The 65,960-nt window shown below is 35.2% G+C and overlaps 1 protein-coding gene across 1 annotated transcript; it reads right to left on the bottom strand.

The window, feature by feature from the left end:
* Positions 1 to 23,932: 23,932 nt before the first annotated feature.
* Positions 23,933 to 25,336, bottom strand: LOC145797515 (uncharacterized). The gene is made up of 3 exons (XM_082884781.1): positions 24,796 to 25,336; positions 24,611 to 24,709; positions 23,933 to 24,463 (listed from the first exon to the last, which is right to left on the bottom strand). Exons 2-3 carry the CDS (start codon positions 24,690 to 24,692, stop codon positions 24,090 to 24,092), a joined length of 456 nt encoding a protein of 151 aa, XP_082740907.1. The 5' UTR covers positions 24,693 to 24,709; positions 24,796 to 25,336; the 3' UTR covers positions 23,933 to 24,089.
* Between the last annotated feature and the right edge of the window lie 40,624 nt (positions 25,337 to 65,960).

Genomic DNA, 65,960 nt, shown 5'->3' with positions numbered 1-65,960 from the left:
CTCAAGGAGGATGAAATGAAGGTGCAAAAATGATCTCTGGGAGTTAAATTAGCCTTATATAGGCTTGATTAGGAAGTTTAAGCTTATTAATAATCAAATGGACAATATTTTATTCTAATTAATTCATTCCGAATTGAATTTCAATTAAGCCTACCATAAAATTCTAAAAATTTCAATTAACACAAAAACCAAGTCAATTTCATGATCGGATGCCGATAAGGCCTTCAATTAGAAACAGATATTCTTACGATAGATAGATAGAAACTCATACAGCTTATAACACATGCAATTAACTTAGGATTCATCTTAATTACTTATTAGGCATAATTAATCATGGTTAATTAGCTAATCATAGGTCGGGGTTGTTACACCAGTTAAACAATAAGATTGGTAAAAACGGTGAGGTTAAGAAACCTAAACTTGGGAAGGAGTTCATTCTGTTTGATTAAGGCCCCCTGGATCCAAGTTCGGGGTGTACCACACAACTTAGTGGCCACCTCATTGAAGTCACAAGTGAGGCAGACAAAGAAAGGGAAGCGAGCATTGAAAATCAGGCCAATGCCGATGAGAGAGCGAATGAGGTCCTGGTCAACAACAATTGCTTTTAATCGAACCCAAGTTTTAAAGGAAGGAGCGATATCATTGACTCTCTCAATATTATAGTAAAACTCACGGACCTAATCCAAATTTTGGCGCCCAGTGATGGAAAGGACTAGGTCACCTCCTAAGGGTTGAAACACAAGTCGAATAGGGATGGACTCAAAAGTATTTGGTTGTACATTTGGCTGCACATTACGTTCAAGATGGACTGTACAATAGATATAGGATTCGCGAAAATTTTTGGCTTCTTTTGCAAAGGGGAATCGATCAGGGTTATAATTAGGGCAGTTAACGGTTGACTTTCGACGTTTGGAGGTAGACATGGCTAAAACCAACGACAACCAAAACCAACAAGACAAAAAACACACCCCCAAAATACCAAACCGAAGACCCAAAACCGTAGGATCATACAAACCATTAGTAACAAATCCAATAAGAACATTAGTGACCAAAAACCCAATATAGTATAATCTAAAGGGAACAAAAAGCATTCATATAAAAAAAAAAAACAATACGAAGACAAAAATAGAGCCCAAAGCAGAAAAAACATCCAGTCAAACAAGTGCAAAATGAAACTCAAATGCAACACTCAACAAGTTCAAACCCTCTGTGAAAGTGTGTGAACAAGTGAAGATCCAACACAAAAACAGAGACCAAACCCCCACAACCAAACCCCAAATCAAACTGTGAGAGACAGAACACGAAAAGGTAAAAAACAATGGAGAGAAAGACTTACCAAGGATGAAGATGGAAGAAAAGAACACCGAAGCACAAGCCAAGTAAAACGCAAGAGGGACCGAAAAAGTCGCAGTGGAAGCCCTAGGAGAGAGGAGAAGTAATTTGGGAAAAAATAAGACTGAAAGGATGGGGTGAAGCTTTTATACTAGGGCTTACCGCTCGAGCGGGATACACAACGCTCGAGCGGACTCACTTATGGTCGTGGCACTGCTGGAGCCAAGAATGTGCCACTTGAGCACAAAAAACCTGCTCTTAGAATCTCGCGCACTCTGTAACACAACTAGATGAGTGAAATCTACACTCGAGCACAATAGTGAATGCTTGAGTGGGGTAAAAAAATAGCAGGATCAAAAAAACGCCCTTCTGAGCAGTTAATAACACCTCACACTGTCAAGTGAGACCTGAAACAAAAGGGGATTAGCACAATATAGCAGGAATGTGACGCTAAGATGAAATAATCCACATACCATAAAACCCGCAATCACGTATGTTGGACAATATGAAGCACAATATCATGAGCAGAATAGGGAAACAAAGATCAATGATCATAAACAACATATGAATGCACAACTCAAAGACAAACATGAGAGTTCACTTAATGAAAGTGTGTGTGTGTACAATCCTTGAGAGGCCACAGTACTCGAGTTAATCCTAGTAGTAATCGGATGGCTGGACTGCTGGCAAGAGCATCTAAACTTTACTAAGAAAAGTCAAACTATTAGAAATCAAGGGGTATTTGTTGAGTAAAAGCGGAGACTCCCCCTTAATCAATGAGTTCCATTTTTTTTTTCTTTATTTAATTTTTGACTTTTCTTGCTTGTGGGCACTCATTAGTGGCATGCATGCTTAAGAGTATGGAGACCAAACCATAGAAGCATGAAAACAATAAGGATGGCCTGGTTGATGCCTCTAAAGTAGCCTTTTCCTAATGCCCAGACTACAAAGAAGTGAGGGAGAAACCGTGGAAGTGAAACTAGATGGTGGATGGTTAGGAGATTCAATATCACCTATGATATGCCAATATAGGTTAATTCCTCTAGTATTGGATAAGAGACAATGTGAGAAGTCCATAGAGAGAATTGATCACTTATGCGGAAACCCCTACAACAATTTATCTCAAGAATGTGTACAGAATGAGATCATGAAGTCAATGAGCATGAGTATTCAAAATGAGCTATGAACAAAGATAAATGAAATCTTGCAAGCAGCATGAGAAGTGTTCATTAAGTCTAAGTGCAAAAATGACAAGAATCAATGGTAATGAGATTAGAACATCCAAGTACACAAACTGCCATTCAGTAGCACCCATTCATGCAGCAGGACACACTCTAGTTATTGAGCACTACACCCAAGGTCTTTCTAAGGAACTCAAACCTAAAAAGAACAAAGGGTTTTGTAATAATATCAATTTTTTGATGCTCAATAGGTACATGTTCAAGAACTACAAGGCCCTCTGCAACTAACTCTCGAATGAAATGATCACAAATGTCAATATGTTTGGTGCGAGAGTGTTGGACATGATTTTTAGAGATGTTAATGGCACTTGTATTATCACAGAATAGGGTAAGAGTGTCCTGGTCAATACCATAATCATGAAGCATTTGCTTCATCCAGAACATTTGTGCAGAACAACTCCCTGCAACAATGTACTCAGCCTCAGCGGTCGAAAGAGAAATCACATTTTGCTTTTGTTATGCCAGGCAACCAAATTATTCCCAAGGTAAAAACACCCTTCAGATGTGCTATTACAATCATCAGCACACCTACCTAGTCTGCATAAAAAAAAAAATCCAGTAATTTCAACTGTATTGTCAGTCAAGAACCAAATCCCATACCCCAATGTCCCATTAACATACTTAATGATGCGTTTGACAACAAGAAGATGAGACTCTTTAGGACAGGCTTGGTAATGGACACAAACACCTACACTAAATGTAATGTCAGGTTAATTGGTTGTAAAGTACAGAAGACTTCCTATCATACTCCTATAAAGGGTAAGATCAACATCAGTACCAGAGGAATCTTTGGAAAGGTGAAGACTAGTGCTCATGGGAGTGTGAGCATGTTTGGCTGACTCTAGACCGAACTTAGATACAAGGTTTACTTGATTTGAGCGACAAACATATCAGAAGGTAACTATTTAATTTGAAGACCTAAGAAATAAAACAACTCTCCCATCATGCTCATCTCAAACTCATGTGTCATGCATCCGACAAATATTTTACTAGAGAATCAGAAGTGGATCCAAACACAATGTCATCAACATAAATCTGAGCAACAAGTACATGAGACTTAATATGTTTCACAAATAAGGTCTTGTCCACACTACTCCATTGAAAATCATTAGCAAGAAGAAAGGTAGTAAGTCTATCATACCAAGTTCGAGGGACTTATTTCAACCCGTATAACGCCTTGTCTAACTTGTAGACATGGTGTGGACATTTTGGGTCCTCAAACCCTTTTAGTTACTCAACATAAGCCTCCTCTTTCAAGTACCCATTCAGAAAGGCACTTCTCACATCTTTAAGCATGTTATTTTCTAAATTCCTTTTAATTCAGAAAATAACATGCTTAATTCAGAAAACTACCCAGTCTCTTACTAGTGCTAGTGGTAACTCTATACATATCAAGTATAAAATACCTGAAGCTCTTATCTGTAATCAGGGCATTTGTTTATCTACATCTTTTGTCCTTATCAGAAACATGTCTCCAACTATTATTTTGGGCACACCATTTTTATGTCTCTTAATGCCTATCACCAAGGTTGATCCTAAAGGCATTCATACGACTATTAGTAATCAACCACTTATCTTTGAATTTATAACCGAACCATATACAAAAGAGCTAGATCAAATTCGTGATTTAGTCACTTTAAAAGAAAAACAAATTAATTTTCTTCAAACATAAATTCATTTTCTCATAACTGACCAACGGTTACAACAACCCTCATTACAAAATAAAATCAAGCTTATTGAAAAAGAATTTCAAACAGAAATTTGTAATGATCTTCTAAATGCTTTTTCGGAAAGGAAAAGACACATTGTTTCTCTTCCTTATGAACTCGATTTTGATGAAAAATTCATCCCAACCAAAGCTTGCCCTAGTCAAATGAAAAAAGACTACCTTGAACTTTGCAAAACAGAAATTAATTCTCTCATTCAGAAAAAATTAATCAGAATTAGCCACTCACCTTGGAGTTATACAGCATTTTATGTAAATAAACATGCAGAAATAGAAAGACGTGTGCCAAAATTAGTAATCAATTATAAACCTCTTAATAACGCCTCGAAATGGATAAGATATCCAATTTTGAATAAAAAAGATCTTTTAGATCGTTTACAGGATGCTGTAATTTTTTCTAAATTTGATCTTAAATTAGGGTGTTGGCAAGTACAAATTGCAAACCAAGACCGTTATAAAACCACTTTTACAGTACCTTTTGGGCATTTTGAATAGAATGTTATGCCTTTTGATTTGAAAACTGCTCCTTCAAAATTCCAGTATATCATGAATGACATATTTACTCCTTATAAAGAATTTGATATGTGTTATATAGATGATGTTCTTAGTTTCTTATCTTTTATTGATAGCATATTAAACATCTTAATATCTTTAAGCATGTTATTATCAGAAATTGTTTAGTTATTTCTGCACCAAAAATGAAACTTTTTCAGACAACAGTTAGATTTTTGGGTAATAATATTCATAATGGCAGTATTATACCCATCAACCGTAGTATAGAGTTTGCATCTAAATTTCCTGATGAGATCAAAGATAAAACTCAATTACAGCGATTTCTTGGTAGTTTAAATTACATTTGAAACTACTATCATCAATTATCCCAGGATGCATCCATTCTTTATACCAGATTGTAGAAAAATCCTCCTCCTTGGTCTGTGAAACATACCCAAGCAGTACAGAAAATTAAAGCTAAAGTTAAGAAACTTCCTTGCCTTCATCTTCCTAATCTAGTGTGGCAGAAGATTGTCGAAACTGATGCCTCCAGTCAGGGCTATGGTGGGATTTTAAAACTATTTAATCCTACTACCTTAACAGAAGAATTTTTACGTTTTACATCTGGTAGTTAGAAAGGACCTGCCATAAATTATCCAACTATTAAACAGGAATGTCTAGCCATTGTTAAATGTGTGCTAAAATTCCAGGATGATTTTCTTAATCAACTTTCCGTATTCGAGTTGATTGTTCTACAACTAAATAGATTTTAAAAAAAAATGTTTTAAATTTAGCGTCTAGACAGATATTTGCTACTTGGAAAAGTATTTTATCAGCATTTGACGTTGATATTGAATATATTAAAGGTGAACAGAATTCATTACCAGATTTTCTCACCCATGAATGCTTACAGGGTCTAGCAAACTCATGACCATCGGAGACCGGGGACGTCGAGGCCGTGGCAAAGGCCCTAACCCATATCAAACAGAATTCCCAAGGCTGCAAGCCTTTATCAGTAAAGATGAATCTAGTCAAACAGTTAAGGATATTCTCCTTAAGCCTGAAGAACATTATACCGCTAACAGTATTACTGAGGAAACAATCCTCTATATTGAACCAGCTGATGAACAATGGATATCCGATCCATGGGAATTAAGCATAGGTATCTTACCACGCAACAATTTCCTCCTCATTTTGACCAGTATCGTTATGTCTATGAACAAATACTTATTGAAACTGCTGCTACTGAGATCAAAAGCACTTTGCATGATCATTCCAAAACAACTAGCCCTATCCAGTATAGTAAAATAACTATCAGAAACATTATGCCCAATTTTATAAATAGCTTTTGGTTTCACTTTTGGGATTGTCCATTTATCAAGGGCTTCCCGAACGTCCTGGTAGGCAACTAGTTCTGCTGCTTCTGACGTAGAAGCTACTGTATTGGCTACTATTGTAATGGTTGAGTCTTCTGCCATTGAATGTTTGTGACCATATATATGTATAATTTAATTTATATATATATATATATATATGTATTATGTTTATCTATAAACATGGCTCTGATACCAACTAAGTGCTCGAAAGGGGGCTAGGCTAAGCACGTCTGTCAACGATTTATAAGGTGCAAATGTCTTATAAGCAATCCCTGCTAGTGGACTAACCTATACACGACTTGGGTGACTTCCCACTTCTCCTAACTCCAATCTACCCTTATGTGGCACAAATCCAGAAATATAAATACACATAATACAAGTATATAATAAACAAATTATGACATATATGGTCTCATGTCTTACTGTTGGGGTGGAGGCCCAACGGTGGCCGCCCATACACAAATATGCTCCTGTATTTGCTGTTTTACTCTAGTTATTTGTTGCTCATAAAATTCTATTTGTTGTGTAGCCCACGGCTAAAGATACTAATCTTGAAAAACTGTTAGATAATTATTACAACTTATATTATAAAATTCTAAAACATTTAATAAATCAACAAGTAAATCTACAGAGGGCATGCATTAAAGAAAGAAATACTTGCAATTACACTCTTCAAAGCAGCTTAATTCTTCAATACTAAATGTATTTATTGGAGAAATGTTTACAAGATGAGAGAAGGAGAGCTTACACCAATAAAACTTAAAATTTGAAAAACTTATTCTTAAAAAAAACACACTCTACCTCAATAAGGGTGAGGTCCTTCCCCTTTATAGACATAAAAATGGAAAATATAAGATACAAAAAGGACATGTGGCATGTCCTAGTGGAGTAGAGTCGATCGTCCTTATCATCAATAAGTCAGCATCTTATCCTCTTTGTCTGGTTTTAGATAGATGACAGACAGGGCATCTACTTTTGCTGAAAGTGGTTGTACTGGTTTTTGTGACACCAGCCACCACTGATGGCCGGCCAGCCACCACTGATGGCCGGCCAGCCACCAATTTCTTTTACAGATATTTTGTGACAACTGTGCCGGCTGTTTGCATAGATGCATGCATCTTCACCCACGTGTAAGGCTGGATATCCTTGTAGAGAATTCATGTTTTCTGTGTATAGGAGACCTCCCTCTTTTGTTTTAAGGTTAGAAAATTTTGAGATCAAAATTTTTTCTCTTTCTCTAACAAATCTCTACACTTTTGCTACAAATCCTTAACATTTGCCTATACACCCTTAACCAAATCTTCTCATCTTTGAGCGGAGGCACTTTTGAGCTTAGTTTGAGCTCTTGAAGGGTGCGCTATCTTGCTTTTGTTGCTTGAATTACTTCTTCTCTTCAAGAGGTATAAGGCTTTACCTATTTGCTTGTTTTTTCTACTCTTATTCTTACTGTTTTCCAACTAATTTTGGGCTGTAAAACTTCTGTATTTTTGGGCTGAAACTTGAGATTTAAGGCCATTAAAGGTTAAAGTGTTGATAGCCCTTCTTTGTACCTTGTTTTGGAGGCCTTTACCCTTGTGTTTTCCACCCATTTACTATCTTTTTCTGAGCCTTTAAACATTGATTTTCAGAGATTTTTCAGTGGCCAAAATTATGTTTTGAAGTCCAAATTTGGAGGGGTTAGCCTTCCCTTCTTGTGTCTTGCTTACTAGCCTAGTTTGTGCCATGTTTTAGCATATTAATCTAGCTATTTTTAACTTAATTTCAAAATGTTGTAGGACTTGTTTCAGATTGTTTTAGCACTGTTTTGGGCTGTTAGTTGCATTTGAGCTTTGTTTTGCATGCTTGTAGTGTAATTATCCTCACGAGTTTGGTGTTCTAGGCTTTAAACACCATCTTATTAGAGTTGATAGCATTTATTTATGCTTTTCTCACTCATTTTCACCACTAATAATCTCTGTAACCTCCCTACTTTTTTAGCTTTTGTTTTGCTTTGAAAGTGGTTCAAACAACTTGTTTATTTAAAACATGAGATTGAGATGCCATGCTTAATGGTTTAATCCCTTAGGGGGTTCATTACCAACGGTCTGATTTTTCTTTCATGCCCAAGACAACACTTGGTTTGAGCCTTCTTTCCATTAGAGGACTTAAACTCACCATTGGACTTAATTAATTACAGAATGGTTGGTAATTAAAATGGTGTAATTAAAATTGAGGCTAAAAATTGTGAAAGATAATAATTTGGTTGTGTTCAATCGGACGTTAATTGAACACGTGGAAACTTGAGCCATTTCATAACTGCTAGTGATGAAATGATTCAAATCTCTAAGGTCATCACTTCCCTTGATCGTCCATCAAAGGGAGGTGGTATAAGTCTTGTTTCATTGCATTTATTGAGCTTGCACACTTGGTTTCATAAGCCATCATGCAATGAAATTGCGTCCATTAATGGTTTGTGAACCAAACTTGCTACTTCTTTGATTTGTTTATGAAAATGAGGGGTGAGTTGTGCAAAAAAAACCCTTGAAATACCATGTATATGCTCTGTTTGTCCTCTATTGCAGCAAAGAGAATTGGGCAGTAGTGGCTGGCAGGCCACTTTCCATGGCCGGCAGGTGGCCGGCAGACCACCTTTGATGGCCGGCCAGCCATCACTGGTGGTCGACAACTCTCATCATTGGCCGACCGGCCACTAATGCAAATTCCTCTAGCATGTTTGTAAGGCAGAGAAGTGTTATTCTGGAAGTGAGCAACAGTGTATGAGTTCTATCATGCAACAGAGGCTCTCTAGAAACAAAGCGGTGGTCTTTTCGGATGGAAACCCAGCATGCGCATGAACATCCCGCGCATCGCGAGGCAGAGTAGTTAGCTTCATATTTAGATTGTTTAGCTTACTGTATTCTTTTAATTTCACTTGTGTCGTAATTATTTAATTAGTTAGTTAACTAGTTATTCAATTTCGTTTTGTAATTAGTTAGTTAACTAGACTAGTTAGTTGATTTATTTGTTGTAATAATTAGTTAAGTAGTTAGCTAATTTGTTCGTTTGTTTTGTAATAATTAGCTTAGCTTTGGTTAGTTAATTAGCTAGTTAGTTTATTTGGACTCTCCTTCATGAAAGCACAATATAATAATGTGTATGTCTTCTAACCCGACGTCTTTCTCCCTTTTATTTACTAGCTTATGATGGTTAGTTTAGGGACATCACGTTTTGTTTAGCATACTCCATGTTTGCATCCATTTGTATTACATGCACCGGGGTTCGGTTCATCATTCTAACTGCATTGTTAGTTTAAATACTTTTTTGAATATGTGCTTAGACCTCATGTTATTTCATTGATTCATATGTCATATTAGTAGCCGAACCTAGTAATTACATATCGCATGTGCCACATTAGTCATATTGCAAAAATTAGAATCATGCATTTTTCTAACTCTTTTGTTTATTTTGGCTTGGAGTACTAGGTGAGCCTTTACTCGCTTTAGCATATCGCATGTGTCGCATTAGTCATATCATGATTAGTAAAGACCGATCTTTGATCAGGCAAGCGAGGGGGCTCAAATGCATTCATGACCTTCCCTTCTCGTGCCCAAGTTCCTGAGCCGAGACAATCTTGGTGATGACGGACACGTGGCCTTTGACACGAGTCATGGGTTTCCTAAATTTCCCCAAAAAAAAATATTTAGGTGGCGACTCTGTATCTGGCAATGCAATCCATTTTTGACAATTTGATTCAAAATCGATTTTCTAAAAGATTTGTCAGATTTGAACTCTTTAGTGTTAATCAATTTCACATTGCACTTGTAAGATTAGATTCATAACTGCGGGAGTCCGAACTGTAGGGCTTATATTTCAAATTTTTGAAAGGAGGGCACGAAAAAGTCGAGCTACAGTTTCTGTCGACTCTACTAGGGAATTTAGAGAACTTGACTTGAAATTCATGATATGAAATTTTATCTACATATAATATGTTCTTTGCATTTGCATTTGCATTTGCATTAATGCGCCTAAGTCACTGTGTTTGGCATCTGCTATTCCTGGACGATTTGCCGGAGGCTTGCCTAAAAGCTTTGCCAAAAGGCTGACCAGTCGCGGGCTCTGCCATGATGAGAACACAACCCTTGGATCTGGACTGCCGCTGTACCATTTGATCCTCCTTTCACTTCTCGGTGTTAGGTGTAATAGGTATATTAGGTAGTCTTGCTAAGGTACCCTTTTGACCATTTGGCCTAATTGCATATCGAAAGCCATAGAGACTGATCCAAACTAGGACAGGATGCTTACCTTAAAAGCAGGATTACATGAAACCGCTTTGTTTGAATAGTGAACCCTAGTTCCTGACGAAACTAGGACATGGTAACCCTAGTAACAACCCGATCCCTGATTAACGTTAATCTATGATTAATTATGCCTAATCAGTAATTAAAGTGAAATTTTGAATTAAATTGCATGTGCATTGCATTATCTTGTGTTTATATCTATTTAATGTAGAAAGATTTGTTCATGTTTTTATTCCGGTCTACGAATTGGAGGCCTCATCAGTATCCGAATCAGAAATTGACTTGATTTATGGGTTAAATAGAATTTTTAAAATTTTATGATAGGTTTAATTGAAGTTCGATTCGGAACGAATAAATTGGATTGATTTAATAACCCATTTGATTAGTTTTAATGAACCAACATTAAAGAAGCCTATATAAGGCTCCATATAAGCCCCGCTCAACTCTTTTTCCTGATTGTAAAACATATTTGAGCTATCACACACACACACAAACGTGGGAGATAGGAAGGGACCAAGAAAAGAGTTGAATTCAAGAAGATTTTGGCTTGGAAACTTAAGGAATTGGTTGTTGTTGAACAAGACTTCTTAGGAATCAAAAGAATTAAGGATTCTAGGTAAGAGTTCAAAATTGAACTATTTAGTATAAGAAACCAAAGAATTAAGCTATATGATGCAAGAATTGAGTTAGAACTTCGGAATTGTAAGTCATTCCATGCATGCATGTCGATATCATGAAGTTTTGAAGTTGTTTTCATGTGAAATCACACATGCACGTTTATATTTTGGTTGTAATCTAAGAATTCACTATGTTTTTGAGTTCAATATTTCATTGGGTCATGTTTTGGGAAGCTATAAACTCAAATTGTGCATGTATGTCTTATTCATGGATCATACATAAATCTTGATTTGAATTTTTGCACAATTAGAAAGCTATTGGGCCATGATTTCTTGAAATAATCTTTAATTCATGTTGTTTTAAAAGTTTTCATGTATTTCCTCAAGTTTAGGCGCAGAAAAATCAAGTTTGAAGGCTTTAAGGTTGAGTTTGAATTTGAAGATCAAATCTGAAAATTCCAGAAATTGCACCTACGCTCAAGTGTAGAAGTTCACTGTCACAACCCAAACCCGCCCCTATGGGTTTAGCATCGTAACCGGCCAGTAATCCTAGGATTACCGAAGGCCTCTGAACAGATTAACATAATTAAGGGGCTAACGGAAGCAAATACATATAATATAATTGTCCAATGAGCCATACTGACTTATATGAAACAGAAAACATAAAAGTTTATATGAGTATCCAAAAGTCAGTCTTGCATTATACCCACACACATAATAGCATCTTAAGTACAGCCAACAAAAGCAAAGTCTGATATACATAAGCAACTAGAACTCATAACATGTGACACTTCCGGAACCTCCACGTGAGGCACAAAGGTTGGCTGACAACAGAACACAGATCCAGACAAAAGTCTTCAGGCCTGATCTCCAGAACGCTCACCTATACATATATATATATACACACAGTGAGCTATAGCCCAGTGAATAACATTAAGGTAAAGGGGTTAGTGAATGAAATCTGAATATTTTCCAATCATAAAACAGATCGTAACATAATCATTCTCATATCTGAACATAATAATGATACATCCCATAGAACACATCACATATCGTCTTCCGACTAGAGTAATCGGTTCCGGATACCAATTAAACATATATCACCACAATGAAGTGGCTAACGAGATCTCATAATCACATATATGTCATGGACCCGCATTAACATGCCGTCCTTTATGACTTGGGACTATCTATGGGTGTCATAATAGATTTCAAACATAGGATATTCATTCACGTAAACGATATCATTTCAGAAAACATAACTTATCATATCTCATTTGGAACATAATTCATACGAATATATCTTTACAATAACGTTACTCACAGGGGTTCTCGTAAACAGTCAATTAATCTTCGAGTCTTGACCTACAACCACAAAGTACATAACACAAACATATCGTATCATTACATATGTACTTGGCCATCACAGCTTAGTTCTCATTACATAGGTTTCTTGCTTAACGCATTGTTCAAAACACACTCTTATAATCTCTTAACTTAGTACATTCCTTTCTTAGTGTGTTTCTATTCCATAAATTCATTACTATGGCTTAATTAAGGCTATGGCTTAATTAAGGGGTAGGAATGCCTAAGATGCAATGAGGATGCCAAATATGAGGTGAAACACTTGGTAAAATTTCTAAAAACAAGGTCCCCGCTCGAGCGTAGCTTTCCTCGCTCGAGTGGACATGCAAACATGTGAGGGGTTGCTCGAGCATGACTTCCTTTGCTCGGGTGGCCTGCAAACTTGAAAAAAGTACTGGTTGGTCTCAATCTACGCTTGAGCCACAACTCTCACGCTCAAGCGATTCAACAAAATACAAAGGGTTCGCTCAAGCATGACCTTGGTCGCTCGAGTAGAACGCTTATGTCTGCAAAAATGCTGAGAGCTCACATTCTCCGCTCAAGCGCAGGTTTCCTCGCTCGAGCGGACTGCGAAATTTTAGGTTTTCAAAAACAGAGTTTTGAGCTTCCAAATGCAAATTTAAAGGAAAACTCGTGCATGGCTTCTTCAAAACACTTGGAAAACTTTTCTAAAACATAAATATATGATCATGTACAAACCCTTAGCTCAAAACTCATGAATTTAGCTAAAATTGAGTTCAAACTTCCATGTATATAAGGTTTATAAACTCTTTTTCTCCGACACCATGGTTTTAACAAAATTGAGCTCAAAGGCTCCATACATGAGGGAAATCCTTTTCAAAACATGAATTTAAACTTTAAAACATGATGAATTATACATACATGTGCCAAATAACTTATGATAACAACTTAGATGCTCAAAATCAAACTCAATATGACAAAACTCTATATATATATGCATGCATGTAAAATTATAATTAAATTCTCCATCTTCTTGACAAACTTATGTAAAATACATGTAAATGATCATAATAACTCCATGAATTCATCACTACAATACATAATCTCCATGAATTATTAGTCAAAGGCTTACCTAGAGTCTTGAATAAGCCAAATTCTTGCAAATCTTAGAGCTTCTCTTCTTAATCTTCAAGAATCAAACTTTAATCTATCAAGTTCTTTAGCTTTCTCTCACTAAAGTGAACTCACTCTCTCTCTAAAAGGTCTCACCAGATTTTTCTACTCAAAGAATGAAGGGTCTTGAGCTCAAAATGAGCTTATAACTCACATATATATAGTTGTGATAATATGATACATTAATGAGAACATTAGGTTAGCCAAACATAACTTAATTTACCAAACTGAATCCATTTTTAATAAAAATTGCCATATCATTCTAAAAATTCCGAATAACATATTAGTGTAACCAATTTCAGTTTCGGATATCGATAAGGCTTCCAATCCTCATATCAAAGCAGATTTCACAACAGATATTACTACGAATAACAGATAGAAAGCCCAATAACATATAAAATACATGATAAACACATAATTTATTTTAATCCCCTCATTAGCATCGATTAGTAGCTAATTGCGGATCAGGGTTGTTACAGTCTCCCCAACTTAAGAAGTTTAGTCCTCCAAACTTGAGTTACCATGTATAACAGATCAGACGTCTTAGACTCACATTGGTTTCCATGTTCATAAGTGGTTTCCTCCCCATTCAACTTGTTATAGAGACTTGATTCATTTCCGAGCCATTCAACAATTCATTGTTCGATTCGGTACTCAATTCAGTAATCAATCATAGTTATTCCAAGTCGTTTAGAAGTTGTCCAGTGTACCAGGCAAATCCATATATCAATCCCATAGTGGTAAACGAAATTTTGAGGTAATCATTCACGTACTGTTCATCAACCTCGGTTTTCACAGATTCGATTGTATCACATGCTAATACGGAAGTAGTCAATCATAGAACATACTGATTTCATGTATTTCCAAATAGTCAGGGTCTACAGTCAAACTGGTCTGCTGTCAACAAGTCTCATAGCATCAAATTCCAATCATAGCATCAAATTCCAAATATAGTAATACAAAAGCAACCATTCTTTTATTCAAACAAGTTCATGGTAGGAACGGTACACTGAAGCTATTAGTCATGTGTCTTACATACAGATATTCTTATATTCCCAGAGCATAAATTATAAAACCCTATAATCCCATTCGTATGTGTTCCCAATCAATTATAGGCATATGGTTAAAAGCTGTTTATATTCATATAGTCTGCTATTGACAGTTCACATTCTTCATAAGTGTTCAAAATTGATTCAAGTTCTTAGTCGATTAGTTCCCGTAGCAACACAATCCAGTCATTCGGTCATAAGCAATTCCTAAGCCCCCATAACGTAATCAAATCAGATAATAGTTCTCAATTTAGGTAAAGGTCTCCTCAGATCAAATCAAATAAAAGTTCTATCAGGTCACATCAGATGGAATGTTCTATTCGGTCAAATCAAACAAAAGTTCAGAGCGTATGTCATTAAACACAAGTTCTATCAGATCGGATCAGATAAAAGTTCTATACCCCATTCGCTTAGGTACATAGTCAATAGTTCCATAATTGTTCTAAGTTCATCAGTTCTCAAAATCACATCAGGGCCATGTATCATAATAGTTCATATCGAGGTGTTTCAGGTCATATACAATGTGGCATTCTCCAAATAAGTTTACATGTAGGTACACAGGTATGTAATTGTTCATATCAAGAGGTAAGCATCATGGTCAATATAGCAGTTTCCCAAATAAGCCTATCATGTAGTCATACGGTGCACAGTAATGTATTACATAAGGTTCCTTGGTGACACAGAATAGTGAGTTGTTATGCAAAAGTTCCAAATCTGTCATGCAGTCATTAAAGCATAGGTTTACTATCTAGGGTATTCACATAAGGTACACAATCACAGAGTCATAGTCTCAATGGTCTAGTTAATAAGCCAAATAACATAACAAATCATTTGTTCGCGAATAATCTGTAATTCCACGTAAACAGATTCAAATCAACTACAAGTTTTCCAGTTTCCCAAATCAGATACACGTTAATCATTCATCAAATCCAGCATAGATCCATTAGTTTGCACAGTGATTCTGAAATCATAGCATGACGGTTCATATCGTTTTGATCGTGGTAGTTCAAAAGTCAAAGTTCAAATGTATATACACAATAGTTCCATATCATAATCAGGCACAATACGCCCCCGTTTTCTATTGCCCTGGCATAGTTCAAGAGGTCATACACAACGGTTCATAGTAAATTATCCCAAATTCAGTATAAAGGATTTACCTAGCAAACCCCCAAAGTTTCGTAAGTTCAACATTTTTCCATAGCATAGGTAATTGTTAAACATAAAGGTTCAAAGTATCACACATATAGTTCACATCATGCAGTAGGCCTCAAAGTGTTCATTAACCACAGTTCAACCCCATCAATTCTAATAGAATTACAAGCGAGGACATATATATACAGGTACGAGTCTAGAATCAATTATCATTTAGGCATTCGTTCGTAAACCCATAAGTAAAGGTTCATTCTTCCAAAACTGACATAGGTTCTCAATTTCAGAAGTTCCACACACGAATGATTCACGTACACAGTTCGAGTTCATGGGTCTAATCATTCAATGATTTCAGTCAATATATAACAATTCAGTTCAGGTCATGGTCATACGGATTCCCAAATCAATTTTCATACATACATTTTACACGTAATTAAGGTAATACCTGCGGCAGTTGTTTCAGTATTCCGAGCATCTCCTGAAACTAGGGTGTAAACCCTTCCTTGCCTCTAGGTACAGGAACAGAATCAGTCATACTAGCATTAGGCCTATTGTTGTTCGGTTGAGCTCGTGAGCAAGATTTAGCCAAGTGTCCTTTCTGTCCACATCTAAAACAAGCTCCTGACAGGCGGCGACAAATGCCCCAATGTTGTTTCCCACATTCTTTACAAATAGGTATATCATTGTTCACATTGCTTCCCCGACTTACATTGTCAAAAGTTATTGCCTTAGATTTTTCATTCACAGAGGTCATCGAGTTACTGGTCATTTCAACTTTCTGTTTCTTTTGTTTCTTTCACTCTAATTCAGTTGATGATATTGATTTTGATATTTTCAACGCTGTTATGTTTGCCTCGGACATTAAGACCCTGTCAAGAATGTCCACATACTTTGACAACTTTGAAATGCCCACTTCGTCATACACATCTAGGTCAAGCCCGCCTTCAAATTTTCTAGCCTTTTTGTAGTCTATATCTATCATGTGGGGTGCATATTGAGCTAGTTCAATAAATTTTGCCTCGTATTCAGCCACTATCATGTCGCATTGTTTTAGTTATACAAATTCAGATACTTTCCTATCTCGGATACATTGGGGAAAATATTTTTCAAAGAAAATTTCTTCAAATCTATCCCATGTTATACCTTCATTATCATTATGTACTAACATCCACCATCTCCTAGCTTCTTCTTTGAGTGTGAATGTTGCTAACAAAACTTTCTGTGCCTCAGTACACGGAAATACTTCAAATATGTTCTCAGTTTCTAAAACCCAAGCCTCAACTTTTAACGGTTCAATACCCTCCATAAATTCTAGAGGCTTCATTTTATTGTATTTCTGTGTCAGTGTTATCATATCAGAATTATTTAGTTCAGGTACGTGTATTTGCCTTTGTTGTTGTTGTCTCAAAGATTCGGTTAAGGCTTCGACCATTCTTTCTAATCGGCTAATTCTAGCATCAGAAGATTCAGATTCGTCTACATTTCTCATTTCTTCCATATATACATAACCAGGGTGATTATCAATATAGGAAAAGTTCTCACTGATTTCATGTTTCATTTCGTATCAAACATGTTCGTTATTTTACCTCAATTCAAATATATTCACATAAGTTACGTAGTCTTTCACGTTCATATGGTCATGTTCACAAGAATTACACATTCAATATTGAAATCGACATTACATGTTATTCCACATAACTTCTTTGTTCATGCTTGAAGTTTTCATTCTCTTATCAAACATTTACAGAAAATTTACACATACTCTTACACGATAATACAATGTCCTAATTTCTTTTCTAGGACATCCTATAGCTCATATGGACACGTGTGCACGGTATAACTCGTGCTCTTATACCACTCTGTCACGACCCAAACCCGCCCCTATGGGTTTAGCATCATAACCGGCCAGTAATCCTTGGATTACCGAAGGCCTTTGAATAGATTAACAAAATTAAGGGACTAGCGGAAGCAAATACATATAATATAATTGTTCAATGAGCCGTGCTGACTTATATGAAACAGAAAACATAAAAGTTTATATAAGTATCCAAAAGTCAGTCTTGCATATACCCACACACATAATAGCATCTTAAGTACAGCCAACAAAAACAAAGTCTGATATACATAAGCAACTAGAACTCATAACATGTGACACTTCCGGAACCTCCACGTGAGGTACAAAGGTTGGCTGACAACAGAACACAGATCCAAACAAAAGTCTTCAGGCCTGATCTCCAGAACGCTTACCTATACATATATATACACATAGTGAGCTATAGCCCAGTGAATAACATTAAGGTAAAGGGGTTAGTGAACGAAATCTGAATATTTCGTAATCATAAAACAGATCGTAACATAATCATTCACATATCTGAACATAATAATGATACATCCTATAGAACACATCACATATTGTCTTCCGACTAGAGTAATCGGTTCCGGATACCGATTAAATATATATCACCACAATGAAGTGGCTAACGAGATCTCGTAACCACATATATGTCATGGACCCGCATTAACATGTCGTCCCCCATGACTTAGGACTATCTATGGGTGTCATAATAGATTTCAAACATAGGACATTCGTTTACGTAAACGATATCATTTCAGAAATCATAATTTATCATATCTCATTTGGAACATAATTCATACGAATATATCTTTACAATAACGTTACTCACAGGGGTTCTCGTAAACGGTCAATCAATCTTCGAGTCTTGACCTACAACCACAAAGTACATAACACAAACATATCGTATCATTACACATGTACTTGGCCATCACGGCTTAGTTCTCATTACATAGGTTTCTTGCTTAACGCATTGTTCAAAACACACTCTTGTAATCTCTTAACTTAGTACATTCCTTTCTTAGTGTGTTTCTATTCCATAACTTCGTTACTATGGCTTAATTAAGACTTAGGAATGCGTAAGATGCAATGAGGATACCAGAATATGAGGTGAAACACTTGGTAAAATTTCTAAAAACAAGGTCCTCACTCGAGCATAGCTTTCCTCGCTCGAATGGATATGCAAACATGTGAGGGGTTGCTCGAGTGTGACTTCCTTCGCTCGAGCGGTCTGCAAACTTGGAAAAAGTACTGGTTGGTCTCAATCTACGCTCGAGCCACAACTTCCACGCTCGTGCGGTTCGAACAAAATACAAACGGTTCGCTCGAGCGTGACCTTGGTCGCTCGAGAGGAGTGCTCATGTCTGCAAAAATGCTAAGAGCTCACATTCTTCGATCGAGCGCAGGTTTCCTTGCTCGAGCGGACTATGAAATTCTGGGTTTTCAAAAGTAGAGTTTTGAGCTTCCAAATGCAAATTTAAAGGCAAACTCGTGCATGGCTTGTTCAAAACACTTGGAAAACTTTTCTAAAACACAAATATATGATCATTTACAAACCCTTAGCTCAAAACTCATGGATTTAGCTAAAATTGAGTTCAAACTTCCATGTATATAAGATTTATAAACTCTTTTTCTCCAACACCATGGTTTTAACAAAATTGAGCTCAAAGGCTCCATACATGAGGGAAATCATTTTCAAAACATGAATTTAAACTTTAAAACATGATGAATTATACATGCATGTGCCAAATAACTTATGATAACAACTTAGATGCTCAAAATCAAACTCAATATGACAAAACTCTCTATATATATATATATATATGCATGCATGCGAAATTATAATCAAATTCTCCATCTTCTTAACAAATTTATGTAAAATACATGCAAATGATCATAATAACTCCATGAATTCATCACTACAATACATAATCTCCATGAATTATTAGTCAAAGGCTTACCTAGAGTCTTGAATAAGCCAAATTCTTGTAAATCTTAGAGCTTCTCTTCTTAATCTTCAAGAATCAAACTTTAATCTATCAAGTTCTTTAGCTTTCTCTCACTAAAGTGAACTCACTCTCTCTCTAAAAAGTCTCACCAGATTTTTCCACTCAAAGAATGAAGGGTCTTGAGCTCAAAATGAGCTTATAACTCACATATATATAGTTGTGATGATATGATACATTAATGAGAACATTAGGTTAGCCAAGCATAACTTAATTTACCAAATTGAATCCATTTTTAATAAAATTTGTCATATCATTCTAAAAATTTCGAATAACATATTAGTGTAACCAATTTCAGTTTCGGATATCGATAAGGCTTCCAATCCTCATATCAAAGCAGATTTCACAACAGATATTACTACGAGTAACAGATAAAAAGCCAAATAACATATAAAATACATGATAAACACATAATTTATTTTAATCCCCTCATTAGCATCGATTAGTAGCTAATTGCGGATCGGGGTTGTTACATTCACGCTCGAGCGACCACTCTGAGTGGGTACACTTTCACTCGAGCGACTTGAATCATGCTCGAGCGTGAAATGCAAGCCCTTAGAAGTTCTTATGTTTTGCAACAAACTCGAGCGACAAAAGTCACACTCGAACGAGGGTCTGAGTCTCACGCTCGAGCGTGGGTCGAGCGTCCGTCGAGCGTGAAAAGCAAGCAACTAATACTTTTGTCAAAGTTTATAGTCCGCTCAAGCGAAGGAAGTCACACTCGAGCGAACCTTCACATTTTGCATGTCCGCTCGACCGAGGAAAGCCACGTTCGAGTGTGGACCCTGTTTTCAGCAAGTTTTTGAAAAATATTTTCAAGTGTATTTTTGCATCCTCATTTCATACTAGGCATTCCTAGGCCTTAATTAAGACACTATGATGAGGATAAAGGTTAGAAACACACTTAGGACAAGAAAATGTGTTATGTGCAATTCGAGCGTGTGTTTCAATGAATATCTCTGTCATGTTATGTAAGTCACGCGCCACGAGTTAAGTGAATTACCTACTCTACTCGTTTATTTGGAACCATCTATCAACAGTGGGTAATAACTCTGTAAAGCTATATTTAATTACAAGCATTTTCTGACTGATATGATACGATCTGTTATTTGAAATGCTATTTTATGAATTATGAATGAATGTCCATTTTTCTGAAATGTAATTGTGGCACCCTTAGTTCACGTGGCCCTTGCCCGGGGGTAACAATACCAAGGCCAATATGCACGTGGCCCTTGCCCAGGGATAACAATACTGTGGCTTATATGCACGTGGCCCTTGCCCGGGGCTAACAATACCGAGACTTATATTCACGTGGCCCTCACCTAGGGGTAACAATACCATGGCTATTTGCGCGCAAGATATGGACCTTTATGGTCGACGGTACCAACTATATATGTGGGTCTCAGGACCAAGTTGATATGATAGCTAATGGGTGTACCACATATGATCTTATGCAAAATCTGAATATGAATATGAATATGAATATGAACATGTATCTGAACCTATTTCTGATTTGGAATCTGAATACGCATAAGACTTGTTTTCCGATAAGAATATGTTTTGTTATAAACTCTAATTTCTAACTCTGTGATGGTCTTTATTCACTAAAACCCTTTACCTTGTTATTATTCACTGGACTTCCGCTCACTATTTATTTGTATGTTTGTAGGTGAGCAGGCAGGTGACCAGGCCTAAGTTGATGCCTGGCAAGTTTTGGTGTCAGCCAGCCATCATGCCTCCCGTGAAGGTTCTCTTTTTGAAATCTGCTCAAGTTTTTTTGTGTCCTTGAGACTTTTTGTACCTTGTAATTGATTATGTCTAGTCTGAACACATTTTTAAAAGTTTTGTATAAGTGGCTTGGATGACGTAAGACTAATGTATTTTTTTTATGCCACATCTATATATATATATATATATACATGTATAAGTTTGTTTTCGAAAATTTTCTGTCCCATGTATGTCTACATAGCTCTATGGACTATGTATGTTTAGTATATTTGCTTCCGCAGCCCTTGTTTGTATATTATTATGTTCAGAGGCCTTTGGTAATCATAGGATTACTGGCCGGTTACGATACTAAATCTATAGGGGCAGGTTTGGGTCGTGACACCCTATCCCCTCATAGGGGTGTTTTGGTTCTCATTTAACTAGTATGTGCTTTACAGTGAAACTGTACAGGAACGTGCGTATCAGTTGTAAGTTGGGTATCAGTTTTGGGGATAGAATTCAGCGTTGAGTGCAGTCCTACAACTTTGATTACATCTGTGTGTTGTTAACATTTGGGCTGAGGTGCTGCACGGTTTCTGATTACTGCTTTCTTTTTGCTTTATTTCTTTTTGCTAGGTAGTATAATACCATAGCTTCGGACAGTTCAGATGTCCCCCAAGCGCTCTGGACCCGTGTTAGGAGGCTTTACAGAGCCGGAGATCTTGTTAGGGGACAGCCCGTGTTTACTTCGCTCCCTCCGGTTACTAGACGGAGGAGGGTAAGGTAGAGTTCATTGGTTTGATTTCTACAGTAGTCACCCTTCACTTCACTTGCATCTAGTCAGGCATAATCTTCTACATCTAGTTCAGTACGAGATCATTCACCCATTCTAATGGCACAATATCCCCCTGTCAGTATGGAGGACTTGATTCACCACCTTCAGCAAGCAGTTGAAACCATGCAGCAAGACGCTGCTTGTCAAGCCGAGGTTACAGCACGTCAGACTGAGGTAATAAACAGGCTGTAACAACAACAGTCACAGCCAACAGCAGCTTTTGTGTCTCATGCACCTCCTACGGGTATCCCAACACCTGGAGCCACCGCCCATGTTGAGAATTAGGGCAATCCGGCAAAGCCAATCCCACCACAAGCCTCCAAAGCACCTGTGTATCAAACCGAGACTCCATTTCAGTTTGAGGTTGACCCGACTGTGCTTAAGGTTAACAAGCTGGAGAAGCTCCTCAAAAAGGTGCAGAGTGTTAACTCTATCCCCGACATAGGAGACGGGTATACCGACTCTGCAGTGACATTGCTAGACCGATTCAAAATGCCACACATCGATCGGTTTGATGGTTTTGGAGACCCCATGGTTCATTTTCGGCTGTTTTCAAACATTCTGCGGCCGATGGGCCTGACCAGATTGTAGAAGCTCTCACTTTTTGGCTGGTCCATGTCAAGAATAGCGGTAATATGGTATGCCAAGCTAGAAGATTCTATGAAGCATAGTTGGGAGGAAATGGCTGAGGCCTTTGTTGCACAGTACTCGAAGAACATGCAAATCAAGGTCAACTCGTGATCTCGAGGCAACATGCCAAGAGCCAAAGGAGGGCTTTTCAGAATTCGTGACAAGGTGGAGGGCCAAGGCTTCAATGATGACCACACGACCTTCAGAGAAAGATTAGATAAGGATAATAGTCCGCAATCTGCATAGGAAGTTGTTGCAGAAAATGATCATCCTGCCTTTGTTCACATTCACTGAGCTCCACGAGATGGAGGTTCAGATTGAAGACGCTATGAAACAAGGGTTGATCACTGATGAAAAAGAGCAAGTCAAGAGGCCTTTTGTGCGCAGTTCCAATGCAACCACTAGTGGTAGCACAGCTGCGCGGCTGTCTGATGTAAGCATTGTCACCACCGCTACCAAGACCGCCAATCCTTTTGCCAATACAGCACCACAAACTTCAAATAACCCTACCCGATCCCAAAGGACCTTTACCTTACTTTACATGCCCTTATCTCAAGCCATGAAGGTATTGATCAAAAAAGGACATCTCATGCCATTAGAGCCACGCCCACTACCCGATACTCTCCCACCTAAACACAACCCAGCCAAGTACTGTGTTTTCTACCAGCAGCACATTCACGACACCGACCAATGCTTCAGGTTGCATAATGAGATTCAAGACCTCATTGACAATAAAGTGATTGCACCACCACAGAAACCGTGACCACAAACCCTCTCCCGACCCACAATCAAGTTCCCCCGCCTCAAAACCTAAACCTAATCCATACATTGGCCACCCCCTACGACCCCAGCGTATATATTACCCTTTTCCATCTACCTAGACCTGTGGTTTTCATTCATGAAAGTACAGATTTGTGCATGATGGACACGTCCACACTACAACCTAAACCTGTGGTGGTGACAATTGGCGTAGAAGGGAAGCTGGCCTTAGATCGAGTTGTGTTTTGCCTTTTGTATTTTGTTTGTTTGTCGGTTCATTACCCAATTAAGAACATTGTTTCAATCAAGCGCTCTTGGCCAATTCGATTCCATGTCCATTTTCATGCAAATGTGGTGCTTATGATGCAAAAAAATAACAACACTCTTTTTATAAAAACTGCGAGGTTTTATTCCAATCGCGATTTTTACAAAAAATGAGTACAAGTTTTAAAGCAACTAAAACCTATCCGAAGCTATACATCTACTAACGCTACCAAACAAAAAGAAACTAAGCAAAAAATCAAATATTAGCGCCAGTCGTCTCATGCTCGAGAGGCCCTCTTTGTCCTCTTCCTCGAAGGAGAGGACTCTGGGGCACTTTCTCCGTCGACTCCGCTGTCTGCATATGTCTCTAAACCCGAGCCGGCATCGTCTCCGCTCTTTGTCCCAGGACTCGCCTCGGCATTGTCATCTCCGTTCTCAGAACCCGAGCCAACATCATCATCTCCACTCTCGGGCAACTTAGAATGCCAACTCGCCGCCTCCTTAGAGTCATTGGTCTCAGCATCGTCATCGCTTAAGATGGGCTTTGGAGGACTGCTCCGGCCTCGGGTGCCTCTACCCCCTCTCTCTTTCCTGCTGTTGGAGAAGGTACTACTGGTGCTGCCGCTGCCGGAGCCCTCGGTATAACTAGGATCTAAAAGACAGTTGGAAACATATCAGTTATAGTCTGTATATCAAATACTATCAGATATAGTGTGTTAAATACAATTTGGAAAAGACTACAGTTGAAATGTCAGTGAATCAGTGGAAAGATGATAGCATGAAGCGCAAAGGAAATTACCGGTATGTCGTGGAGACCAAACAGCGTCTCCCTTCTCTATACCATGTCCATCAATGAGGCTATCAGCTCGAGAGTGCCCCATGTGTACTCTATCGATGCCTACAAATGTATTTGGTTGATTAGTGTCTGCAATAAACATATCTGAAATGAAATGCAGAATGTAAATAGTAAAGTGTAGTCCATACCTGGGATGGGCCTCGCATTCCAACAAGCTCGTGCCCAACCGTTACAGACTCAATCGGGATCTGCTAAGCCGCTCCAGTATGCTGCAAGCATGTAAGCGTGGTGGGAAGCTCTGGCCAACCAGTGCCCTGCCCTGTAGGGGGAGCCCCTCTAGCACCGGCCTTGGTCGCCCTGGTCGCCCTACGCACCTCTTTCACTGTAGGAGCCCTCGCCTCCACGAGCGCCTGTTAGAGGTGTCATGAGATGGGTCTAAATGAAGGTCACGTAGTCGCCCTCTGCCCTGAAGTAGTCAGCATCCAAGCCCGCCATAAACTGAGTGGCTGCATCAATGGATAGGCTGTCTGCTGATCTCATAGACTCCGACAGTGCCATCGGAATGATCAGGTCTGGTAAGCCCACGATCTGTCAGACGAACCACTCACTCAGAAGCCAGGCCCAGCAGACTGGGCCCTCAAGTAAAATGCAAAAATGAGAAGTGGCCCAAGCCCCGACATACTGGTCCCATATCCTAATCAGCATCGTGGCCCAAGGCTGCCATGTGATCTATAAATAGAGTGTACAGATTGTTAGTTGTTGACAATTGCTAAAATGTGAATCGTAACGGTTGTAAAGCAGAAGTGACTATGTTTTGGGTTACCTCATGAGCAGCTACTGTGTCGAAGTAGTGGCGAAAGAAGGTGAAGGTCTCGCGAGTACTGCGCTGGCACCTGTCATCATACTGCCTCTAGTAAGGGACTACCAATGGGAGCTCCTCCATGGGCTCTGGGGCGAGAGTTGGAAAATAAGAATACACCCATAACTGTAGAGAAAATGTAGCGATATGTGAGAACACAATGTATGAACAGATGCAAAAAGTACAAAACAGAAAGCATACAGTATGAACAGATGCAGAAAGTGCAAAGCAGAAAACACAAGTGCTGAACAGATATGAAGCGAAAAATGTAAAATACAAAGAGGGAACTGAAATGCATACCTCCCAGGCTCGCCAATAGCCTCCGATTAACTCTCCCCTCAGGGGGGAGGTAGAGCTCATGTAGCCATATAATGTGGCGAGGCCAGCTTCGCCCCAATCATAGAAGCGAACCCCGGGAAGAGTCACTAAGGCACTCAACAGATATAAACCCACGGTGTTCCACCTATTCGAAAACAAGGTGGTACTGGGGATGAACATCATAAAACCCCTGGTGTACTACTCTATCTCCTCTACTATCTCGGGCTCACTCCATCGAACGTGCTCAGCAAGCCAACTATATCTAACTATAGTTGTTCGGTATAAGGGTGGACGAGCTCCCAATAGCTCGATCCAGGCGGCCTCCCACTCTCCCGTGTCCGTGTCGAATGGGATCGGATCACCCTTTATGCCTAAGCTAGTGATCATGGCAAATTCGTTGGGAGTCATCGTCATCTCCACGATAGTGGAGAAGTGAAAGGAGTTGGTGGTGTCCCACCATCTCTCCACAAGTGCTCCCAGAAGAGGACGACTAAGGGTGACCCGCGTTAGGTCAGAGCAGAAGAGGTCGAAGCCAGTCTCGTCCACAATGTCGCGAACTCTAGCAGGAAGCTCGTCGTACCAATCTCGTGCAGTCGTGGCCCCGTACCCTCTGAAGGCACAATACTCGCCCTGTGGTAAAGAATTGATAAATCAGATAAGGCAGTGATGAAAGTACAGTCAGATGAAAGGCAGTGCAAGAAATGCAATGAAAGTACAGTTAAATGAAAGGAAGTGCAAGAAATGCAGTAAAAGGCAGGCAGGAATGTATGAAAATAGAGCTCATACCTCAACGGCAATGGATAAAAGGTGAGAAGCCGATTCCCTCAATAGGAGATCCTCTGGTACACCGAGAACAAAGTCGCTAAAGCGCCTAAAGCCATCGGCTGGCAAGATATGTGTCCGAGGATGGTACCTCGCTGGATCAAAAGGCCATACCCTCAGTGGTAACGGCTTTGGATCCACCTCAGACTCAAACTCCGCCTCGAGGTCAACCTCGATGCCCTGAGCTGCCTCGCTAGCCTCGGTAGTGACCGGCTCCTCTGTCTCGACAACAGGTGAAAATACAGGGGGAACCTCCCGAGGAGCCCCGTCATCTGGTGAATCATCTGTCATCTGGAAAATTGGTGAAAAGTAGGTAAAAAGTGAAGAAAAATGGAGAAAAGATAGTAACCTTGCAAAAAGTCAACCCTAGGAGAGAGAAAATGAAAGAAAAAGTCAAAGCCCAAAAAAGTTTGCGAAACCCAAGAGAAACTCAAAGGGAACAAGCCTAGAAGGGTGAAAATGAGAAAAAAAAAGTATCGAAACCAAAATCCAATCGATTCAAAGTGAAGAGAATCAAGAGGGTTTAACAAATAAAGTTTACGTGGGGCGTTAAAAAATGCGTAAAAAGCTCGGATCTAGAGACGGAAAGTGTCTAGAGTGAGAGAGAAGAGGTTTTCGGATATGTGGTGTGGAAATGAAGTCTAGATACCTATACTTAAAAACCCGTGCATGAAAAGTTATTTTTGTCCCGAACAACCATCGATGGCCGGCAGATGGCCGGTAAGGCTCATTGGTGGGCGACAAGGCCTTTCCATGGCTGACAAGTGGCCGGTGGCCTCCCTCTGAGTCCTGTTGCTATTTTGTGCCTTTATTTTCCAAGAAGTGCAAGGAAAGTTCACTGTTGGGTTCAGATTGTCTCTATGGAAGCTCAAAACTATATTTTCAGCGCGTGATGTTCATCACTTGTCAACATGAGCGAGGTGCATCCTTTTGAACATATTGTAATTCCTCCGAGAGGTAACTCGGAGGTGCCACCAAGTATTGCTTTATTCGATTTAAGTTTTGTTCTTTTTCGTTGCATAGAATATGCATTTCCTGTATATACAAGCTGCACATACGTCATACATCATTTATCATTTGTGCGTGGAACATGCTATCAATCATGCGCAGAATATGCTCTTATTTCATACATAGAATATGCTTTTTATTCTTGCATAGAACATGCTTTCAATACATCAGTTATCCATCTTGCATAGAATATGCTTTGTGCATCTATCACACTTGTTTACTTTGTACATCTATCGCACACGTTCACTTTGTGCATCTATCGCACACGTTCACTTTGTGGATCTATCGCACACCTCTCTATTGTTCCTAAGGACACGCGAAGCGCGGCCCTGGGCAGGTTTCATCTAGGGACATGCGAAGCACGAGCACAAGCCCGAGCCCGAGCGGTTTTATCTTAGGACGCGTGAAGCGCGGCCCTGGGCAGGTTTCATCTTGGGACGTGTGAAGCACAAGCCCGAGTGGTCTTTCTGTTTCTCAAGTAGGGTAAAACACAACCCCGAGCGATTTTATCAATTTCTCAAGATGCAAGAAACGCAACCCTGAGCTGTGTTTTCTTTCCCTGTCTCTTGTTTCAGCAAGGTTAGAATGTGATTTTATCTTTTTGCATGGAACCTGTGTTGGTTAGCTTGAATTTGCTCATTCATATGTTGTCATCTTGTTTTTTTGCTTATTGTCTTGTTATTGATTGTTGTATCATCTCGCATAATGATGAGTTTTCAAAACAGCTGGCTTCGTGTAGCGTGTGAGTTCAGCTTTCAAAGTTACAATGTGAATATCATTTGCATTTTACCCCAGAACTACAATGGTTTGATTCTTTGCAAAAGGATGCGTAGGCAGCCTGCAGGCTCAACCATTTATTTATGTCTTGATTGTTTGTCCAAGTCTTACGGCCTTGTCAAAATGGGTCGTCTTCGGGCTTTGACATTCACTCACGTCATTTCATGACTCCGAGTTCTGTCAAAGAGGGGCAACAGTAGACACCCCATTTTTGACGGCCCCTACGACTTGGACACCGTTGCATGTACACCCGATGATGAGTTTATATGCTTGCCAAGTCCTCGAAGTCCTCAAAGTCCTCAGCGGAATGCCATAACTTTGAGCCTTTCAAACCTTACACTCTTGTTGCTTCATTCTTGGACCAAGCCTTGGTCCTTCAAGCCTGCAACCCTTGGTGGCCTACTGGTCACCTTTTTGGGCTGCCAGCCATCACTTTTGGGCAGCTGGCCACTGATGTGGCTTGCCGGCCACCACTAGTGCCCAGACGGCCACTAGTTTCTTTTGCAGATATTTTGTGATAGTTGTGCTAGCTGTTTGCACAGATGCATACATCTTCACTCACGTGTAGGGCTGGATATCCTTGTAGGGAATTCATGTTTTCTATATATAGGAGACCTCCCTCTCTTGTTTTAAGGTCAAAAAATTTTGAGATCAAAATTTTTCCTCTCTCTTTAGCAAATCTCTACACTTTCGCCTACAAATCCTTAACCTTTGCCTATACACCCTTAACCAAATCTTTTCATCTTTGAGCTGAGGCACTTTTGAACTTAGTTTGAGCTCTTGAAGGGTGTGTCATCTTGGTTTTGTTGCTTGAATTGCTTCTTCCCTTCAAGAGGTATAAGGCTTTACCTATTTGCTTGTTTTTCTACTCTTATTTTTGCTGTTTTCCAACTGATTTTAGGCTGTAAAACTTCTGTATTTTTGGGCTGAAACTTGAGATTTAAGGCCATTAAAGGTTAAGGGGTTGATAGCCCTTCTTTGTACCTTATTTTGGAGGCCTTTACCCCTGTGTTTCCCACCAATTTACTACTTTTCTGAGCTTGTAAATACTGATTTTCAGAGATTTTTTAGTGGCCAAAATCATGTTGTGAAATCCAAATTTGGAGGGGTTAGCCTCCCCTTCTTGTGTCTTGCTTACTAGCCTAGTTTATGTCATGTTTTAGCATATTAATCTAGCTATTTTTAACTCAATTCCAACTTGTTTTAGACTGTTTTGGGTTGTTAGTTGCATTTGTGCTTTGTTTTGCATGCTTGTAATGTAATTGTCCTCATAAGTTTGGTGTTCTAGGCCTTAAACACCATCTTATTGGAGTTGATAGCATTTATTTATGCTTTTCTCACTCATTTTCAACACTAATAATCTCTGCAATCTCCTTGCTTTCTTGGCTTTTGTTTTGCTTTGAAAATGGTTCAAATAACTTTTTTGTTTAAAACATGAGATTGAGGTGTCATGCTTAATGGTTTTATCCCTTAGAGGGTTCATTACCAACGGTATGATTTCTCTTTCATGCCCAAGACAACACTTGGTTTGAGCCTTCTTTCCATTAGAGGACTTAAACTCACTATTGGACTCAATTGATTAAAGAATAGTTGGTAATTAAAATGGAGTAATTAAAATTGAGGCTAAAAATTGTGAAAGATAATAATTTGGTTGTGTTCAATCGGATGTTAATTGAATAGATGGAAACTTGAACTATTTCATACTTGCTAGTGATGAAATGATTCAAGTCTCCAAGGTCATCACTTCCCTTGATCTTCCATGAAAGGGAGGTGGTATGAGTCTTGTTTCATTGCATTTATTGAACTTGCACACTTGGTTTCATAAGCCATCATGCAATGAAAATGCGTCCATTGATGGTTCGTGAACCAAATTTGCTATTCCTTTGATTTGTTCATGAAAAGGAGGGGTGAGTTGTGCAAACAAACCCGTGAAATACCATGTATATGCTCTGTTTGTCCTCTATTGCAGCAAAGAGAACTGGGCGGCAGTGGTCGGCAAGCCACTTTTCATGACCGGTAGACCACCTTTGATGGCCGGCAACTCTCATCACTAGCCGGCCGGCCGGCCACTAATGCAAATTCCTCTAGCATGTTTGTAAGGCAGAGAAGAGTTATTCTGGAAGTGAGCAATAGTGTATGAGTTCTATTGCACAATAGAGGCTCTCTGGAAGCAAGACGATGGTCTTTCCAGTGGAAACCGAGCATGCACATGAACATCCCACACATCCTGAGATGGAGTAGCTAGCTTCATATTAAATTGTTTAGCTTACTTAATTCTTTTAATTGCACTTGTGCTGTAATTATTTAATTAGTTAGTTAACTAGTTATTCAATTTCGTTTTGTAATTAGTTGGTTAACTAGACTAATTAATTGATTCATTTGTTGTAATAATTAGTTAAATAGTTAGCTAATTTGTTCATTTGTTTTGTAATAATTAGCTTAGCTTTAGTTAGTTAATTAGCTAGTTAGTTTATACGGACAGTCCTTTTTGAAAGCACAATGTAATAATGTGTACGTTTTCCAACCCCACGTCTTTCTCCTTTTTATTTACTAGCTTATGATGGTTAGTTTAGGGACATCACGTTTTGTTTAGCATACTCCATGTTTGCATCCATTTATATTACATGCATCGGGGCTCGGTTCATCATTCTAATTGCATTGTTAGTTTAAATACTTCTTTGAATGCGTGCTTAGATCGCATGCTATTTCATTGATTAATATGTCATATTAGTAGCCGAGCCTAGTAATTACATATCGCATGTGTCGCATTAGTCATATTACAAAAGTTAGAATCATGCATTTTTCTAACTCTTTTGTTTATTTTGGATTGAAGTACGAGGTGAGCCTTTACTCACTTTAGCATATCGCATATGTGTGATTGTTGCCATGTCTAGCATGCTTGCCATGAGGCTAATTGCTTAAGTGTTATTATTGCTTGAATGCTTGTGGATGAAGGCTTGTTGCTTGAATTGGAATAATTTGAGTAATGTTCATATGCAATCACTTTTTTCAAGCGATACATTTTTCGAAACAATTTTCAAAACAAATATGAACCAAGTGTTCTAATTCTTGCAAGTTAATCTATACTTGTGTGTGCACATCATATAGTAATGTTAGCATAATAATCAAAACAAAAGTATATAATGTACATAAGATTCATATCATGATTAGTAGAGGCCGATCTTTGATCGGGGAAGCAAGGTGCTTAAATGCATTCATAACCTTCCTCTTTCGTACCCAAGTTCCCGAGCCGAGACAATCTTGGTGATGACGGACACGTGGCCTTTGACATGAGTCATGGATTTCCTAAATTTTTCCAAAAAAAAATATTTTGGTGGCGACTCTGCATCTTGCAAAGTAGTCCATTTTTGGCAATTTGATTCAAAATCGATTTTCTAAAAGATTTGCCGGATTTGGATTCTTTGGTGTTTATCAATTTCACATTGCACTTGTGAGATTAGATTCAGAACCGTGGAAGTCCAAACTATAGAACTTATATTTCGAACATCCAAAAGGGGGGCGCGAAAAAGTCGAGCTACATAGATAGATTTCTGCTTAGAGGTCTTTGGAGTTTAAGATAAACATTACCTTCTTGTGTCTAGATAACATCATCAAGAGTATGTCTAATAATTGGTCTAACTGGTACAACATTCTTAATTTGCCATTTTTCTAGAAAAGTAATATTGTTCCAAGGAATCATTTTAGGAATAGCTACCTAGCTACTAAAAAGATTAGTATCAATAAGGACAGTTTGTCCTAACTCACTGTGTTTTCTGATATAAGGATTTAAAATACTTAAAACTTTAAGATGAATTCTGAAAATAGTTGATAACAGTGGTGATCTTGGTAAATACTGGTAACCATTAGTCAAGATTCTAAGTTGAAGAACTTTAGACATGTTAGGGTCAATGAGTGCTATACTCAAATTCGGAAAAATATTAAAATATACTGGTCCATGAGATGAGCTAGTTTTAATGGCTCCTATCAAAGAAGCTTTCCAATCAAGGCATCTACCATCCCTCAGCGTACAAGTAAGGTTGGTATTTTGTCCTAACAAAGTTAAGGGTTTAAAAGCTATTTGGGCAAGTCCTATGTGGGGCATATTTATATTTTTTCAGAAAATGTACTAAATCCTGTATTTGTAGTAATTGAATTACTTCATCATCATTCTGTAAAGGAACTTCATGTTCAAAAGTTTTAATGATTTTTATAAATAGTTACTGGTTTCACTTTTGGGATTGTCCACTTATCAATGGCTTCCCAAACGTCCTGGTAGGCAACTAGTTCTGCTGCTTCTGACGTAGAAGCTACTATATTAGCTACTGTTGTGATGGTTGAGTCTTCTGCCATTGGATGTTTATGACCATATATGTATAATTTAATTATATGTATTATGTTTATCTATAAACATGGCCCTGATACCAACTAAGTGCTCGAAAGAGGGCTAGGCTAAGCATGTCTGTCAACGATTTATAAGATGCAAATGTCCTATAAGCAATCCCTACTAGCGAACTAACCTATAAGCGACTTGGGTGACGTTCCACTTCTCCTAACTCCAATCTACCCTTATATGGCACAAATCCAAAAATATAAATACACATAATACAAGTATATAATAAAAAATTTTTGACATATATAGTCTCATGTTTTACTGTTGGGGTGGAGGCCCAATGATGGCCGCCGACACACAAATAAGCTCCTATATTTGTTGTTTTACTTTGGTTATTTGTTGCTCACAAAATTCTATCTGTTGTGTAGCCCACGGCTGAAGATACTGATCTTGAAGAATTGTTAGATAATTGTTACGACTTATATTATAAAATTCTAAAACATTTAATAAATCAACAAGTAAATCTACAGAGGGCATACATTAAAGAAAGAAATACTTACAATCACACTCTTCAAAGCAGCTTAATTCTTCAACACTTAATTTATATATTGGAGAAATGTTTACAAGACGAGAGAGGGAAAGCTTACACCAATAAAACTTAAAATTTGTAAAACTTATTCTTAAAAAAAACACACTCTGCCTCAACAAGGATGAGGTCCTTCCCTTTTATAGACATAGAAATGGAAAAGATAAGATACAATGAGGATAGGTGGTGGTCCTAATAAAGTAGAGTCGATCGTCCTTATCCTCAATAAGTCAGTATCTTATCCTCTTTGTCTGGTTGTAGATAGATGGCAGACAGGACATCAACTTTTGTTGAAAGTGGTTATACTGGTTTTGTCATTTTACGCTTTGCCTTTACCTTTTTTATCGTTTTCTTTGTCGGTTTTGTCGACAATCATACTGGTAAGTGAATCCCAAAAATCACCAAAGTTGGGTTTGTCATCTTCTGGTGCTTGTGATTCTCTAGCTAAAACAGCAAATTCATTTTCATCCTGGTCAGGATCGGGATCTTCATGACCTTGACTACTAGTAACAGATTTCATGGAAGTGTCATCACTGGAGAGAGTTTGAAGAAATTGTTCCTTAATGAAATCCATACTTTTAATAATTAATTCTATTTCTGACAAATTAGGATATTTTTATCGTAATTTTGTTTGGATTTGTAAAAACGGATTTTGAGTAACTGGTTTGGCTGGAAATAGTTTTTGGAATAGCATCCTAACAGGCTTGAGAATGTACATTGATTTTCTGGACAGTTTCTGGTAGAGTAAGGGTCATACCCTTATCCCGCCATCTCACAAAGAAAACCCTTTTGAGACGTAGGATCTTATTTGAATAATTACACCCAAAGTCCCATTTCCAAATCCATGGAATACCAAAACGAATTGTGAAATGGACTAAGGATTTTGTGATAAAGATATCCTTATTTACTGGTAAATGGGAATATGCAACATGCCATTCATTATAGGCTTCCCTGATTGGTATTGGTAAAATTTATAACTGTAAATTTGGGTTAACAAGGTGCTTATGTTAAACTAATATCGTTAAGTTTAAATGAGGTGCTTACCTCCATCCGCTGTAAATTTGGGTTACTGTTAGAAGTTTTACCAGTACCAATCAGGGAAACCTATAATGAATGACATTTTTACTCCTTATACAGAATTTGTTATCTGTTATATAGATGATGTTCTTATTTTCTCATCTTCTATTGATCAGTATATTAAACATTTTAATATCTTTAAGCATGTTATTATCAGAAATGGTTTAGTTATTTCTGCACTAAAAATGAAACTTTTTCAGACAACTGTCAAATTTTTAGGTCATAACATTCATAATGGCAGTATTATACCCATCAACCGCAGTATAGAGTTTGCATCTAAATTTCCTAATGAGATCAAAAATAAAACTCAATTACAGCGATTTCTTGGTAGTTTAAATTACATTCGAGACTACTATCATCAGTTATCCTAGGATGCATCCATTCTTTATACCAGATTACAGAAAAATCCTCCTCCTTGGTATGTGGAACATACCCAAGCAGTACAAAAAATTAAGGCTAAAGTTAAGCAACTTCCTTGCCTTTATCTTCCTAATCCAGTGTGGCAGAAGATTGTCAAAACTAGCGCCTCCAATCAGGGCTATGGTGGGATTTTAAAACAATTTAATTCTACTACCTCAATAGAAGAACTTTTACGTTTTACATCTGGTAGTTGGAAAGGACCTGCCATAAATTATCCAACTATTAAACAGGAATGTTTAGCCATTATTAAATGTGTGATAAAATTCCATGATGATCTTCTTAATCAACATTTCCTTATTCGAATTGATTGTTCTGCAACTAAACAGATTTTTAAAAAAGATGTTGTAAATTTAGCGTCTAAACAGATATTTGCTACTTGGCAAAGTATTTTATCAGCATTTGACTTTAATATTGAATATATCAAAGGTGAACAGAACTCATTACCAGATTTTCTCACCCGTGAATACTTACAAAGCAAACCCATGACCAGCAGAGGCCAAAGCCGTCAAGGCCGGGGCAGGGGCTCTAACCCATATCAAACAGAATCCCAAGGCTGTAAGCTTCTATTAGTAAAGGTGAATCTAGTCAAACGGTTAAGGATATTCTCCTTAAGCCTGAAGAATAGTATACCGCTAACAGTATTACTGAGAAAACAGTCCTCTATATTGAACCAGCCGATGAACAATGGATGTCTGACCCATGGGAAATTAAACGTAGGTATCTTACCACGCAACAATTTCCTCCTCATTTTGGCCAGTATCGTTATGTCTATAAACAGATACTTATTGAAACTGCTGCTGCTGAGATCAAGCACACATTGCATGATCCTTCCAAAACAGCTAGCCCTATCCAGTATAGTAAAATAACTATCAGAAACATTATGCCCATTACCACATGGGGCATCCATCCGCATACAACTCGCCAACCGATAAATATTAAACCACCTTTAGAACTAATTTTAAGTTACGTTCTGTAAGAGTGTTTATTTATAAACACTCTTACAGAGCCAAACAAGATTAGTTTAAGTCAAACTTGGCCACTTAAGCTAATGAAACTATTTGATGCCTAAGCTAATTAGTTCTTAGAACAAATGAGAGAAAGACGGAGAGAGTTAAAGAGAACCTTTCTTCTTTAGGGCTAGAAGAGAAAGAGAAAAGAAAGGGTAATATGATGAAAATTAAAGGGAATTCTAACTCTCGAATGCCCATTACCACCTGGGGCATCCATCTGAATGCCTATTACCACATGGGACTGACCTATACGCGACTTAGATGATGTTCCACTTGCCGGAATTGCTTACATTTGCACCTTATAAATCGTTGAGAGATGTGCTTAGCTTAGCCCTTTTTCAAGCACTTAGTTGGTATCAAAGCCAAGTTTATAGATAAACATAATACATATATATATATATATATAAATTATACATATATGGTCACAAATATCCAATAACAGAAGACTCAACCATCACAACAGTAGCTAATACAGTAGCTTCTACGTCAGAAGCAGCAGAACTAGTTACCAAACAAGACGTTCGGAAAGCCCTTGATAAGTGGACAATCCCAAAAGTGAAACCATAAACTATTTATAAAATAGGAACCTTTGATTTTACCAGTAGGAAAATCATTAAAACTTTTGAACATGAAGTTCCTTTACAGAATGATGATGAAGTAATTCAATTGCTACAAATACAGAATTTAGTACCTTTCCTGAAAAAATATAAATATGTCCACATAGGACTTGTCCAGATAGCTTTTAAACCCTTAACTTTGTTAGGACAAAATACCAGTTTTACTTGTACGCTCAGGGATGGTAAATGCCTTAATTGGAAAGTTTCTTTGATAGGAGCCACAAAAACTAGTTTACCTCATGGACCAGTATGTTTCAATCTTTATCCAAATTTGAGTATAGCACTCATAGGCCCTAACATGTCTAAAGTACTTGAACTTAGAATCATGACTAATGGTTACCAGTATTTACTAGGATCACCACCGTTATCAGCTATTTTCAGAATTCATCTTAAGGTTTTAAGTACTTTAAATCCTTATATCAGAAAACACAATGAGTTAGGACAAACTGTCTGTATTGATACTAATCTTTTCAATAGCCAGATAACTGTTCCTAAAATGATTCCTTGGAACAATATTACTTTTCCAAAAAAAATGGCAAATTAAGAATGTTGTACCAGTCAGACCAATTATTAGACAGACTCTAGATGATGTTATCCAGACACAAAGAGGTAATGTTTACCTTAAATTCCAAAGACCTCTAAGCAGAAGTCTATCTACTATGAGTCATCACTCTAATTACCCTATAGAGAAGATTTACCAAAATCCTCCAGACATTCTATGTCTAAACCAATTGAATCTGTTAACCAAGGAATGCCTTCTCGACCTCCTAGTCAACCCTCCAGTGATCCACTTTCTAAAACCCTAATCCAGGGGATTCATATATCCGAAAACCAAATTCCTCATGGTGTTTATGAAATCAGAAGGCCTGAGAGCCCAACCAATAGTGATATGAATTTTGAAATTTAATGGATTTTACATCAGGGAGTGAAATTAGAAAACAACTTAACTAGAATTTTATGCAAGATAAATATCAAGAATTTAGAATATGGTATTTTAATAACCATTCTCAGCATGAACTTCAACAATTAAAAAATCAGTATTATTATCATTTAGAGAAATATCAAACTCATCAACCTTTTCCAGAATGGTACTTTGAATTTATTACAATCATGGAAACCCTTTCAACCAGCCAGCTTAATGTCTTAGAAAATATTCAAAGGACATGGAAAACTATAGATGGCCAAAATATAATATATATCCATGCTCCACCGCAGTCATTAAAGTTAGCACCTAGTGATGTTTTTGGTTCATCTCAGCCTTTGGTTATCACTGCTTTTGTGGAAACTCCATCCAGAATAGCTCAAAGAGAGACATTACTGGCTAAAGATATTGTGCCATTAATTAAACAAAACAATTATGCCAATTTATGCTTTCAAACTGTAGGAAAGCAACTAACTAAAATTGAGGAAGCTATAAATACTTTTAGAAATCATAAACTGGTAACCACCTTTCACCTAAACTCTTCAACCGGTAAATATTAAACCACCTTTAGAAGTAACTAATTTTAAGTTACGTTCTGTACAACAGGATTATGAATTTATGGATACCCTTTTGAAGAAAATGACTGAATTAAATTTAGGAGAATCAGCACCAGGCAGTAGTTCTATAAACATGTTGTCTACTCAACAATCTCCGGAAATACAACAGGATGATGATGAAGGAGTTACACCTTCATTAATTTATGAAATTCAAAATAATTTTCAGGATATGCAATCTGTTAACAGAACCATTTTCCCAAAACAAACCGGCAGGGCAGCTTTACTGGGCCCCAGTAGGTATTATTATCATAGAACTACACCACAGGATATCTTTATGAAGAAGATTTCTTTCATGGCCAGAACTCTTACCATGGAAAAACCATTTATGAATGGAATATATATGGTTATTCTGAATATCAGATATTTGAATGTATACATCAAATTATTATGTATGCCACTGTTTGTAAACAAAATAATAATTCTGACCATCAGATAGTTAGATTCATTGTTGATGGATTCATAGGCATCATAAAGGGATGGTGGGATAATGTTCTCACTCTCACTCAACAGAATGAAGTCTTTAATGCTACCAAAACTGAAACAGATCCCGTTAGTAATACTGTTATTCAAAGAGAAGATGCAGTTTATACTTTAGTCTAGACAATTCTCTACCATTTTGTTACGAGCGGTACAGTTAACGCTAACCATAGTTGTCAATTACTTCAGAATCTTGGATGTCCATCTTTAACCCTGTAGGGGGGTTCAAGGTTAGAGAGGTAATTAGAAAGGCAAAACTATATTAATGGTCCAATAATGGTGGAAATGGCTGGAGAATGAGTAGCAGCAACTATCTGGGCGTTGGAGAGTGTGTAGCTGGGTGGTACTGAAGCAAATGGCTCAAGAAAAAGACAATGGCAGTGCCAAAATAGGCAGCATCTCCCCCAAATCCCCAAAATTCCTCTTGTTGAACCTTGGGAAATGGGTCCTATTTATAGGCTTTTCCTTGGTGCCAAGAGGACACCAAGTGGCCAAATAGAGAGAAAACATGTGTCTCAGAAGATCACATGGAATATTCTGTCTTGAGCCACTAGGCTGAAGGTGCCACGTGCCCCTCTGCATATACTGTGTACTATCTGTTTGCCTTTGCAACTACCTTTTTTAAGCCTCAGCAAATGTAGTTGCGACGGGAGTGTTTGGCGCTGCAACTCCCTTTTGAGCCTCAGCAAGTGTAGTTGCAGTGGGTGTGTTTGCACCTGCACTTGCCTTCTCAGCTTGAACCTCAACAAGTGCACTTGCAGCGGTGAACCTCGCGGCTACACTTACTTTCTCAGCTCTATTTTGCCAGTACATGCATTTTCAGAACTCCATTAGTCTGCTATCGACTATGTTCGTGCCCTCCTCAGCAAAGCCTCCACCCTTAGCCACCTAACCAAAAACTCCCTAGCTTCCTAGGGTGAAGGCCACAGTCAAGCCTGCTATCGGCCATGCTGTGCCTTAGTACCAAGCCCAAGGAGGCTTCCTTAGTCCTGGCTGTACGACTAAGGCAGGTCTATGTCCTGGGTAATGGAAAGGAAGTCCCTTATACTCGGGCTACCCTGCTCCCATCTTCGCGGGGTTGCTACGGTAAACTGGTATCTCTAGGCCTACTATCAGCTCCAACCAGTAAGCCTTGGGGCTTGCTATCAGCGCCAAGTTAAATGAACTTTGGGGCCTACTATCAGCGCCAAGCATTAGCCTCTACTTGCAAAAGGAAGCCTCTCTCAAAGGTTACTATCACTTTGGTAGGATATTCCCTCTGCAACTTAGTTACTACGGTAGTAGTTGCTGGGGTAACCATTTCCCGCGACGAGTCCAAACGACAGAACCGAGAATATTAAAGATGGCGGCGCCGACATAATGCCTCCGTAACTTGGGCGCTACAAGTACTGCCTCTGCGACTTAGTTGTTGTGGTTTTCTCTTTCCCTTGGCAACTTCAGTTGGCTGCGGTGCTGACATTACTTGGAATGGCGACGCTGAGACAAAGTGCCTCCACAACTTGGGCACTACAAGTTTTGCCTCTGCAACTTAGTTATGTCAGCTTTCCTTTTCCCTATGCAACTTCAGATGGCGGCAAAACTGAAGATATTAGAAATGGCGGTGCTGAGGCAAAGTACCTCAGCAACTTCACCGCTGCAGGTGTCCCCTCCGCAACTTCAGATGGCAGCGGAACCGAAGATATTATGAATGGCGGCGCTGAGGCAAAGTGCCTTAGCAACTTCACCGCTGCAGGTGTTCCCTCCACAACTTCAGCACTGCAGGTGTTGCCTCCGCAACTTGAGTTGGGCATTTTTCTTTGTGGAGTCCATCTGAAGCCCTGGTGGGTAGCACCTGCCTCGGCCCACTGTTGGCCCACTTCCCTTGGGCTTTAGCCCACTCCCCTTTTTCATTCCTGGTCGCCTCTTTGGGGTGACCTCAGCGCTTAGGCCCATACTTAGTTTGAGGTTTAATTTCTGACCCTCTACAAACCCATTTTCGTTCGTACACATATGTGTTTTTATTAAAAATTATGCAACAATCTGATGCTAACAGTGAACATTGAAAAGCCAAATTTATTAATGGCCTTCCTACTCTTTTTGTAGAAAACGTTCGAAAAAAACTTCAAGATTGCCATGGTTGCATGACCATTCCTTATAACCAGTACACCTATGGCCAACTTGTAGGCCTTATCATAGAAGAAGGTCTTTCTTTGTGTAATGACCTTAAACTTCGATACCAGATGAAAAAACAGAATCTTACCAGCAAAAAATAATTAGGTGAATTTTGTGAACAGTTTGCCTATGACACCAAGATTCATTATCCTTCAAAGTCTCGAAAATTCCATCACAAAAAGCCTTCCAAACAGAATCATAAATAATATAAAAAATCTCAAAATATACCATCTCAACAGAAAATGTTTTTCCCACATAAACGACAACCCACTAAAAAACCTTTATCAAAACAGAATATTAAATGCTATAAGTATGGAGCAACCGAACATTATGCTAATCGATGTAAATCGAAATTAAAATAGAAAATTAATACAATGTCTTTAGACCCTATTATAACTCAGCAGCTCTTACAGACTTTATTTGAAGAAGAAACTGACACTAGCTCTGAGTCAGATGGACTCGCTGAGCTATACTCCCCTTCCACCGCTAATGATGATGAGCTAGAAACACCAGACCCTGATTACTCATGTTCAGCCAACCTGAACCAAATTTCTAAAATTAATTAATTGAAATCTATTGTTGAATTGAATGGTTTAGCCCTTAGGGATCCTAGTATTCAAGTTTTAATTGAGGATCAGAAATCCCTGTTAGATTTAGCTGAGCAAATTAAGGATCCAGAAATGAAACTCAAATTTTTAGAAATTTGTTATCGACAACAAAAAGCTAGTACTGAACCTCCTTTACTTCCTATTCAATCTTATAGCATGAAAGATGTTTTGAATAGAATGTAGTCTTCACCTGTTATTGAAAAACCAGTCACCATTCAAGACTTGAAAATGGAAATTAATGTTTTAAAAACAGAAATTAAACACCTTCAAACTGCCAATCAAGTTATACAAGCCGATATAAATCAGTTTAAGACTGCAAAAAAGGCAAATAGCGATATTGCACCAGAAACTTCTGAAAAGAAAAATAAAAAGAACCAATATTTAATGCTTGTTAATCAGGTTACATTTCAGAAATGGTATATTCGTATTACTTTCGTTATTCAACTTGATTTTATTATCAAAGATGCAGTTGCCCTTGTTGATAGTGGTGTTGACATGAATTGTATACATAAATGATTAATTCCAACCAAATATTTTTAGAAAACTACCCAGTCTCTTACTAGTGCTAGTGGTAACTCTATGCATATCAAGTATAAAATACCTGAAGCTCTTATCTGTAATCAAGGCATTTGTTTATCTACATCTTTTGTCCTTATCAGAAACATGCCTCCAACTATTATTTTGGACACACCATTTTTTTGTCTTTTAATGCCTATCACCAAGGTTGATCCTAAAGGCATTCATACGACTATTCGTAATCAACCACTTATTTTTGAATTTATAACCGAACCATATACAAAAGAGCTAAATCAAATTCGTGATTTAGTCACTTTAAAAGAAAAACAAATTAATTTTCTTCAAACATAAATTCATTTTCTCACAACTGAGCAACAGTTACAACAACCCTCATTACAAAATAAAATCAAGCTTATTGAGAAAGAATTTCAAACAGAAATTTGTAATGATCTTCCAAATGCTTTTTGGGAAAGGAAAAGACACGTTGTTTCCCTTCCTTAAGAACCTAATTTTGATGAAAAATTCATCCCAACCAAAGCTTGCCCTAGTCAAATGAAAAAAGACTACCTTGAACTTTGCAAAACAGAAATTAATTCTCTCCTTCAAAAAAAATTAATCAAAATTAGCCACTCACCTTGGAGTTGTACAACATTTTATGTAAATAAACATGCAGAAATAGAAAAAGGTATGCCAAGATTGGTAATCAATTATAAACCTTTTAATGACGCCTTGAAATTGATCAGATATCCAATTCCGAATAAAAAAGATCTTTCGGATCGTTTACAGGATGCTGTAATTTTTTTCTAAATTTGATCTTAAATCAAGGTATTGGCAAGTACAAATTACAGACCAATGTTATAAAACCGCTTTTACAATACATTTTGAGCATTTTGAATGAAATGTTATGCCTTTTGATTTGAAAAATGCTCCTTCAAAATTTCAGCATATCATGAAAGACATATTTACTCCTTTTACAGAATTTGCTATCTGTTATATAGATGATGTTCTTATTTTCTCATCTTCTATTGATCAGCATATTAAGCATCTTAACATCTTTAAGCATGTTATTATTAGAAATGGTTTGGTTATTTCTGCCCTAAAAATGAAAATTTTTCAGACAACAGTCAGATTTTTGGGTCATAACATTCATAATAGCAGTATTACACCCATCAATCGCAGTATAGAGTTTGCATCTAAATTTCCTAATGAGATCGAAAATAAAACTCAATTACAGAGATTTCTTGGTAGTTTAAATTACATTCGAGACTACTATCATCAGTTATTCCAGGATGCATCCATTCTTTATACCAGATTACAGAAAAATCCTCCTCCTTGGTCTATGGAACATATCCAAGCAGTACAGAAAATTAAGGCTAAAGTTAAGCAACTTCCTTGCCTTCATCTTCCTAATCCAATGTGGCAGAAGATTGTTGAAAGTAACGCCTCCAATCAGGGCTATAATGGAATTTTAAAACAATTTAATCCTACTACCTCAACAGAAGAACTTTTACGTTTTACATCTGGTATTTGGAAAGAACCTGCCTTAAATTATCCAACTATCAAACAATAATGTTTAGCCATTATTAAATGTGTGCTAAAATTCCAGGATAATCTTCTTAATCAACATTTCCTTATTCGAGTTGATTGTTCTGCAACTAAACAGATTTTTAAAAAAGATTTTTTAAATTTAGCGTCTAAATAGATATTTGCTACTTGGCAAAGTATTTTATCAGCATTTGACTTTAATATTGAATATAATAAAGGTGAACAGAATTCATTACCAGATTTTCTTACCCGTGAATACTCACAGGGTCCAGCAAACTCATGACCAGCAGAGGCCGGGGCCATCGAGGTCGGGGCAGAGGTTCTAACCTATATAAAATAGAATCCCAAGGTTGAAAGCCTCTATCAGTAAAGGTGAATCTAGTCAAACGATTAAGGATATTCTCCTTAAGCCTGAAGAACAGTATACCGCTAACAGTATTACTGAGGAAACAGTCCTCTATATTGAACCAGCCGATGAACAATGGATGTCTTAAGCGTAGGTATCTTACCACGCAACAATTTCCTCCTCATTTTGGCCAGTATCATTATGTTTATAAACAGATACTTATTGAAACTGCTACTGCTGAGATCAAGCACACTTTGCTTGATCCTTCCAAAACAGCTAGCCCTATCCAGTATAGTAAAATAACTATCAGAAACATTATGATTTGGTGCGAGTGTCGGACATGATTTTTAGAGATATTAATGGCACTTGTATTATCACAGAATAGGGTGAGAGTGTCCTGATCAATACCATAATTATGAAACATTTGCTTTATCCACAACATTTGTGCACAACAACTCCTTGCAGCAATGTACTCAGCCTCAGTGATCGAAAGAGAAATGGTATTTTTCTTTTTGCTATGCCAGGCAACCAAATTATTCCTAAGGTAAAAACACCCTCCAGATGTGCTCTTACGATCATCAGCACACCCTACCTAGTCGGCATAAAAAAAAAAAAACCCAGTGATTACGACTGTAGTGTCGGTCGAGAACCAAATCCCATACCCCAATGTCTCATTTAACATACTTAATGATGCGTTTGACAGGAAGAAGATGAGACTCTTTAGGACAGGCTTGGTAACGGACACAAACGCCTACACTAAATGCAATGTTAGGTCGACTAGATGTAAGATACAAAAGACTTCCTATCATACTCCTATAAAGGATAAGATCAACATCAGTACCAAAGGAATCTTTGGAAAGGTGAAGACTAGTGCTCATGGGAGTGCGAGCATGTTTGGCCGACTCTAGACCGAACTTAGACACAAGGTTTACTTGATCTGAGAGACAAACATATCAGAAGGTAACTATTTAATTTGAAGACCCAAGAAATAAAACAACTCTGCCATCATGCTCATCTCAAACTCATGTCTCATGCAATCTAAGAAATATTTTACTAGAGAATCAGAAGTGGATTCAAACACAATATCATCAACATAAATCTGAGCAACAAGTACATGAGACTTGATATGTTTCACAAATAAAGTCTTGTCCGCATTACCCCTTTGAAAATCATTATCAAGAAGAAAGATAATAAGTCTATCATACCAAGTTCGAGGGGCTTATTTTAATCCGTATAACGCCTTGTCTAACTTGTAGACATGGTGTGGATATTTTGGGTCCTCAAACTCTTTTGGTTGCTCAATATAAGCCTCTTCTTTCAAGTACTCACATAGAAAAGCACTTCTCACTTCCATTTGGAACAGTTTGAACCCAGCATGCAACACCAAGTAAAATACGAATAGATTCGAGACGTACAACAGGAGCAAACGTCTCATCATAGTCAACACCCTTTACTTGTAGATAGCCTTGAGCAACCAACATATCTTTATTTCTAACCAAAGTACCATTCCCATCAAATTTATTTTTAAAGATCCACTTGGTACCTATCACATTCATGTCTCTAGGTCTGGGGACAAGAGTCCAAACTTTGTTACGTTTAAATTAACCTAATTCTTCATGTATTTCATTAACCCAACTATCATCTAGTAAGTCCTTTTTTATATTCTTAGGTTCAATTAACGAAACATAGCACATATAAGTTACCTCTTACAGAATTTGTTTTCAGGTTTTCATTCGGTTTGAAACACTTCCAATTACCTGTTGAACCGGATGATTCAATTTTACTTTTACTGATGGTTTTAACTCTGGACTAGTAATGACTGAAGTATCAGAGGTGGTGTCTCTTTGTGCACTCTTTGGACTAGGACTTACCATAGACGTTGGTACTTGCTCACCTTCTTGGGCTTGACCATGTGCTTCTTCTTGACTTTATGGTTCAGTATCCAAGATTGGAGACTCACCATTTTCTGCCTCATATATAGATGGAGTAGGAGAATCTGTGTCATCTACAACCATATTGATCGATTTCATTAAAGATAAAGTACGCAAGTTATAGACACGAAAAGCTCTACTGATGGTTGAATACCCTAGAAAAATACCTTCATCACTTCGGGAGTCAAATTTGTCCAAAAGCTTTATCTTTAAGGCCCCGTTTTTTTTCAGAGATAAAATGGAGGGGATTGATAGTGAAGGGATTAATAGTGAAGGGATTGTTAGTGAGAGGATTGATAGTGAGAAATTGTTAAATTATTTTTATATAAAATAATAAAACAAATAAAAAAATATAAAAATTAAACATTAATATTTTTAAAAAAATTCCCAATATAAAAAAAATAAAAAAATTTATAATCCCCTCACTATTTTTCTAATACCATCTCTACCTCCTCACTATGAATCCCCCTTCCAAGGGTATTAGTAATACCAAGGTATTAGTAGTCCCAAGGCCATCTCTCAAAACAAACAAGGTATTAGTAGTCTCAATTCCATTCCTATAACCCCAAACAAACGGGGCCTAAAACTGTAACATTTACTCCCAAATGCTTTCTAGTATTTTACATTTGGTTTCAACTCTTTCCATAATTCATATGGAGTTTGTAAAGTTTCAGGCCTTAAATACACACGATTCACAACATAAACACCAGTATTCAAGGTTTCAGCCTAGAACTTTGGAAGAACTTTCTTGCTAAAGAGTATGACCTTAGCCATCTCTTGGACAACCTTATTTTTTCTTTCAACAACTCCATTTTGTTGTGGACTAATGGATGTAGAAAACTCATGCTTAATTCCATACATATCACAAAAATCTAAAAACGAACTATTTTCAAATTCACGACCATGATCAGTTCGGATTGTTATGATATGTCCAATAAAAACACCCTGTTCATTTTGGATTTTAAAGACTAAGGACTGGAAAGCATCAAACGTATCAGATTTTTCTCTTAAAAAATTAACCCATGAAAAAATAGTGTAATCATCAACAGTTAAAAAAATGTATCTTTTACCTTCAATGCTTTCAATGCAAGTGGGTCCCATAAGATCCATATGAACAAGTTCAAGAGATTGTTTAGTTGTTAGACTGTTCACCTTTTTATACAAGACACGAGTTTACTTCCCAAGTTGACATAGTCCATAAACATGGTTCACATTCTCACCCATTTTTGGTACTCCTCACACTAGCACTTTGTTGGCTATCTTAGTTAGGTCTTTGAAATTCATATGACATAATCTTTGATGCCACAGGTCAAGATTACTTATGATGGCTGAGTGGCAAGTGAGATAATTTGTGGTAACAATCTCATAGCAGTTATCAGATGTGCGAACCCTATGCATGACAGTATATCTCTTCTTATCCAAAATTTCACATTTATTTTTTGAAAATAATACTTCATGGTGGGAATAATACATTTGACTGATGCTCAAAAGATTCACTTTAAGGCCATCAACAAGGCATTTTCGAGCTTGGAAAGATCGGCCACACTTATATAGCCCTTACCAATGACTCTAGAAGTACCATCATCTTCAAAGGTAACAATTCCTCCTTCATATTTTTCAAGTGATGTGAAGTAGGATTTGTCACCAGAAATGTGACGAGAGCACCCATTATCAAGATACCACACGTGTGAGTCACATGCTTTCAGTGCAATATGAACAACAAAACAAGTTAAGTCACTCTTTCTCACCCATATCTTTTTAGTCTTAACAGAAGCAGGATTGACAGTCTTGGTAACTGTCTTAGTGTTGTGAGCACCATCATAAATTTTGGTATTCCGCCTAGACATGTAAGGCTGTCTCCTAACCCATGAAGTATTAGAATTTTTTATTTTTTGAGACACCTTACCAAACAACTCATAACAATAAGAACAAATATGGCAATAACTACCACAATGATGACAAACAAAAACAAGTTTTACCTCTTTTTTGTTGATCTTACCCCCTTTAGGTTGATGAATAGATGGATCACCCCATTGAACCTTCAGCTTTTTCTTTGTTCGAGTCTTGATGTCATGTGATGTAAAGGCTTGTCCCTTTTGAACTGTTGCATTACCATAGCCTATCTCACTTTTGTCACAATTCATATGTTGAGACCCAAGGATGTCTTCTAGTGTTTTTGACCCTTTTTTCCACATATCAATCGTGGCTCTAGCACCTTTGAGTTCTGCCTCTTTCTGACCGATCATCTCTTTCAATGCAGCTTGTGACATCTCAAGGATTTCAATCTTTTCTTCATATGTGGCATAGATTTTCAGAAGTTCATTCCTTTCGATCTCGCAAGATAGAAGTTTTCCACATAGGTCTTGCCTGTCATTGGAGATCTTGATGACATCTTTTTTTGTTGTTACAATCTCTCCCTTTAGTTTGACATTCTCGCTTTCACAGGCTTTGAGCTTGAAAGTCAATTTGTCATTAATCTTGGATAAGTTCAGAGATTCATTGTAAGGTTTTTCAAAAACTTGTTGTAGGTTATCACCATCAATCTCATCATTGTTTTCCGAGATTTTATCATCTTTTTTTTGTTTCTCTTTCTTCTCGATCTTATCTAATCGAGCAACCAAGGCATGAAAGTTGATGGATGGTTGTGAAAATGACTCTTCTCTTTCATGGACTTAACTAAGAATGACCCATGCATCTTTAACCTTTGTACAGTGAGCAATCCGTTATTCTTCTTCTTCAGAAATTGATTCACGGATTGTAGTCAAAACTGTTTGATTGCTCAGATTGACAGCACTTTCAACATCCTCTTCATTTACTTGCCAACCTTTAGGGTCATGAGTTCTAAGATATATCCTCATTCGGATCTTCTAAAATAAGTAATTACTCCCATCAAAGGTAGGAGCACGATGCTGACTCTGACCACGAGCAAACTCAACTGGCTTTGGAGATGGTTGAGTGATGGTAGACCAGAATGCCATATAGGTACTATCTCCGTCTTCACTAGATTCGGTTTCTTCGAGTTCTTGCTCTATTCTGCTTTCATCATCCCAAATCACTATATAGACTTTCTTTTGGTTCTTTTTCGATGGAGATTCAAGTGCAATATGTCCAAACCCTTGACATTCATACCACTTGACACCTTGCCCCTTCACAGTCTTCTTCTCCATTTTTTGAGCAACTTTAGGTGAAAAAGTTTTGAATTTATCATTACCCTTATCTTTTGAACTAGAGTCCTTGAAATTAAAATTTTTTTTTCTTTAAATTTTTTTAAAACTGTTTGGTAAACATCACCGTCATTTCGGACTCTAGATCAAACTCAACTCAGGGGTCTTAGCAGTCTCATGAGCACTAGTAAAAGCCACATTATCTTTTTGTTTTTTCTTAAAAATTTGGTAGGCTTCATAAGTCTACAAGTTTCCAACCAACTAATCAAGCTTGAGGTTCTCAACATTCTGAGCCTCCTCAATAGGCTTCATAGTTGTCACCTCAAAATTTTTCCAATAACCTTTGATTCAGGAATTTTTGTTACCGAGTATGAAACAAGAATTCATGATGTCACTAAGTCTAACATAAAAATCATCAAATGTCTTACCATCACGCATAAAAAGAGTTTCAAAAGAAGTGATGAGCCGTTGAATTTTTTATCTTTTAACAGCAGTAGTGCCCTCGTGAATAATTTCAAGAATGTCCCAAGCCTCTTTTGCTACCTCACGCGTGCAAATACGACGAAACGCTTCAAGTGTGACAGAGCAAAAGAGGGAATTGAGAGTTTTACTGTTTCAACTCGAGTTTTAATAATCGATTGCATTTCATCTATCGAGTGGTTTGGGGATATCAACACCATCAATGGTGACAACAGGTTCACTCCACCTATAGATCACACAGTGCCAAACTTTCTCATCAATAAATTTAGAAAAAGCCCTCATACGCACTTTCCAATAAGAATAGTTTGTACCATCAAGCAACGAAGGTCTATAGGTCGAGTTACCTTCGCGAATTGAATCCATATCACAAATCACACAAAATCATACTCCTATAGTTTTGATAAAAACAAAGAGTGACCTGCTCTGATACCAATTAAAAAACTTAAGTGATTCGTGATTCGGACCAGAATTAATCGCAACAATTCCCAAACAATTAAAACTAACAATCTAAATCATCTAGCGCGTACGAAAGTGATTTAGATTGTTACTTCAAAAATAATAAATTGACACAACTAATTTTTGCATGAAAAAATCACAATTGGAGCACCTCCAATTGTGATTAAAAAACCACGGGCGAAACGCCACTAATCAATCTACTATAAAAGAAGAAAGAATACAAAAAATGCCAAACAAATTACCCAAACTCTGTCGATTTGTCTTCAACAATCTGTATCTCTTTCACCGCTATCTTCGTCTCGGAATTGATCAGTTTGATGTTGAATCCACAACATCTATGTCGAGTCAACGACCCACGCACAGCTTCGAACTCCTTCAAATACTCCACGCTTAAATCTTCGAAATCCATCGAAGAACAAAACTTTTGTATTGATAAAAAAAATAAACTAACAACCCTTTGATTTAACTCTCTTAATCCATGAATAAACTCACAAAGAAATCAAAGGAAAACTAGCACAGGACCTCCAGAAGAAAACCCTAGAACCCCAAAAATAATATCTGAAAGTTGTGCCCTAAAAACTAATGAAAACGTAGATTTATAGCAAACAGATCTGCAATCACCGCTCGAGCGCAGGAATGGCTGCTCGATCGGAGTAACTAAAACGCATGTTTCTGGACAATGTTTACGCTCAAGCGCTGGAACTTACGTTCAAGTGTAAAAACACGCCTCTCAATACTTTTGCAGACAAGCCTAATTACTGAGAGTGTGAGATTTCCGCTTGAACGTAGCTTTTCCCGCTCGAGCAGAAAGACCAAACAATAAGGAAAAATTATAACTCGATGAATCCAAGTTTATTTGCGGAATTTGCAACAAGTAAGGACCTAACAATCTCGACTTTTTTATGTGACTTTTCGTAATAAATTAAAAAAATTATTCAAAAAGTCAATTTCCAAACGAGTCCAATTGTGAATTTCAATCTTTTTCATTTCTGTGTTTTGCGTACAAAAGTGTAACTATTTATATTAAGGATATTTACCAATAAATCACATCTCACAAACAAATACTTCAATTAGTCTCAAGTTTTTTCTATTGATCTGTTAAGTCCTATTAGTAGAAAGTTTCTTTTCGTGTGGTCTTATTTTTAATTTTGATAGTGTTTCAATAAACAGTTATACTATTTTATTAATGGGACAGGTATGATGTGATACTACAATGTGACAGATATTAATATGACACTCTAACGATGAACATTCAAAAAAAATTAAAAACTCTTTAATATACTTTTTCTAAACGTGACAATGTGACGGGTATAATGTGGTATTCCAAAACTTTTACACCAAAAAAAAATATGTTTTAGTGCACTTTTTTCAAATATAACAACATGACAGATATGATGTGACACTTTAAAAAAATAAAATCTCCTTAGTTTACTTTTATCAAACGTAACAACGTGATAGGTATGATGCGATACTCTAAAAAAAATTAACTTTTCCCAAACGTGACATGTGACACTCCAACGTGACGGGTATTATGTAACACTCTAAAAAAATCAAAAACTCTTTAGTATACTTTTTTTCAAATGAAACACTCAAACGTGGCATGTGACACTAAAAAACTTTTTAGTATATTTTTTTCAAATGTGACACTCTAATATAACAGGTAAATGAGTTATTACACATCTAAAATAATTAAATGAATCAAAAAAACAAATATAAGACTATATGAATTACAAATCTAAAATTTAAAACTTATTGGTCACTCAACCGTTATATTATTTATATAAAATTAATGTTATCAAATTTTTTTTTTTTTTTATATCTCGTGGAAAAGAAAAGACTTCCCCTTCCCTCGTTCTTGTTACTCTGTTTTTTCCCCGTAGAAAAGAAAAGACTTCCTCTTCCCTTGTTCTTGTTACTCTGTTTTTTCCCTTTCACTCTCTATACTCTTTTGGCATGTTTGATTGAAAGGATTAGAGTATGAGATTGAGATTATTAATCCGCAGGTCCAATTATCTTATGTTTATTTTGACATTTTGTTTTAGAATTATCAATCCATTGGATAATTAATCCAACAAATTTGTAACATTATTAGTAATGGGGTAGGGATGAAATTGTGAATACCACGTTAATTTGATTGAATTATTAATACCTCACTATTAGGCCTCGTTTGGGGACTTACTTTTTTAGTCAATTAGCCAAAAAGTTACTAAATTAGCCAAAAAGCCAACAACTCATACCAAAAAGTCAAAAATTCTCTTTTCTCTCTACTTTTTGCACATCTTTTCGTAATTAGCCAAAAAGTCATCCCAAACATACAAATTTTTTTTACCTATCTTTTTAGCCAAATAGCCAAAAAATTACTAAATTAGCATGTTCCCAAACGAGGCCTTAGTATTGTGAAATCAAACATGGCCTTTGTGTTCTTGCTCTCTTTATGCTTTTTTATTGATAATTCAGTAGAATTATGAAGAGAAAATCCAAACATAATGAAAAGAAAATCCAAACATATTTGTGCATACACATGATTGAAAAAACAATTACATATATTTTTATTGAGCTCAAAAAAGAAAAAAAAAAAAGGACAAGAAAGGAAAAACTAATGAAATCAAATTTTAAAATCACCAATTAATCCTTTAAAATCTTCCTTTTAATTTAAAAACTCTTTAAAATTATCTAAAACAACATAAAATTCATGATCTTCTGGCCATATCACCCCATCAGCGCTTGGAACCCTCGTCACCATGCTCAAAATGAAATCATTTTGAATTCTGTGACAATATGCATCATTAATCCATCGGATCTCCACATAATAAAGGCTTATTCAAATTTATGGTAATATTATTTCAACAACACCAAGTACATAACAGTCCAACAACATCACAAAACAAGTTTTAATTTTACACACGACACGGTATATAAAGCATACTAATAGTAATTTCAACTGACCACGCGGTTGTATATCCATATATGATACACGGTTTATTAATTTTAAAACACACCACCTGTCCGTTGGACAGGAAGAAAAAGAAAAAAGAAAAAAGAAAAAAAGTCCTTGCAAGGTTAAAAACCTTAATAACTTGTTTTCTTACCATGTGATGTCTGAATTCGAGTTTTACCTGGGTTGTGGTTGAAAAAAGGTGAAGAACATAGCCCAAAGTAGCAAAGAGAGAGCAGAGGTCATGGAGACCATGGAAGAGAACTCGCAGAGCTTGGCAAAGAGGGATGTGTCGTGGATCAACAAGGCGCTCAAGGCTCCGGAGAAGGCGAAGATGAGGGAGACGACGAAGGCGTGGAAGGTGGAGGGGAGTCCTTTGAATATGATGGTGGGAATAGGGCTGCCGTCGACGTAATCGCATGGAAGTAGGAGGAGAAGTGTGGTGGAGATGAAGGAGGCTATCATGATTAATTCCAAGATGATTTCGATTGGTCGAATTTTCTTACAATTGCTGCTTGATTTTGAGTCATCTTCTCTGGTTCTGTGTCTTCCAAAAATTGTAGAAATCATGGATGTGGATGTTCCTAAGCAAGCAAGTTCCCTTCAGATTTAGATCTCAAGCAAGTTCCTTCAGATTTAGATCTCAATTATGGTGGTGCAGTTGCAGAGATGGGTTGTTCAGCTGAAAGACTTTCTTTTCTTTTTTTTGAGCTGGTGTCACACACACACTGACGTTTCTTTTTCTGGGACCCACCACCACGAGGAAAACGAATTATTCATTTCACCTGGGCCCGTGTTGGAAAGTTAGGTTTGAGGTGTTTTTGAGAAGATAATTAAAAATTATTTTTTGATTTTTTTTTTTTTTTTGTGCGAAAAAAAATGATTAAAATTTAAGAGGTGATTTTTGGATTTATTTTTTAAAATGAATTTTTATATTAAAATAGTTAATAAAAATAAAATAATTAATAAAATAAAATAAAATATTATATTATATTTAAATTATCATAATTTTATTTTTTTACCATAATTATTGAATTAATTTTTTAAAAAAATAATCATTTTTTCAAACACTATTAATAAGTTTAAAAATGTCGAAAAAATTAAAAAAAATTAACTACAGTAAACTATTCTCGAATAAGATTTTTATAGCCCATTTGAAACTTTGATTTTAAATAAATTATAAATACATCTTTTGATATTTAATTAAAATACGAATCATTTCTTGTAATTTTAAAAATTACATTTCATCTTCCTAAGGTTTTTATTTTCATAATAAATCATCTCTTTTATTAATAAATATTAAGTTAATTAACAGTTTTTAATAATGTTATAAATATGTTTCAATTAATAACTCAGATAATTTTATTATTATATAAGAGAGTAATTATGAATTTTTTTTTCAGTTAATTTTGTTAAATAAAAAATTCTAATAAAAAAATATTTGTAATTTTTTAAACCACATGAACAATCTATATTTTAAACAAAACTCAAAAAGTGTATTTGTAATTTATTTCTTGATTTTTTAGCCAAAAAAATTAAGAAATTATTATAATACATTGCATCATTTTATCTATTTGTGATGTTACATGTACCAATTAGTATACTAATTAGTGTTATGCTATTACTACTAACCCTACTTATTAATTAAGTTATAAATATTCAAAACTTTTAAAATTATATCACATCATCTATTAATACGTTAATTAACTAATTACTCCCTCCGTCCCATAATATTAGTCCCTTATTCCATTTTTCATTGTCCCAAAATATTAGTCCCTCTTCAAAAATCAAGTACAAAAATAATATAAATTTTCCATTTTGCCCTTCTTTTAAATTCATAAATAATATAAAAAGTACAATTATGACATTGATATTCTACTATCAAAGGGTAATTTTGGAAAACCAACTTTTTAAAAGTATAATAATTGTACTATCAAAAAAAGCTGAATTCCTCAAAAGGGACCATTATTTTGGAACGGAGGGAATAATAAATTAATTGATACATATCACATTATTCTTTATCTATTTATTACACCACACACTAGAGATAATTAGTACAACCCATAAAAACTAGATATAACTCGGCATCCGTTTAGAAGGTGGGTTGATTACTTTTTAACTTTTTTTTTGTTATTTCAGTATGGGTTAAAAAATTTAATTTGGGAAGGATTTTTTGACTTTTTAATTTATTTGATTTTTTTGTGAGAGAAGAATATAATGATTATGAATTAGATGTGATGTTTTATTTATTATGACTAAAATAACTTATTTTATTATTTATAACTATTTTAACCCCAAAACCACAAACGCCCCCTCAAAATCTCTCTTTAATTTATACATACATATATGATACATGAAGTTTATATATGAAATATACAATATATATATATATATATATATATGTATCAACGCTTGGAAGCAAATCTCATTACACCGTCGGCCTACTCCGGCAAGCAGATCTACCAGATCTTAGCAACCGGCACAGCAGAGACGGCAGAATCACAGTAAAAGTAGACAGCAAGCGAAGGATTTTCTTCTTTTGGCCCTTGCGGTGGCGATGCGGCGGAGCAGCCACCCTTGCGGTGGAGTTAGATGCAGTTGACCATACAGAGTATCGTATGGTGCACAGCAAGGCGGTGGATGACGGACTGACGAAGTCGACTGTATGGAACAAGAGCAGAGAGAGAGAGAGAGAAAATTGGAAAGTGTTTTGGGTGTACAAAGTACTAATCATAATTTCGTAAAATTTTATAAATATACATATTTTATCTTATAAAATCATATAAATATTTATAAATATACGGACGTTATTTTATAAAAAAAAATTATAATTAACATATATTTATAAAAAATTATGTGATTTTATGAAATAATTTATGTATATTTAAGAGAATTTATATAATTATATATAGTAGTATATATTTACAGATTAGAAAATTATCTGCAAAAATTATATTCCCTTACTCTCAAAATAATAGTTTTTTTAGGAAATTTAACTTTTTTATAGTACAATTATTATATTTAAAAAATTTTAAAATTATTTTTTGATAGTATATTTTTTTAAAATATCAATTATCATAATTATATTTTTTTATATTTTTAATAATTTTTTTTAAAAAAAAAGATAAAATAAGAAATTATATTTTTAATAATTTTTTTAAAAAAAATATAAAATAAGAAAATTATATTATTTCAGTTTTTAATTTTTAAAAATAAATTAATATTTTAAAATAATAAAAAAATCAAAATAAAAAACTAATATTTTGAAAGAGTGAGAATGTAGCTTATTTTGAATTTGGGGAAACTTGTCGTATTGAGAGAAAGGAGACATGCATGCAAGAAAGATGTTTGGAACCGACAATCACGCGGATTCTCTACTGTGTTTTTCCCGTAGGGGCTCCTACATTCAAAATGACGTTGTTTTGGGATTTTTTTTTTCTTTTTTTTGATTCCTTTTCTGTTTTGTGTTCGTTCAGGGGACAAAAGAAGTGAGGAGAAGGAAAAATCAGAACAAACAACAGTTTTATTCAGAATTCATGACATTCTTTCTTATTATTTGTCTCCAATAAACACACACACACACACATATATATATATATATATGGGTTGATTGACAGAAATTTTCAAAACAAATCTTACTAACAAGAGGTTTTCAGAGATTAGATATCATAAGAATGATGTAGCAAAAGTTGCTCTTGCACAATATCGACACTTCTTAACAACATGTTTAATTTAATGTAAAAATTGAAGCTCCAAAGATGAACAAAAAGATTAAAAAATAATCAACCTCTTTCAAACACAAGAAAGCAACTATACAACACTAAGCAACTAGTCTCAGAGAAAGGGTTTTATTCTCTCCCTTACACTCTCTCCTTGCTTTGAAGATCGACTATGTATTACAAGAGCATAATTTTTGTATAATATACAGAGAGAGAATGTTGTAGAGTGATAGAGAGAAAGGAAAAGAAGTGAGGGATAAGAATTAGGATCCAATGTGGAAATCAGAGGTGAGTAGGGAAAGCCAAATTAGAAGTGGGGGATTATTTCAAATTTGGGAATGGATTCGTGGCCATTGCTGCTTTCCGTCGTCACTCTTGATCGTCGGTTTCCGTCTATTGCTGTCTTTTATTCTCTATCGTCGTCTCATATTTGGTAATAGGAGTAAGGAAAGAAAAAAAAATTAAAAAAAAATACTAAAACGATGTTGTTTTGGGACTACTACAGGATCGCTGCAGAGGATCTGACTCATCTGAAACCAACTAACACAACTTACAGAATTAGAATCCTCCCCTTCACTTTCCTCCTTGACTTTCTACTTGGCCTTTGGGTTCACTTTTAGTTTCAATTTCGATAATCTAAACTATTCACATTTTAAGATTTGTTGAGTATATTATACTTGTAAAAAATCAAGTTGATCGGATTTCAGAAACTATGTGTTCGGATTATCGAACTAAAAATTATTTTTACAAAAAAATTAATAAATAGTTTTTCAAACATATCCTTTTTGATATCTAACCAACTTAATTTTTTATAAATATAATATATTTAATAAATTTTAAAATAAAAATAATTAAATTATTAAAATTGAGCCTAAAAATAAATCATGATCTACCAAGTAGGAAGTGAAGAAAAGGATATTGGCCCTGTTTGGTAGAACTGTGGGAAAGTGCTTATAGCTTATGCCTAAACAGCTTATAGCTTATAACTATGAACATAAGCTGATTTCTGACTTATAAATTAAGCATCTCCTGCCCCACTCAAAGAATAAGTTGATTTCTGACTTCCAAAAAGCTATAAGCTATAAGGTATAAGGTATAAACTAAACCAAACACATCAAAATAACTTAAATTAAGCTGAAAGCTGAAATAAGCTATTTTTAAATTCTGCCAAACATGCACGTTGATCCCAACTTACACGGCGCGCGAGTTCAGATCAGCAATCACGCCATGTCGTTTAGCTTTTGACTTCTTGTTTATTACCAAGAAAATGTATAAAAAAATAAGTCAATAGATCAGTAAATTATTTTCTCTTTTTAAATGTTTTGAATGATTTAAATAAATATATTTTTTAATTTTTTATAAAATATAAATTAAATTTGAAGTGATGTGATAGAGAGCTAATATAACTTAAATAAAATAATGTAACTTAAATAGGAGTGAGTTTTTTAACTTTTATAATGAATGCCAAACCTAACCTTAATTAAAAATTGATAACTCAAAATATAATTTTATATTTAAATTATAATTTTAAAATATAAAATAAAAAAATATTTTTAAAATTTTTTTAAATAGAGTTTTAAAAAGAATTTGATTATAAATTTTAATTTTTTTTTAAATTATATGTTTATTTATGACTTTTAAAAAAAAATTGAAATATTTTTATCAAAAGTATAATAAAATATAATTTAAAAAGAGATAATGGTAGAAAAATCAATTTTTTTATCAATTAAATGATTAAATACCTCATATAAGGATAAAATCTACAAAAATATATTCCACCTTCTTGTGAAACGTTTACTCATTTTTTTTTTAAATCAAAAAAAGGTTTACTCATTTCTTTAATGGAACTGATTGAGATGCCCTCTCTCCCCACCCCACCCCCACACGACGTGGGGTTGGTGATAAAAACAAAACAAAAATTAGCAAATCACAAGTCAGTGGGTCGGAAACATTTTTTTTTTATTTAATAAAAAATTTAGACCTTTGGAAAGAGAATCAAACGGCACCATGATTTTTCATTGATGGTACACTGGTTTTATTATGGCAGACAACACCTGTGCATTATATCTTTCCAGCTGTAAGCCACAAACACGAGGAATTATTTTGTGGAGTAATACAAGGGATTTTAAATTCAGGTTTGCCATCTCTTAAAAAAAATAAAAAAATTAATTATTCTATTTAAATTATGTTATTTTATTTAAATTATATTATTTTTAGAGTTTTCTTAAGTGTGCAAGTGCACACCATGTGCCACTTACATAAAAAGTGTAAGTGTAAGGTGTAAGTATAAGTATAAGGTGTAAGTGTAAGGTGTAAGGTGTAAGTGGGTTGCACATGGTGTGCAACCTCAAAAAAGGTGTAAGTGTAAGGTTTAATTTTTTACAAAAGGTGTAAGTGTAAGGTGTAAGTGTAAGGTATAAGGTGTAAGGTGTAAGTTGCACACCATAACCAAACCCATTATTTTTTTATCACATCATTTTAAATTCAATTTATATTTCATAAAAATTTTAAAAAATAAACTTATTTATAACATTCTAAACAACTCCTAAATAATCTACTAAAATATTCTATCAAATCTCTTATATGGGCATAGGATCCACACATATGTAAGTTTATATAGATCCTATACATATGTGAGAGATTTAATAAAAAATTTTAATAGATTATTTAGAGTTTATAATATTTTTCTTATTCTGTGAGCTTTTTGAAGAGTGAGTTAATAGTCAAAAATTAATTTTAAATTATATTATCTCTCATTTATATATATTTATATATATATATTTTTTTTTAAATTAAAAAAATTAATTTTTAACTATTTTTTCAAAACAATCCTGCGTTTTTGAAAATTTTACGTCGTTTAACCCATAGTAAAAGTTAAATGAGTTTATGATTTTATAATTAAAAAATTAGTGAATAAATTATAAAACATGATTGAATGAGCACACATACACATGATTTTGGGTAAATTATAAATATATTTCTGAAATTTAATTAAAATTCAAATTATTTTATATAGTTTTAAAAATTACATTTCACTCTTGAGATTTTTAATTTCATAACAAATCGTCCATTTTATTAATAAATCATCAAGTTAATTAACAGTTTTTAATAGTGTTAAAAATATGTTCTGATTAAGTATTCGTTTGGGATGTGAATTGACTTTTTGACTATTTCAATCTAGGTTTAAAAAATCTCGTTTAGAATAGATTTTTTGACTTTTTTTTATTTTTGTGAGAGAAAAAATAAATCATTATAGTTTAAATGTAACATTTTATCTTATTGGACTAAAAAAATTATTTTATTTTTTTGTTACTAAAATAATCCCAACTCAACTCAAACCTTCATGCCAAACATAACCTAGATAATTTCTGCAGAAACACCGACTTTGCCGAAAAATTATTACTGGAGTATATATTTTCGGAACATGAAATAAAAAATCATAAACATACAGTAGATTGTTATTTATTATTTTTTAACTACCTCACAAAAGTCTCTTAATTTAATACCATTTTTTAATTACATAATTAATTTTAAATATCATATAAGGGCAAATTACATATACCTCCCTTGAGGTTTGACTAAATTACAGATACCTGCTGAGGTTTTAGAAATTACATCCCGCCCTCTAAGGTTTGTATTTTCATAACAATTTGCTCCCTGAGGTTTAAATTTCATAACAAATTACCCCCTAATTTGTTATGCAAATATAGCATTCAGGGAAGAATTTATAATTTTTCAAACTTCAAAAAAATATTTATAATTTAGCTAAATGTCGAGGGGTATATATAATTTACCCATCATATAAATAGTATCACATAGTGTTTTAAGACTATTAGTTATTTAACTTTGACAGATTGAAAATTTTAATAATAAAAATCAGCATAAGTCGCAGTCTTGTTTGGAAAATTGATTATTTTATTTGGCTATTTAGTAGGTGTTTGGCATATATTAAAAAAATATTTTTTTTTACATACATATACTTATTTGTGTCACATCAAATCATATCTATCAACATCTCTTCTCTATTTTTTTACTCACTTTCTTTATTTTTCTACACATTTTTTTTAATAAAAAGTTAAAAAATACATTTATTTAGAACATATCAAACAACTCCTAACTTTTTGATTATTTTAATTTGGTTAAAATAATTGTGTTTAGTAAGATGGTTTTTTTTTTTTTAGTTGATTGTTGAGAAAAATAAAATAAAATGATTATAGATTTGATGAAACATTTTGTCTTATTAACTATTGTAGTCTATCTTATCTTTATTAACTATTTTAACTAAAAAAATTTTTAAAAACAACTTGTCAAACAATGCCCGTATGTGTTTACATTTTAGGAGAAATCAATAGTCAGTAGAGCAGAAAAAAATTATTTACAAAATGATAAAACAAATTATAATTATAATTATTGATATTTATAATATTAATCATTTTTCAATAAATTATTTTTTTTAACCTTCACTGATCTATAAAAAAAAAATTATTAATAAATTTTATTTAGAAATATTCTAACCCAATAAATTTATAAAAAAAAACAAAAATAAAAAATTATAACCCAATCCAAAGCCATCATGTGACTTGAACATGCTTATAACCTAATTAAAAGCAATCATGTGACTTGAACATGCCAAGCATGTGAACCATATTTATGAACCGACACACAAGCTTTGTCCTTTCATAACCATATACTCCCTCCGTCCCAAAATAATGGTCCCTTTTGGGGAATCTAACTTTTTTTGGTAGTACAATTATTGTACTTTTAAAAAGTTGGTTTTCCAAAATTACCCTTTGATAGTACATTTTTTTGAGAATATCAATGTCATAATTGTACTTTTTATATTATTTATGAATTTAAAAGAAGGGCAAAATGGGAAATTTATATTATTTTTGTATTTGATTTTTGAAGAGGGACTAATATTTTGGGACAATGAAAAATGGAATAAGGGACTAATATTATGGGACGGAGGGAGTATCTTTTTCATTTATATGATGTGATATCATTTATGTGTGATGTTACACCTCATATAATTTTTGGACAAATTACAAACACTTTTTAAGATTTATTAAAAATATAGATTTTTCTTGAGATTTAAGGAATTATAAATTGTCTTTTGAGAGTCAAATTTTCATAACAAATTAAAAAAAATTAAGAGAAAATTTGTATGAAAATAAAAACCTCAGTAGGCAATTTATTATGAAAATATAAACCTCAGGGGCCGGGATGTAATTTCTTAAACTTCGGAGAAAAATCTATATTTTAACCAAATCTTGAGGAAGTGTTTGTAATTTGCCCAATATTTTCAAATTCATATATAATAATATTATTTATATATGTAAATATTTTAAATATCATTTTATAAATATACGTAGAAATCATTTTTTGAAATTTTAAATATATAAACCAGGTTTCTCATGATAATTTATTCTTATTAATAATTATCAAAATATTATGGATATTTTTTAAAAAATGATACAAGACGCGTTTACATCAAGTCTAATATTTTCTTTATAATATAAAAATAGATATAAAAAATTTTATAAGCACCCTCACCCCTAAGTTTGTAATAATAGAGCATTTTATTATTATTATTAACTAAGCATATCACTCGTGCTAATGTACAGATTGTATTTATAATTTATCTATATATGTGAATTGTGATTTTTAAATATATATATATTTTTAAATATCTTCTTTTTTTTCTTTTTTATATTATATTAAAGTGTAATATTTTAATAATAATCATATGTGTTGGACTTTTGTCTTTTTTTATTATTATATTATATTAAAGTTTAATATTTTGATAATAATCATATGTATTAGACTTTTAAAAAAAAATTATACTTGTTCTTAATACATTAAAATGTTATTATGAGGGATAATAATCATATGTGTTGAGACTTTTCAAGGAATTCATATGTATTGGATTTTAAAGAGTTTTTTTTATGTTTGTTCTTAATGCGTTAAAGTGTTATTATGAGAGTAAGACTTGGGAGTTTGGAGAAATTAATAAATACTAAGATTTTTTTTTTAAATCAAAAAATCAGAAAATTTAGATTAGGAGATTGAAACTCGCATAAGGCTTGGGTTAAAAACTCTTTTTTGCTTAATATATAGTATAAATTCTTTATTGAGAGTGCATTAATATTTTGCACACACGAGAAGTTATCATGCTCTTATGTAATATTTGTTTGGAAGGGTTTAAGTATGAGATAGGAGTGCCTTGTTTGATTCAAATTTTTTGCATAAGACAATGAATCTCAAATCTATGAGATTGTTCTATTCCATTGGGGGTGGGATACAATCTATAGAATAACTCATCCTATGGAATTAAGTAGTGAAATTACATTTTTGACCCTCTACTATTTAATATCTTTTTAAAAATAAAATTTATTTATCAAATAATTTATTTAATAAATTATTTATACTTAATAAATTTATTTATTAAATTATACTTAATAAATTTATTTATAAATTTATTTATTAAATTATACTTAATAAATTTATTTATTAAATTATTTATACTTTATTAATTTTATTCTTTTAATAATCATATGGTATTAATTATACTTAGTAAAGTAAAATAAAATTTAAAAATCTCAATTACAAATTAAAATAAATTTATGTAGTTTTTATTAACATTCTATTTATTTAATTTTTTAAAAGTTCTAGTAAAAAAATTAAATAAAATTTATAATTTAGATTTAATATTCCTATTATTTAGTAGATAATTCAAAATGGCAAAATAGTCTTTTGAACATTTATCATTCTCCATAATATCCCAAACAAACATAGAATTTAATAGAATAGTCCAACTAAGACATCTAATCTCATGGCTAAACAAATATATGATACAAATGTAGTCTAACCAAATAATTCGGGGACAATGTATCCCAAGACTAATATTCTGGTAGATTACAATCTTCCCTGATCTAATCAATTCAAACAAATATGACCTTAGGGTATTATCATGGATTATTTTGAAAAAATAATTAAAAAATAATTTTTTAATTTTTTTTAAATATATAAAAAATATAAAAGATTATACGAGCTAAAATAAGTTAAAAGCTGAGCAGTGAATATTAAACTCACTTCTCAAAAGAAGTAGTGGCCACTCTGTTTGGCAAGATGGTTTTCAGGTTTTTTTGACTATTTTAGCCACAAAAAACAAAATAAGCTATTTTAGCCATAACAAACAAAACATCACATCCAACCTATAATCATTACATTCTTCTCTCACAAAAAAAGTCAAAAAAGTCAAAAAGTCAAAAAGCCCTTCCCAAACCAAGCTTTTTAGCCCAGGCTAAAATAGCCAAAAAGCCAAAAAGCCAACCTACTTCCCAAACCAAGCCAAAAAGTATTTCGATTACATGTTTTTTTAAAAAATTTTAATCTATACTCTATGTTAAGTAAAAAAGAATTTTTAACCTTTAAGTCTTATGCGAACTTTAATCTTTTAATTTAAATTTTTTGATTTAAAAAAAAAACTTTAACATTTATTAATTTCTCTCAACCCCCAAGTCTTACCCTCATAATAACATTTTAATGCATTAAGAACAAGTATAAAAAAAAATTGTTTGAAATCCAACATATGAATTCCTTGAAAAGTCCTAACACATATGATTATTATCCCCCATAATAACACTTTAATACATTAAGAATAAACATAAATTTTTTTTTTGAAAAGTTTAACACATATGATTATTATCAAAATATTAAACTTTAATATAATATAATAAGAAAAAGAAGACATTTAATTCCTTTAAAAGTCCAACGCATATGATTGTTATCAAAATATTAAACTTTAATATAATATAAAAAAGGAAAAAAATAAGATATTTAAAAATCGCAATTCACATATATAGATAATTGTAAACATATTAAAGAAAATGGGATTTCTAAACCCCAAGTCTTATGGGAGCTCCAATCTCTCAATCTTAATTTTCTAAATTTTTTTTTAAAAAAAACTCAGCATTTATTACTTTGGTCAAAATCCTCTGATCAGCATTTATTAACTTTTTCAAATTCACATGTCTGCATTTATTAATTTGATCAAAATCCCTGATTAGCATTTAAAATTCCCTCATAGAAATAACTCGTGCATAGTTACTGCAGTAGCTTTTTTAATTTCTCCTATACACTATGGTTAGTGATAAGATTGTTAAATTATTTTTATAAAAAATCTTAAAAAACATAATTTATATATTAAAAAAAATTAAAATAAATATAAATATCTATAATTATTTCATGCATAACACGGGTGATAGACTAATTTTATATATAGATAACATCTATGTTAATGAATCCACTTCTCATAATTTGAATAACCAACTCAATCTGCTCATACACTTTAATTGTAAATGTAATACCCTTGTATAAAACTCTGTATTACAAGCAATTGTCTGTAAAATGAAATGTATGATATATATTTAAAATTAATATGACGTGAACAATACTGTAATGATCTAGTCTTACATAAAAAAAAATCATACCCAAGATTTCTTAATAAATATAGCTTAGGTTGAATTAGAAAAAGATTTAAAATTTTAATTTGAAAATGCCATGTATTTTATATTATTATTAAAATTTCTTTCTTATTTGGTAGTCAAGAAGTTTAAATTTAAAGGTCAATTGAAAGTGAATGATAGAAATTAACCAGTGATTTTTTATTTTTTATTTTTACATAAATTTTAATCAAGTTTTTTGAATAAATATCTTAACCAAATATTCTTGAAACCCCACTACCACCAGGCATCCATGAACTGGTGCAAGGAATCATGTGGCTCCTAATACAATAATTTGGAACAATGCCTCCCAAACATACAATAATTTTTTTAAGAAGTGTAAAGAGCCTCCTCACCAAAACCTATGTGAATGTGAGAGTGAGACTTCACTTTTGTTTTTTGTTTTATTTGGACCCTAGTTCTTTATTTGAACAATTTTACCACTCTCTTTTTTTTTTTGGGTGGTGGGGGGACCACTTTTTTTTGACCTTTTATTTATAGTTCTTTATTTGAACAATTTTACCACTTGTTTTTTTTTGGTTGGGGGGATCAATTTTACCAATTTTTTTTTTTTTTTTTTGATCGTGGGGGGGGGGGGGGAGTTCGGTTTTTCGATTTTTTTTTTTTTTTCTTTCTTTTTCTTTGTTCAAACAGAACCAGAGGGGAGGGGAGGGGAGGGGAAGAAGAGGGAGAGGAAGGGAGAAGAAGAAGGAGCCGTCGGTGGGTCGGACTGGAGGGGGCCATAATCACCGGGGGAGGAGGAGGAGGCGGAGACAGGCTGGAGGCGGAGGCGACGGCGGTGCAGCTGCTGCGACGAACTGGATCGGGCGACGATCGGACGGCTGGCGAGCTCGACGACCTGCGACGGCGAGTCTTTGACGAATCCGGACCCCCTCCCCTCCCCTCCCCTTCCTCTCTCTCTTCCTCCTCTCCCCTCTGGTTCTGCGAAGAAAAAAAAAAAAAAAAAAAACGAAAAAACGAAAAAACCCCCAAAACGACGTCGTTTTGAGGGGTAGCTGGGAACGGCCGCCGAGAAAGGCGGCCGAGGATTCGGATTCGGTGGGAGGGACCACTTTTTTTTTACCTTTTATTTATAGTTCTTTATTTGAACAATTTTACCACTCTTTTTTTTGGAGGGGGGGGAGAGGACCACAGAAG

This window comes from Camellia sinensis, chromosome 8, assembly GCF_055761805.1.
Source record: "Camellia sinensis isolate YWXY chromosome 8, ASM5576180v1, whole genome shotgun sequence".
In the NCBI taxonomy this organism is placed as follows: Eukaryota; Viridiplantae; Streptophyta; class Magnoliopsida; order Ericales; family Theaceae; genus Camellia; species Camellia sinensis.
Note: the sequence above shows the minus strand (reverse complement) of the source record. Positions and strands in the feature narration are given on the sequence as shown.

Coding starts and splice junctions, on each gene's coding strand:
- LOC145797515 (XM_082884781.1), bottom strand. CDS start 24,692: ATGGGGCACTCTCGAGCTGATAGCCTCATTGATGGACATGGTATAGAG. Junction 24,464..24,610: donor TTGGTCTCCACGACATACCG/GTAATTTCCTTT, acceptor ACTGTCTTTTAG/ATCCTAGTTATACCGAGGGC.